This window comes from Schistocerca piceifrons, chromosome 2 (genome assembly GCF_021461385.2).
Source record: "Schistocerca piceifrons isolate TAMUIC-IGC-003096 chromosome 2, iqSchPice1.1, whole genome shotgun sequence".
NCBI lineage: Eukaryota > Metazoa > Arthropoda > Insecta > Orthoptera > Acrididae > Schistocerca > Schistocerca piceifrons.
Window position 1 is genome coordinate 1,126,890,961 of NC_060139.1, and position 62,689 is coordinate 1,126,953,649.

General features: G+C 39.8%; 1 pseudogene; it reads left to right on the forward strand.

The window, feature by feature from the left end:
- Window positions 1-1,619: 1,619 nt before the first annotated feature.
- LOC124776188 lies at window positions 1,620-56,871 on the forward strand (annotated as a pseudogene).
- The last annotated feature ends 5,818 nt before the right edge of the window (window positions 56,872-62,689 follow it).

A 62,689-nucleotide genomic window follows, 5' to 3' on the forward strand; every position in this document is an offset into this window, starting at 1 on the left:
GAGCGAATGAACGGACACAGACGAACTGTCCGCCTAGGAGATGCCCAATACCCAGTAGCGGAGCATGCCCTCCAGCATAATTCTAGGGACCTAGGAACCTGCTACACCGTATGTGCCATTTGGCTTCTCCCACCCAACACCAGTCCCTCTGAACTGCGGAGATGGGAACTTGCACTCCAACACATCCTTTCATCCCGCCATCCCCCTGGACTGAACCTACGTTAAACAACCTCACTCCCATTTACTCTTCAGTCTTCTCCTCTTTCCCTTTCCTCTTTAGCCATTCACGCATCTTTTCATCCTACATAGTTGTGTTTATCTTTATACTTTACTTCTGTATGCATCCTCTTTGGTTTGAAGCTGGCACAGTACTTACAGTAGAATATCTTTGGCTTCCCTCTGACAACCATGCCTCCATCCTTGCTACCCTCCCTGTTTACCTTTCCCTGTTGCTTCATAACCTGGGTTGTGAGTAACTGAATCCACTTTCCCTTCTTCCCTTTTTTCCCCTCTCTCCTCCCTGATGAAGGAACAAAGTTCCGAAAGCTAGGAATGTAAATTTTCAGTTCTGTTTTATGTGTATCTATCGGCTGTACTGAGCTGAGGTAAGTACTGGCCAGCCCCTCTATCTCTTTGTTAGTATTTGTTGAACATAAAATGTAGCTATCTGCTGATTTAACATCTTGCTGAGTATACCAGTACAATGTTTTGTTGTAACAAATAGTTCAATGTATTTTACACACTTATAAACTTATTTATACAGTTATAGTAATTTATACCATTACATTAATGTTGTACCTTGATGTTCTGGAAGACGATATTATAAGGAGCCTCATACTTTTCCTGGATGATAGAGTTGTCTATAATGAATTATTGCCTGAAAAAAATCTGCACAAATTTGAGTCAGATCATAACATTTCAAATTGGTCCAAAGATAGGCAACTGAGTTTAAGTTTTCAGAAATGTAAATTGGAGCTCATCACAAAACAAATAAAAGACAGTATTGTATGACTACATTATCAAATAATCACAGTTTTAATTGGTCAACTCATACAAATATCTGGATGAAATGAAATGGTGACATAGACTCACTTGTAGGCAAAGCAGAATGCAGACATCAATTCATTGGTAAGATACTGGAAAATGTAATCAGTCTATAGAGGACATTGCTTACAAAATACTTGTGTGGCCCATTCTAGAATATTGCTTAAGTATGACCCATAACAAATAAGGCTAATGGCAGACATTGAATGTATACAAAATAGTGTAGCATGATTGATCATAGATTTATTTGATGCATGGGAGAGCATCAAGAAGCTACTAAAAATTGGAAATGCCAGACAAGTGAAGATAGACGCCAAATATATGACAAAACCCAACTTATGAAATTTCAGGAACCTGTATTAAGTGAGGTATTTAGGGATTATACAATAACCGCATATGTATCACTCCTATAGGGACCATGAAGGCAAGATTAATTACAGGATGCACAGAACCATTTAAAGAATCATTCTTCCCACAATCCACATGAGCATTGAATGGGGAAAAACCATAATGTGTGGTACAACAATTTACTTTGTCGTAGAACCCACAGTGGTTTATACAGTGTGCATGGAGACATGGAATCAGTTGACAGTAGCTGGGTAATGGTTCATATTGATTCCCATTTCCCTGTTGCAGTAGGTGATCTCATGCCTCTAATTATTTTTTCATTGCTATCTTAACTTGCATTCTTCAATTCAGTTTATTAACCCTTCTTATCTCTTTGTATTAGGGCAATTTAAGGAATTTGTATTTTCAATTTATCAACTGGAGTTTTGTTTTATATGCAGCAGCAATGTTACAAATTATTTGTTTCAGTTTCTTTAGAATAATTTGCTGTTTCACAGGTGCCTTGAAGAAAATAAAAGATCTCGAAAGTGTCTTAATGACAACCGATGGCCTCATGTTGACAAGACAGCTGGTTGCCTTGCAGAGGGCAGGGCTTGATGGTCTGAACATCAGCTTAGACACCCTGCAGTCCCAATGCTACAACCAGATCACGAGGAGGAAAGGCTGGGAGCGTGTCATGGCTGTCATAGATCTAGCCTTGCAACTTGAATACGACCCTGTGAAGGTATTACTAGTGCAGCTGTCATCGCATGCAGACTTTCATAAGCAAACGATATAAATCTGTTGTTAAAAATATCAATACAAGAATCACCATTTTAAAGCAGTACGCCCTCACCCTCGCCCCCATCCCCGCTCCCACCCTCACCCCTGTCTCCACACTGCAGCTGTAAGTGAAGGAAGGTATATTAAGCAGAAGAAGTAAATTTTAGCTGACGATGCTAACAGTTTCATAGTTTATACAACATAAAAAGGTATGCCTTGCAAGTTTACCAATTAAATATCTTATATTTTCCTCCCAAGAGAGTCTTATGAGACTCAAGATCTTTACAGTTTCTCTTTTTTCTTTTGTGTCTTTAGTTTAAAATAAGTTTCCTCTATTGTGGTGTTGTTTTGAAAAAAATATTCGATTGTTTGGAAAAATTATTCTTAATTCTGTAGTCACACTTTTGTTGTGTCTAAGTACTACTGGTTTCAGTAGCAAGTACCAGCATCAGTTCATCTTATTATCAAAAATTTCTTTGCAGAATAAAAGCTGACCACTGTGGCCAAGCGGTTCTAGGCACTTCAGTCCGGAACCGTGCTGCTGCTACGGTCGCGGGTTCGAATCCTGCCTTAGGCAGGGATGTCCTTAGGTTAGTTAGGTTTAAGTAGTTCTAAGTCTGGGGGACTGATGACCTCAGACGTTAAGTCCCATACTGCTTAGAGCCATTTGAACCATTTTGCAAAATAAAAAGCTTCTGTACAACTACAAACTAGACATACCATTTTCAGGGTGCAGTTCACATCTATTGAAAGCACAACAGTGACCTTTACTTTTAGTAGATAAGACACCTACTGGGGTAAGTGACTTGATGACTGCACACAAGAAGTTGTCATTTATTCCATATGTAGCTGCCATGCAGACTCATATTTTGTATTAGTTTGTCCTTACTCTTCCAAAAGGTTAAACCTTGTCTCTGCAGCCACAGCTTCCTCTCTTCAGCAGTTGTCTTCATCTCCATGTGTGAAGAAAATCCCATTCATTGATCATATTGTTTAAGTAGGATGTTCTCAGTCATCCCCTTGTTTTCTTACCTACGATCTTGCCTTCAGAAATGTGTTTTAAAAGATTATCATCTCCAGTTAAGTCTCCAGTGTATTTTGCTTTGCCGTGGCGCATAACTTTCAGTGTTTCTTTCTTCTCTCCTATTTCCTTTAATTTTTCTGTCAATGCAGCTAGTTCTTGTACTTCTCCTCCAGATCCACATTTCAGTAGGTTTGAGGTGAGCTTCCTTTGGCTTTTCTAATGTACAGATTTTGCATCTGTGTGTCAGAACACTCCACACAAAGGTCTTTACAAATATTTTCTTAGTGTGGAAGCTGATATGTTTATTCAGTTGCAGCTTCTTCTTATTTTGGAAGGAACTCTTCATCTGTGCTTTTCTTTTCTTGAATGCCTTGAAATATTGATTGTTTTCTTGCAAAATGCTACTGAGATAGTGAATTTCAGTTCCTTTCTTGAGTTGCTCATTGCCTGTTCTTGTGTCAGTCCTACCTCCACCTCCTTTCTTGTCTGTAGCCATAACTTTTGTCTTCTTTGTATTCATTTTTAGCTTTAGTTTTACCACTTCTTGATTTAAGGCCTGAAACATTTTATTTAGTTCCTACTCTGATTTACTATTGTGATGTCGTCAATCTGCAGTGTATATGCATGCAATTAAGTTTCCATATCGACATCATGCTCCAAAAACCACTTAACTGTGTGTGGCAGGGGGTACGTCTCATGCCACCAACTGATCCCCTCTGCCTTGTTCCACTTGTGAACAGTGCTTGGGAAGAGTGACTGTCAGTACGCTTCTGTATTATCTCGAACTTCTCAAATTTTCTTCTCGTGATCATTTCGTGAATTGTATATGAGAGAAACTATTATGTTGTCAGACTCTTCTCGGAAACTACTCTCTCGAAATTTGGGTAGTAAATCTTTCCGTGATGCACAACTGCTCTCTTATAGCATCTACCACTGGAGTTGCTGAGCATATCTGTAATGATGTCACAGCGACTAAATGATCCTGTGACAAAACACTCCGCGCTTCATTGGATCTTCTTTCTCTCTTCTGTCAGTCCTACTGGGTAAGGACACAGAGGTAATTTACATTCACTTAAGATTCTTCCTGTGAATCTTAGTCTGGCATCTGCTTTTCTATTGCTGTTTTATGTGGTCGTTCCACTTTAAGTTTGCTCTGGATAGTTACTTCTAGATATTTTATGGTAGATTCTGTTTCCAGCAATTTGTCATTAATAGTGTAGTTGTACAGTATTGGCAGTATTGGATTTCTTTTCCTGTGTGTGTGTGTGTGTGTGTGTGTGTGTGTGTGTGTGTGTGTGTGTGCGTGTGTGTGTGTGTGATATGTTACATTTATTTATGTGCAGGGTCAACTGCCAGAGCCTGCATCATTCACCAATCCTCTGCAGGTCATTGTGCAAATTGATACTGTCTTCTGTTGTTGCTACTTTCTGATGGACAAGTGTAGTACCTGTCAACAATATTAAGGAGCCTCTGACACTTTCTACTGGATCATTTATATACATTGTAAATGTAATGGTCCTATCGCATTTCCTTGGAGTGTTCCAGAAATTACCTTTTGATTCTTGTCATCTTTTCTTTGTTGTTGTTATTACTTCCTTGATGAACATATTAAGGAAGTAAGGTGATAGAAGGCACCCGTCTCTCACTGCCCTTCTGGTTTTCCTTCTTTCATATCCGGTTCAGTACTCTGACTTTTGTATATACTCAAAATTAATCATCTGTCCTTCCACTTTGGACATTATTTTAAGGAATGATGATATAATGGTAATCTGTTTATTAAACAATATTTTAAAGATACACTATGCTTTCTGATCATATAGTGGCTTGATGATGGAATTTGATACTGAAATTAGTAATCATTAGACAAAATAAAAGTGAAGCTATAATAAAAGAAAGTAATATTTTGGATCATGTCAGTTGTTGTTCCAAACAACAGCACGTCAGGAATAGGTTCAAATGGCTCTGAGCACTATGCGACTTAACTTCTGAGGTCATCAGTCCCCTAGAACTTAGAACTAATTAAACCTAACTAACCTAAGGACATCACACACATCCATGCCCGAGGCAGGATTCGAACCTGCGAACGTAGCGGTCATTCGGTTCCAGACTGTAGCGCCTAGAACCGCACGGCCACTCCGGCTGTCCAGGAATAGGTACTAAATTATTTGTCCGCTGATGACCTCACAGCTTAGAACACTAAAACACAAATGTTAATTGTTTGTTATGTGCAAAAGTTTCATGACAGGATGTTGTGTCACCATACTTGGAAGACAATTATAGCCAAAGACAGAAATTTAAAAGAAACTGGCTCATTTGAGCTGCGGAGACCTAGTCGAGGATTCTCAGTAGATAATTGTTAGCACAGTAGAATTTACAAAGAGACAATGTCAGTTCGTGTGAGGGAAGGTTGATTAGTAAGTACCTATCAGCTTTCTCATAAAACTCACAATTTGAAGAATACACATCAAGGAAAAGGTAGAAGTCCAACAGTGTCAAATATAGACAATAATATCGATCATCCAACAGTTTTGCAAAATCCCCACTTGTACTTACTTTACTTACTTACTTACTAACTTACTCAGATTTGCTGTGTACCATACAAGGAACTGGTTTCCACTAGTTCACTCAATCAGCTGCCACGTTCTCACCTTCCTCCAAGTTTGTGTCCATGCATTGAAGATTCATTGCAAAAGTTCCAAGTGTTAAAAGGTCTTCCTGTACATCTGTATCTGTCCATTGATTTCCACAACAGTGTTGATTTTGGGATTCTTCCACCTTACATGCGTAGAACATAACCTGCAATCTTCAGTCTTCTTTCAACAATAATTTTGTGCAGGCTGTCTAGACGTCGTATTCTCAACACTTCATCGTTTGTAACTTGGTTGGTTTAACATCTTCAGAATTCATCTATAGCATTGTTGGTGAAAAATATGGAGACTGTGTGCTGATTTTACTGACGTTTTCCAAGTCTCACACATATAAACGATAAAGGAGTACAGTCAAAGCTTTGTTGACATATTACAGACCTAATTGCCATATGGACTGATTTTCCAGTTCTGCTGGTGATTTCTGCATCTGTGACCTCATTATTACATATAAAGCTACCGAGATATGGAAATCTGTCAATATCTTGTAGTATCTTCTATTGCACTGTAATCGGGGAAGAGACGAGTAATTTCCACTTACTTCGCACATTCTGTTTGCCTTATCTCTATTAATTTTCAGCCCTACACAATAGGGCATTTAATGAGAAAGCAGATAAAAAGTAACTTGATGCCTTCCAAGGAGACGGTCTCTACTAAGTCTCTACTCCTTCAAGTCTGACTATGTAAGTGTAGACCAGACATGGTTTAAATTCAGAGAAATAGTATCGACATCAATTAAGAGATATATACCAAATAAATTGAAAGGATACCAAATAAATTAAAAGGGTGGTGCACAAAATATGTCAAAACACAGCTGCAGAAGCAATGAAAAAAAGCATGTCAAAATTTAAAAGAATGCAAAATCTCCAAGATTAGCGATGTTTTACTGAAGCTCGAAACTTAGGGTGGGTTTCAGTGCAAGATGTGTTTAATAGTTCCCATAGTGAAACTTCGTTTTGAAATCTGGAAGAAAATCCAAAGAGGTTCTGGTTGCATGTGTAGTACACCAATGGCAAGACACAACCAATACCTTCACTGCGCAATAGCTGTGGTAATGTTACTGATGACAGTGCTACTAAAGCAGGGTTATTAAACACGGATTTCTGAAATTTCTTCACCAAAGACAACAAAGTAAATATTGCAGTATTCAAATCAAGAGCAACTGCAACTGTGAGTAACTTAGTAGTAGCTCTCCTCAGTGTAATAAAGCAGTTATGTTTCTTTCAGAGAATGCTGATACAATAGCTCCATTAGAAATCATATATAGCCGCTCATTTGATAAAGATCCATACCTAGAGACTGAAAAGTTGCTCAGGTCACACCAATGCTCAAGAAAGAAAAGAGGAGTAATCTACTAAATAACAGACTCATATCACTAATGTTGATTTGCATTAGGATTTTGGAACATATATTGTGTTTGAATATTATGAATTATCTCAAAGATAATGATTCATTGATAAATAGCCAAGATAGATTCAGAAATATCGACCTTTTAAAACACAGCTAGCTCTTTAGTCACACAAAGTAATAAGTGCTGTCGACTGGGGATCTCAAATTGATTCCATATTTGCAGATTTCCAGAAGACTTTTTGAAACAGTTCCTCACAAGCATTTTCTAATCATATGTTGTATTGTCTCAGTTGTGCAACTGGATGTGTGGTTTCCTGTCAGAAAGGTCACAGTTCATAGTAATTGATGGAAAATCGTCAAGTAAAACAGAAGTGATATCTGACATTCCTCAAGGAAGTGTTATAGACCACCTGCTGTTGCCGATCTACATTAAGAATTTAAGAGAGAATCGGAGCAGTCCTCTTAGATGATGCTATCATTTACAGTCTTGCAAATCATTTACTGTCTTGTGAAGTGATCAGATGATCAAAATGAACTGCAAAATGATTTAGGCTACCTATCCATATGATGCAAAAAGTGGTAACTGACCTTAAATAATAAAAATTGTTATGTCATCCGCATGAGTAGTAAAAGGCATCTACTAAATTTTGGTTACATGATAATTCACGCAGATCTAAAGGCTGTGAAGTCTACTGAATACTTAGGAATTACATTTACAAATAAGTTAAATTGGAATGCTCACATAGATAATGCGGTGGGAAAGCAAACAAAAGACTGTGATTTAATAGTAAAACATTTAGAAGATTAGGATTACTAAAGAGACTATCTACAACTATACTTGTCTGTCCTCTTTTGGAGTATTCTGCATGGTGTGGGATCCTTACCAGATAGGGCTGACAGAGGACATCATTTAAAAGTTCAAAGAAGGGCAGCTCATTTTGTATTATTGGGAAACAGGAAAGTGCATGCCACAGATATCGCATGTGAATGGGGGTGGCAGTCATTAAAGCAAAAGCATTTTGCTGGAGCAGGTTCTTAAAATTTCAATCATCAACATTCTCCTCTGAATGTGAAAATATTTTGTTAGAGCCCTCTTACATAGGGAGAAATGATCATTGTAATAAAATAAGAGAAATCAGAGCTTGTACGGAAATATTGAAGTGTTTGTTTTTCCTCAAATGCTGTAGGGGAGTGTAATGGTAGATAAATAGGTTGAGGGTGGTTCTCTGAACCCTCTGCCAGCATTTAATTGTGAATTACAGACTAGTCATGCAGATATAGATAATGTAGATAGGCTTTCAATATTATGCACTGATTCTCTAAATTTATACATTGCTCAAATACTTTCGTGGCGCTTTAAAATAACACTTTACCAGTCTTCTTAATATGTATTTAGATAACCAGGTTGATAAGATGTTACAACAATACTCTCTTATTACTCCCCAGTTTTGGGTTTTATTAATGAACAAAATCACCGCAGTGTTCCATAACAATTATGGGCTGAAGTTTCCTGCTGATGGAACCAATATGATTTTCTGTGTTTCTGAGCATACAGGTTGTGTACGCTGTTTGGAGTCTGGTGTATGCTGAATCAAATGTTTTTATTGTTGTGATCTTCCATCTGAAGATTGGTTTCATGGAGTTTCCCATGCTAGCCTATCCTGTGTGACCCTCTTCACCTCTGCATAACTACTGCAGCATACAATAACTTGAACTTGCCTACTGCAGTCAGTTTTTGGTCTCCTACAGTTGTTACCCCCATTATATTCACAGATGACCACATATTGTGGAAATTGCATATTGTAATGTAGGATGCAATAATAACGTACGGAAAGTTTCTGTTGAAAATTACGAATTATTTAGGAATAAAGGAGATGGCTCACCAAAAGGCAGAAGCACTGTCTCATCGATAGGCACATGAACAAAAGGTATGTAGAATGAGATTTTCACTGTGCAGTGGAGTGTGCACTGATATGAAACTTCGTGGCAGATTAAAACTGTGTGCCGGACCAAGAGTCAAACTTGGGACCTTTGCCTTTCGTGGGCAAGTGCTCTACCATCTGAGCTATCCATGCACGACTCACGACCCGTCCTCACAGCATTACTTCCACCAGTACCTCATCTTCTACCTTCCAAACTAAAAGGTACGGTGCTTGGCGAGCTTCCAGAATGCACTTTCTTTTTCTAGCTGTAGGGAAAACATGCACGCGCACACACACACACACACACACACACACACACACACACACACACACACACACACACTCACATGCGCATGTCTCCTTATGTTGTGGTCGCTCAACTGCCAGCTCTTTACTGGCCCACGGTGAGTGTTCTGGAGCGAGGTGGGGCTTTAGAGTGGGGTAGGATGGGGTGGGTTGAGGCAATGTGAGGGATGGAGAGAGATGGGAGGGGTTTGGAGGGAAGCATTTAGTGGCTCGTGGGAGAGTGGGGAGCCATCTGTGGGCTAGCTAGGGGTGCAGGTAGAGGAGTCAGGCGACAGACAGCTGGGCACTCATAGACTAGGGTGTGACGTGAGATAACAGCACACAACTAGCTGATTCGGAGGGGGGGGGGAGAGGGGGGGAGGGGCGTGTGTGTGTGGGGAGGGGGGGGGGAGGGGGGGGGAGGGGGGCTGGGAGTTAACTTGGATTTAGGCCAGGAAGCAAAGGATGTGCTGTAAGTATGGCTACGAAAGTTGAGTGTTCTTAAATAAGATCAGCTGGTGCCAATGTATTGGAAAGTAACTGGCACACAAAGTGCAATTGTGGCTCCTTTTTCTTTATGAATTTTAAATAGTCTGCAGAGCAAATTGAATTAGGAGGATCAGGCATTTGTGTGGGTCCAGGAAAGTAAATTGTAGAGCCAGATAAAAGGCGCGCAAGACAGGAGGGGTACTACTACTCATCACTGCTGTATCGTGCTACTAGTATGTGTCAGTGTGAGTGCACCGAGAGTGGTGTTGCCGTACATGCGTCTTTAAATTGGTCACCGACTGATCATTGCAGGCTGGCTGCTGGAGGCCGTCTCTGGGAGCCAAGCGTGCAGTGCGGTCCCTGCCGTGCCATCTGCTGGCAACTCGCACATATATAAGTATGGAACAGTGCTGACTGACTCTCTGTGTGATTCTAGTTTGTAATGTGCACATCAGTGTTCTGTGTCTTGTTGAGTCCTTAGAGGCATATTGTTCGGAGGTTATTATTAAAGCCATATTTGTGTGACTTGGATCACACTTCAGTATTACTTGGTTAGTACATCACCACAAACATATGGACCGGGAATGAACATGCTTTGACAGTTTGCTACGTCTCTCTCTTCTAGGACTGACATGGTAGCTGCCTTGCATTTCTTAATGACTCTGACCTTGTCAACCACAAACTGAATCTTAGTACAGTCATGATTTCCCTGAAGAGGTTACATGACAGCAGAGACTTGTAAAATTGTGTTACCCATTTCTCTAGCCAGTGAAGATTCATTCTATACCTTCAGATACAGTGTCATGTAGGAGTAGAACAGCAAGAAATACGGAGCTCCTCTAACAGTAATGACAGTTTATCACCTCCCAACACTACATGTGCCAATGTTTCAGTGCATTTTTGAATATGTTTGTTAACAGATTCATCAACACAACAAAAATTTACGATCTCAGTAGCATCTTATTTCTTAACTCATACTTTCCTATTCATCAGAATCTTCATCGCTGCTCTTTGATTCGTCAGAGCTCCCTGCTGTACTTTGTTCTATTTCATAGTTAGAATTAGTTGAAATACCACCTACCGTATTTACTCAAATCTAAGCCGCACTCAAACCTGAAAAATGAGACTCGAAATAAAGGAAGGAAAAAAAAAAAATTCCTGAATCTAAGCTGCACCTGAAATTTGAGACTCGAAGTTCAAGGGGAGAGAAAAATTTTAGGCCGCACCTCCAAATCGAAACAAAGTCGGTCCATTGTAATATGAGACACAACTTAGGTCGAATGATTGACGATACAGCTACAGTAGTTTGGTTCGAGTCGTAAGCTTAGCAGTTAAGCTTTACCAGGTAGCCTTTGCTATGCGTCAGGCGCTCCTCCATATTTATACTGGTACCCTTCCTTTTTCACGTGCTTCGTCTGGTTTGAATCGATTGCTTATTTTGCTTTGATCTGATAAGTGCCGTTTTCCTTGTTATAGGCGTTTATGTCACTCTAAGCTGAAAATGCATTACTGTACTGTGTCATGCATTGTTAGTCGCATTCTGATAGTGCGTGTTTGCGGCCTGTCGTCGCTCGCGGCATGGCTTGGTTTTGTGCCGGCTACCGCCGCTTTTTTTTTTTAAAAAAAAAAAAAAAAAAAAAAAAAAAAAAAAAAAAAAAAAAAAAAAAAAAAAAAGAGAGAGAGAGAGAGAGAGAGAGAGAGAGAAAATCATCTCATTAGCAGAACAATGGCAAGAGACTACTATTTCTTGTTACTTACACTGCTGCTTTCTTTGATAATGATCAACAAGAACCAAATAATAGACTGTGTATGATAGAACATGTTCTGAACGAGAGTTAGGCGAAAATTTTTCTCCATTTGAAAATCTTTGCGGCCGCTTCTTTAGTACATCAAATTCTGCACAGAAATTGACAAACATCCCAAACAGTCTTGCCAGTCGGATTTTCGTAATACATTGAAGTTCTGCTACATTCGAAGATGAACAATACGGAATTTGTATTTACTTCGTTGGATAATGTATGAAAATTGTCTTCCACCTTTTTTTTTAATTTATTTACTGACGCAGAGGTTTTGGCGCCAGTATTTATCTTTGTGCCTACGAAGGATGCCTGTGTACATCTACATCTACATCTACATTGATACTCCGCAAGCCACCCAACGGTGTGTGGCGGAGGGCACTTTACGTGCCACTGTCATTACCTCCCTTTCCTGTTCCAGTCGCGTATGGTTCGCGGGAAGAACGACTGTCTGAAAGCCTCCGTGCACTCTCTAATCTCTCTAATTTTACATTCGTGATCTCCTCGGGAGGTATAAGTAGGGGGAAGCAATATATTCGATACCTCATCCAGAAACGCACCCTCTCGAAACCTGGCGAGCAAGCTACACCGCGATGCAGAGCGCCTCTCTTGCAGAGTCTGCCACTTGAGTTTATTAAACATCTCTGTAACGCTATCACGGTTACCAAATAACCCTGTGACGAAACGCGCCGCTCTTCTTTGGATCTTCTCTATCTCCTCCGTCAGACCGATCTGGTACGGATCCCACACTGATGAGCAATACTCTAGTATAGGTCGAATGAGTGTTTTGTAAGCCACCTCCTTTGTTGATGGACTACATTTTCTAAGCACTCTCCCAATGAATCTCAACCTGGTACCCGCCTTACCAACAATTAATTTTATATGATCATTCCACTTCAAATCGTTCCGCACGCATACTCCCAGATATTTTACAGAAGTAATTGCTACCAGTGTTTGTTCCGCTATCATATAATCATACAATAAAGGATCCTTCTTTCTATGTATTCGCAATACATTACATTTGTCTATGTTAAGGGTCAGTTGCCGCTCCCTGCACCAAGTGCCTATCCGCTGCAGATCTTCCTGCATTTCGCTACAATTTTCTAATGCTGCAACTTCTCTGTATACTACAGCATCATCCGCGAAAAGCCGCATGGAACTTCCGACACTATCTACTAAGTCATTTATATATATTGTGAAAAGCAATGGTCCCATAACACTCCCCTGTGGCACGCCAGAGGTTACTTTAACGTCTGTAGATGTTTCTCCATTGATAACAACATGCTGTGTTCTGTTTGCTAAAAACTCTTCAATCCAGCCACACAGCTGGTCTGATATTCCGTAGGCTCTTATTTTGTTTATCAGGCGACAGTGCTGAACTGTATCGAACGCCTTCCGGAAGTCAAGAAAAATAGCATCTACCTGGGAGCCTGTATCTAATATTTTCTGGGTCTCATGAACAAATAAGGCGAGTTGGGTCTCACACAATCGCTGTTTCCGGAATCCATGTTGATTCCTACATAGTAGATTCTGGGTTTCCAGAAATGACATGATACGTGAGCAAAAAACATGTTCTAAAATTCTACAAGAGATCGACGTAAGAGATATAGGTCTATAGTTTTGCGCATCTGCTCGACGACCCTTCTTGAAGACTGGGACTATCTGTGCTCTTTTCCAATCATTTGGAATCCTCCGTTCCTCTAGAGACTTGCGGTACACGGCTGTAGCGCTACATATATTCGACGGCAGAAGTTTGTTGTGGCAGCACCTACCGACATTTTTCAGAACTTCCACTTGCTTTTGCACTTGATTCTAAGCCGGAGGCAGTTTTTTGGGTTACAAAAACCGGAAAAAAAGAGCAGCTTAGATTTGAGTAAATACGGTACATCCTCTCCTTTGGATTCAACTTCTTAAGTATTATCTTTCAAGTCAACACCTGCTAATCTGTGAGACCGAAATGATGAGCCATACTACTCTATTTCACTGTGCCTGCTTGTTTCATTTGTATAACATTTTATTCCATCATAGATGCTGCACTTACAGTTTCATATATGCATTGCAGCAGCAGACACAATAAAAGTAGCAATCAGCAGTGCTTAGTTTGTTGAATGGGTAAAAAATATTCCATTGTCCCAGTTCCACATATCCCCAAAATTTGATTCTGCCAAATTCTGTACTCTCTGAAATCGAATGTTTAATCCAAAGACGAAAGTGAACAAGTTTGATGCAGTATTGCTAATATTGTTTATTACGCATCTTGCTGAATGAAGTGCATACCGTGTCCTTTCTGAAAGGTTTGCAGAAGTAATGCACGTACCAGTTTTCTAAAAACTTACATTGAGATTGTGCTCTCCTTCCTCTTGTACAAATTAGTAGAGCCCTTCGGATTACTCCACAATATGCCTCTTGGCAAGGTGGTAACGACAGTATTATCAAATGATAGATTGGCACTCACTGTATAGTGTAGATGTTGTGTTGCAGGCAAGGGAAAAAAAAAAAAACCACCTATTAAACACGTAAGTTTTTGGTGCAAACCCCCCCCCCCTTTCCCACACACACACACACACACACACACACACGCGCGCGCAAATGCAGATCACACATACATGACCACTGTCTCTGGCTGCTAGGGCCAGACTGGGAGCAACTGCGCATCATGGGAGAAACAACGGTCATGTGTGTGTGTGTGTGTGTGTGTGTGTGTGTGTGTGTGTGTGTGTGTGTGTGTGTGTGTTTTGTCCACTGTGGAAGAAGACTTTCTGATCGAAAGCTTACGTGTTTAGTAGTCTTTTTGTTGTGCTTGTCTGTCACCTAACATCTCCTGTATACAGTAAATAGCAATGTATCTTTTTTATAATATGGTCATTATTCCAGCCTAGATTTTCTATTGTTTGTTTCCTTTTAAGACCTTATAAAGACAGTTACTGACAATTTCTTTTTTCTTATTGGAGAAAAGTAAAACCATATGGGGGCCAGAATTAGATTGTAAATGAATATGGAATAGAGTATTTTTATTCTCCCTGTATGCAGTGTCACACTTCATTTCTGGCAGCACCTCCTTCTCAACACATGACTGTCCCCCACCACCTCACCATAGTCTTCAAGTTATATCCTATAGCACTTCTGGGTGGACAAATAGATGAAGGATGTAGTTCAAAACAGTATAACTAAACTTAAAAGTCAAACTGCCCTTTTATAGAGACTGCCATCATTATTTAAACATATTAAACAACATCAAAACAGTCAAAAGAATTTTTTTTCAAAAGAGCAGAAAATTGTAGTGAAATTCATGAAAGGATTGTTTTAAATTGTTATATCTTAAATCAATAAGTATGTCAGCATTTCCCAGGATTTTCTGGCTTAATTAAGACTAGGTCATGCCACCACAGTGGTCAGACAGTGGACTTGCCTTCGAGAGGACAACGGACCCGAGTCCCATCGGGCCACCAAAATTTGGGTTTTCCTTGATTTCCCTAAATGATTTAAGACAAATGCTGGGATGGTTCCTTTGAAAAAGATGACATTCAGCTGAGGAAGCTAATTTCTGTGGCAGGTCTGATGACACAGTGTTGGTGCAAGCACGAGTATTTCAGAGCACACCATTCATTGCACACTGTTAAACATAGGGCTCTGCTGTAGACAACCCCTGTATGTTCCCATGTTGACAACACTGTTGAATTACAATTTCTGTGGCTCAGGAGCATTGAGATTGGGCAGTGAATCAATAGAAATGTGTCATCTGGTTGAATCATTCGTGTTTCGCATTACACCTGCTTGACGGTTTTGTGCACATACACTGTCAACAGAGTGAATTGGTGCTTGAAAGGTGCACTTTGCTACAGACGTAGGCCAGTGGGAGCAATATTATGCTATGGAGGACATTCACCTGGTCTTCTGTGGGTCCTGTGGTAGTAACTGAAGGCTCCATAACAGCTTTGTTCTGTGTGAACATTATTGTGCACTGTCCGCACCCTGTCCCTAATGAAGGTGACATGTTTCAACAATATGACTTTCAGTGTCAAGAGGCCAGAATCAAATTCACCCCTTCTGAATCTGATGGAATACATGTGCGATGCTATCAGATACCAGTTCTGCACCCAGAAACCACTGATCTCCAATTTATGGGAATTACATGACCTGTGCTTAGACATGCGGTGCTGCATAATGCTGGGAACATACCTCACATAATGCTGGGAACATACTTGAAATTTGTTGAACTTGTCCCACACAAAATCACTGCTGTATTGTGTTCCAACAGTGGACAAACACATTATCAAACAGGAGGTCATAGTGTTTTGTCTCATCAGTTTATATATTCAATGCTTGAATGAAAGGTGTGCTCTTTTCCTATTTTCTGCCATTGCGTGTATGTGTAAAGCAGGATGTTCTACCATTTGGGCTTGTTTATATGAAGGCTGTCAGTGTTACCACCTGCACAGATACTAAATGCTCCTTTTGTGAAGACCTTTTATCTTGAGAACACTTTTAACTTTGTTTCACAAATGGCAGCACAGTTTCAGGAAAGCTTCATAATTTAATGTAATAGTTAAAATAATACCTTCAGCAAAAGATGTGTGCGTTGGAGTGGGGAAAAAGATTGGAGATGTATGTAGTTTAATTTTCGTAAATTGTTAAGAAGGTTAACAGCTTGGCATGCTAAGATAAATTCCCACATTCTCTAAAAAGAGAGAAAAAGAGTAATTTAACAGAATCAGTGAGGTATACAAATATAACTACAGACTTGTAGAACCATTATTTTGTAGGTTAGATTAGATTAGATTCAGCTTTTGTTCCAAGACCCAAAACATGAGATGATTCTCATGGGTGAGTAACATGCCAGAAAGTATAACACAAAAAATATAAAACATTTGAATACCCTGATCATTTGTCAGGAGATTGTCAAACTAGGTGAATACAATACAAACTGGAACAGCTAATATTTTCAGAATTGATACGCTGTCAGACTGAAACATTGTTATGCACTATTAATAAATTTATCAAACAAAAAGTACATAATCTTGACTGTTATGACAAAGTGCTCTCAGAACTGAAATCTAACAGACATTCTTATTTAAGCTGGCCTAACAGCCACTGTTAAGATATTCATCTATAGAGTAGGATGAGTTGCCTATCGAAAAGTCTTTCAAACTCTGTTTAAACCAAGCTTTATCTGATACCAAGTTTTTAATGGTGTCTTTCTTCCACAGATAAATTGTGTTGTAATGCGAGGTTTTAATGAAGATGAAGTGTGCAGTTTTGTGTAGTTAACAAAAGAGAGGAATGTTGACGTAAGATTTATCGAGTACATGCCTTTCAGCGGCAACAAATGGAATGATGGGAAGATGGTCTCATTTAGTGAAATGCTCCAAATAATTAGAAAGCAGTGGCCTGATTTTGATCCTCTTCCCAATGGGCCCAATGATACCTCAAAGGTACGTGCAGTATTACATATGAACATACATTGAAAATAATTTAATGTTTATGACTTACTACCAATCACAAGAATACTTCACATCTGCTGGTGGTATGAGAGATGGACTGGTTTAGTTACATATTTCTCATCCCATTCAGTAAGTCTGTCCTGGCCTGGGTTTCTCTGCAGCTTTTCTGCAACTCTCCCCATTTCCTAAACCTTGACAATCCTTTTCTTTCTTCCCTTTTCCTTCCCCTTCATTGTTTCTGCCAGAGGAAGAAGCCACTGGCTCCAAAAGCTTGCACATTTCCGTAACTTTAAGGGGAGTTAGAAGGGGAAAACATTCTTGTTCTTTTTTTCGGGTTTTTATCTGATTATAAAATTTGCAATTTTCCAAATAAAATGATATGTATATTACTTATAAACTTGCGTGGGAAGTATTTTATTTTATTTTCTAAAATATTATCTACACCAGTTGAAAATGTTAAAATTTTTACATGCATTACTTCAAGACCTAATAAAATCGGTAATTTTTTATATACAGCGTAGTCCATTGATCGTGACCGGGCCAAATATCTCACGAAATAAGTGTCAAACGAAAAAACTACAAAGAACGAAATTTGTCTAGCTCGAAAGGGGAAACCAGCTGGCGCAATGGTTGGCCTGCTATAAGGCGCTGCCATAGATCAAACTGATATCAACTGTGTTTTTTTAAGTAGGAACCCCATTTTTTATTACATATTCGTATAATACGTAAAGAAATATGAATGTTTTAGTTGGACCACTTTCTTCGCTTTGTGATAGATGGCGCTGTAATAGTCACAAACATATGTCTCATAATTTTAGACGAACAGTTGGTAACAGGTAGGTTTTTTAAATTAAAATACAGACTGTAGGTACATTTGAACATTTTATTTCGGTTGTTCCAATGTGATACATGTACCTTTGTGAACTTATCATTTCTAAGAACGCATGCTGTTACGGCGTGATTACCTGTAAATACCACATTAATGCAATAAATGCTCAAAATGATGTCTGTCAACCTCAATGCCTTTGGCAATACGTGTAATGACATTCCTCTCAACAGTGAGTAGTTCGCCTTCCGTAATGTTCGCACATGCATTGACAATGCACTGACGCATGTTGTCAGGCATTGTCGGTGGATCACGATAGCAAATATCCTTCAACTTTCCCCACAGAAAGAAATCCGGGGATGTCAGATCCGGTGAATGTGCGAGCCATGGTATGGTGCTTTGATGACCAATCCACCTGTCATGAAATATGCTATTCAATAATGCTTCAACCGCACGCAAACTATGTGCCGGACATCCATCATGTTGGAAGTACATCGCCATTCTGTCATTCAGTGAAACATCTTGTAGTAACATTGGTAGAACATTACGCAGGAAATCAGCATACATTGCACCATTTAGATTGCCATCGATAAAATGGGGGCCAATTATCCTTCCTCCCTTAATGCCACACCATACATTAACCTGCCAAGCTCGCTGCTGTTTCACTTGTCGCTGCCATCGTAGATTTTCCGTTGGCCAATAGTGCATATTATGGCGGTTTAGGTTACTGCTGTTGGTGAATGATGCTTCATCGCTAAATAGAACGCATGCAAAAAATCTTTCATCGTCCTGTAATTTCTCTTGTGCCCTGTGGCAGAACTGTACATGACGTTCAAAGTCATCGCCATGCAATTCCTGGTGCATAGAAATATGGTACGGGTGCAATCGATGTTGATGTAGCATTCTCAACACCGACGTTTTTGAGATTCCCAATTCTCGCGCAATTTGTTTGCTACTGATGTGTGGATTAGCTGCCCCAGCAGCTAAAACACCTACTAGGGCATCATCATTTGTTGCAGGTCGTGGTTGGTGTTTCACATGTGGCTGGACACTTCCTGTTTCCTTAAATAATGTAACTATCGGGCGAATGGTCCGGACACTTCGATGATGTCGTCCAAGATACCGAGCAGCATACATAGCACACGCCCCTTGCGCATTTTGATCACAATAGCCATACATCAACACGATATCGACCTTTTCCGCAATTGGTAAACGGTCCATTTTAACACGGGTAATGTATCATGAAGCAAATACCGTCCACACTGGCGGAATGTTATGTGATACCACATACTTACATGTTTGTGACTATTACAGCAGCTGGCCGGAGTGGCCGAGCGGTGCTAGGCGCTACAGTCTGGAAACGCGCGACCGCTACGGTCGCAGGTTCGAATCCTGCCTCGGGCATGGATGTGTGTGATGTCCTTAGGTTAGTTAGGTTTAAGTAGTTCTAAGTTCTAGGGGACTGATGACCTCATGAGTTAAGTCCCATAGTGCTCAGAGCCATTTGAACCATTTTTGACTATTACAGCCCCATCTATCACAAAGCGAAAAAAGTGGTCCAGCTAAAACACTCATATTTCTTTACGTACTACATGAATAGGTAATAAAAAAATGGGGGTTCCTATTTTTAAAAAATGCAGTTGATATGAGTTTGACCTATGGCAGTGCCATCTAGCAGGCCAACCATAGCGCCATCTGGTTTCTCCCTTCAAGCTAGACGAATTTCGTTCTTTGTAGTTTTTTCATTTGATGCTTATTTCGTGAGATATTTGGCCCGGTCACTATTAATGGACCACTCTGTAGAAAGCTGTGGATTGCTGTGTTATGAAGGTTAAATTATGTGTTTGTATTGGTAGCAGTGTCAAAAATAGTATCGTATCTTTTCATAGTATAAACATGCTTTGTATATCGAAGTGCTAACGTTTTTCCGAGGAAAAGTGACGAATAGACTGGTAAATCTCTCAAAAAGTATGACTCCAAAATGAAGTGTTTTTAAGAAATGTGGGTTTCATGGTAATAAATTTTTGAATAAAGAGAAACATTGTGTTCAGCATGTGGTGTGTGAAGTTACAGACAATGAAATACTGGCAAACTCATGAGTATCTAGCGAAACACCCATTAGTGCTTTGAAGATTAAAATGAAACATAGTGATAACACAGTTATCTCAAAACAAAACTCATGTAAACGGTAGGTTAGGTTATATTCTGATACATTTACACATCCTAACAGGGGTGTTATGTGAATGTGTGTGCTGTATGTATGTGGAGGGCCAGTTAGTTTACATGAGGTATCAAATGGACAAGCCAGGAAACTTATCATTAATTCTGCCAGTTGTAAATATACTCATTCATTTTGGAATTCTGATAAGGGTAAAGATAATTATTTTGAAATAAATGTTAGGTGGTTTTATGGATTGAGAGCTATTGGCAAAGGACACACTGCAGCAGAAACAATGTGTGTCATGATGTATATGCCACGCCCACTTTGTAAAATGGACAAGTATGCAGGATTTATTGGAGCTGCTGTGAAATCTGCTGCATGTGAGTCAATTAAGGGTGCTGCAAATGAAGCTGCTGAAATAAACGATGGTATGATTGACATATCAGTAGCTTTTGGGGCACTTGGTAGAAGCGCAGCTGCAGTTCTAAGAATTCTGTTGCTACAGTGACCAGTGTGGATACTGGAAAGCTAATAGATTTCCAGATTTTAACCAAACATTGTTATAAGTATAAATCAGGGAATGAAGAAGGGCATATCTGTGACAGAAATTATGAAGGACAACTAGTCGTACGGAGGCCTGTGCAGCTGTTGAAATTTATAATCGATCTGTAAACTAAAGGCGAGTGTGTTACACTAAGTTCTTAGGTTAGGCAGACTCAAATGCATATAACAGTGTAGTAGCCACTCAGCCTTATGGTGAGAAGCTTATCACAGAAATGGAATGTGTTGGTCATGTCCAGAAGAGGATGGGTACCAGATTGAGGAAGTTGAAACAAAGTTTGAGAGATAAGAAACTTCCAGGTGGTAAGACCATAAGAAGCAGGCTGACAGACAAAATGATTGATGAACTACAACAGTATTATGAGATTGCCATTAGAAATAATACTGAGGATTTGTTGAAAATGAAGCAGGCAGTATGGGCTACCTTCTTCCAGAGACTGTCAGCTGATGATAAACCAGTACACCATCTTTGCCCTCCTGGATCTGGTTCATGGTGCAATTACCGCAATGCCCAGTACTCAAACAGGTCATACAGCCATAAACATTCCATCCCAGCAGCAGTTGTGGATGTCATAAAACCTGTTTACAGAGACCTGGCAATCCTGAATTCTTGAAGAAGTGTCTGCATTGTCAGACTCAAAATCCCAATGAGTCATTCAATAATCTTATAGTGTCAGTGTCATCGTAACTGCCGTCTGCGTCACGTCTGCTGTGCAGCGAGCTACGCTAGTTTAAGTGTTAACTCTATTTTTCTTACTTGTCACTTCTTCTTTCGTGTGTTTTTGCTTTTAGGAAGCTTTAATTGTCGAGTGCTAGTAATAGTGTTCCATAGATTTTGTGTTTGTTTTGAATACAGTCAGAGAGAGTCCGTTTAGTCAGCCATAGTGCCAGTAGTGCTAGTGTTTGTTTTGAATACAGTCCAGAGACAGGTAGTGCTATTTTCATTGTTTTCTACAGGAAGTATCTAGTAACCACAATTTAGTCAACTATCAGCCGCCTTTAGTGAATTAGCAGTCTAGTTGTAAGTTGATTAACTCTCTACAGTAAATTGATTTCTTAGGATGGATAGGATGTGAGACTGCTGTGTACGGACACAGGAGGAGCTGGCCACTGTTCGCGAACAGCTGAACGTGTTGATGGCCGCGATTAGTCGTCTTCAGGCTGTAGCCTTGGAGTGTAGCGGCAGTGGGGAGTCTGGTGCGTTGCATGGTACACCCCAGGTGTTACATGCTTCACCCACTGACCCTGCTGTCGACACATCTTTGCGGGTACCGGGCGCGGTTGGGCCACTCTCTTCCCAAGGGGAGTGGCGGGTTCAGCGGCGTTCGCGGCGCACGAGGCGGAGGGTCAGTGTGGAGGCTGGCCGTGTAGCATCGTCCGTTCTGCCTGTGAGTGGACATGTGGCCACTCCTTCAGCAAGGTCCGAGCAGGCACATGGGGGGGAGGGGTTTATTAGTTATTGGGAGCTCCAACGTTAGGCGGGTGATGGAGCCCCTTAGGGAAATAGCGGAAAGGTCGGGGAAGAAGGTCGGTGTTCACTCTGTCTGCTTGCCGGGGGTCTCATCCGAGATGTGGAGGAGGCCGTGTCGGCAGTGATAGAGAGCACTGGGTGCACCCGACTGCAAATTGTTGCTCATGTCGGCACCAATGACTCCTGCCGTCTGGATTCAGAGGTCATCCTCAGTTCGTACAGGCAGTTAGCAGAGTTGGTGAAGGCGGAAAGCCTCGCGGGGTGGAATCTGAGCTAACTATTTGCAGTATCGTTCCCAGAAACGATAGTGGTCCTCTGGTTTGGAGCCGAGTGGAAGGCTTAAACCAAGGGCTCAGACCACTCTGCGGAGATCTGGGGTGCAAATTTCTCGACCTCCGCTATCGGGTGGAGAAATGTAGGGTCCCCCTGAATAGGTCATTTGTGCACTACATGCAAGAAGCGGCTACAAGGGTAGTGGAGTATGTGTGGAGTGCACATGTGGGTTTTTTAGGTTAGAGAATTCCCTCCCTAGGCCCGACAAGACACCTCCTGAGATGTGACAAGGTAGAAATAGACAAAATGCAACAGGGAATAACAATATTAATGTGCTAATAGTAAACTGCAGGAGCATCTATAGAAATGTCCCAGAACTGCTCTCATTAATAAACTGTCACAATGCCCACATAGTACTAGGGACAGAAAGTTGTCTGAAACCAGATGTAAACAGTAATAAATTCTAAACTCAGATTGGAATGTATACCGCAGAGACAGGCTGGACAGTGAAGGGGGAGGCATGTTTAAAGCGATAAGAAGTGCAATAGTATCGAAGGAAATTGACGGAGATCCGAAATGTGAAATAATTTGGGTGAAGGTCATGGTTAAAGCAGGCTCAGACATGGTAATTGGATGTCTCTATAGGCCCCCTGGCTCAGCAGCTGATGTGGCTGAGCACCTGAAGGATAATTTGGAAAATATTTCGAGTAGATTTGCCCACCATGTTATAGTTCTGGGTGGAGATTTTAATTTGCCGGATATAGACTGGGAGACTCAAACTTTCATAACGGGTGGCAGGGACAAAGAATCCAGTGAAATTTTTTAAGAGCTTTATCTGAAAACTACCTTGAGCAGTTAAACAGAGAACCGACTCATGGCGATAACATATTAGACCTTCTAGTGACAAACAGACCTGAACTATTTGAAACAGTTAATGCAGAACAGGGAATCAGCGATCATAAAGTGGTTACTGCATCGATGATTTCAGCCGTAAATAGAAATATTAAAAAAGGTATGAAGATTTTTCTGGTTAGCAAAAGTGACAAAAATCAGATTTCAGAGTACCTGACGGCTCAACACAAAAGTTTTGTTTTAAGTACAGATAGTGTTGAGGATCAGTGGACAAAGTTCAAAACCATCGTACAATATGCATTAGATGAGTATGTGCCAAGCAAGATCGTAAGAGATGGAAAAGAGCCAGTGTGGTACAACAACCGAGTTAGAAAACTGCTGCGGAAGCAAAGGGAACTTCACAGCAAACATAAACATAGCCAACACCTTGCAGACAAACAAAAATTACGCGAAGCGAAATGTAATGTGAGGAGGGCCATGCGAGAGGCGTTAAATGAATTCGAAAGTAAAGTTCTATGTACTGACTTGGCAGAAAATCCTAAGAAATTTTGCTCTTATGTCAAAGTGGTAGGTGGATCAAAACAAAATGTCCAGACACTCTGTGACCAAAAAGGTACTGAAACAGAGGATGATGGACTAAAGGCCGAAATACTAAATGTCTTTTCCCAAAGCTGTTTCACAGAGGAAGACTGCACTGTAGTTCCTTCTCTAGATTGTCACACAGATGACAAAATGGTAGATATTGAAATAGATGACAGAGGGATAAAGAAACAATTAAAATCACTCAAAAGAGGAAAGGCCACTGGACCTGATGGGATACCAGTTCAGTTTTACACAGAGTATGCGAAGGAACTTGTCCCCCTTCTTGCAGCAGTGTACTGTAGGTCTCTACAAGAGCATAGCGTTCCAAAGAATTGGAAAAGGGCACAGGTCATCCCCGTTTTCAAGAAGGGACATCGAACAGAAGTGCAGAACTATAGACCTATATCTCTAACATCGATCAGTTGTAGAATTTTAGAACATGTATTATGTTCGAGTATTATGACTTTTCTGTAAACTAGAAATCTACTCTGTAGGAATCAGCATGGGTTTCGAAAAAGACGATCATGTGAAACCCAGCTCGCGCTATTCGTCCACGAGACTCAGAGGGCCATAGACACGGGTTCCCAAATAGATGCTGTGTTTCTTGACATCCACAAGGCGTTCGATACAGTTCCCCGCAATCGTTTAATGAACAAAGTAAGAGCATATGGACTATCAGACCAATTATGTGATTGGATTGAAGAGTTGCTAGATAACAGAACGCAGCATGTCATTCTCAATGGAGAGAAGTCTTCCGAAGTAAGAGTGATTTCAGGTGTGCTGCAGGGGCGTGTCGTAGGACCGTTGCTATTCACAATATACGTAAATGACCTTGTGAATGACATCGGAAGTTCACTGAGGCTTTTTGCGGATGATGCTGTAGTATATCGAGAGGTTGCAACAATGGAAAATTGTACTGAAATGCAGGATGATCTGCAGCGAATTGATGCATGGTGCAGGGAATGGCAATTGAATCTCAATGTAGACAAGTGTAATGTGCTGCGAATACATAGAAAGAAAGATCCCATATCATTTAGCTACAATATAGCAGGTCAGCAATTGGAAGCAGTTAATTCCATAAATTATCTGGGAGTATGCATTAGGAGTGATTTAAAATGGAATGATCATATAAAGTTGATCGTCGGTAAATCAGGTGCCAGACTGAGATTCGTTGGAAGAATCCTAAGGAAATGCAATCCGAAAACAAAGGAATTAGGTTACAGTACGCTTGTTCGCCCACTGTTTGAATACTGCTCAGCAGTGTGGGATCCGTACCAGATAGGGTTGATAGAAGACATAGAGAAGATCCAACAGAGAGCAGCATGCTTCGTTATAGGATCATTTAGTAATCGCGAAAGCATTACAGAGATGTTAGATAAACTCCAGTGGAAGACTCTGCAGAAGAGACGCTCAGTAGCTCGGTACGGGCTTTTGCTGAAGTTTCGAGAACATACCTTCACCGAGGAGTCAAGCAGTATATTGCTCCCTCCTATGTATATCCCGCGAAGAGACCATGAGGATAAAATGAGAGAGATTAGAGCCCGCACAGAGGCATACCGACAATCCTTCTTTCCACAAACAATACGAGACTGGAATAGAAGGGAGAACCAATAGAGGTACTCAAGGTACCCTACACCGTCAGGTGGCTTGAGGAGTATGGATGTAGATGTAGACCAAAAAATGCTTTTCTTGTAATGAAGACACTAAAGTGGGGGTCAGTCATGCTGTTATTGCTTTTAATGATGGCAGCATTGGTAGCGTGAAAGTGCTACAACATATGGGAATTAATTCTGGAGCAAACTGCATCAGAGAATTTGAATGGATGGACAAGGTTTGTACTGGTAAAGCAGAGTATGCAGCACAGTTGGCCACTACGGAGTCCAGAAAGAAGAAAACAAGAAAAAACTTAAAAAAGATCAAGAGGATGATATACAGTATGGTGCAGGGTGCTTCTGAGTGACTAAAAATAAAATGTTAAGCATATATTAAGTAACAGTCTATTAAAACTTTAAAAACTCTTCCTGAAAATTTACATTTTCTCTTGCATTTTTCCCTAAATCTCAGAAACTACTTCGAGTAGCGAATTCAAATTTTCAGGGAGTAATAACATATGTATCCTGAGTCTTCCGAACTAAAAGAAGAACATAATGTTATGTATAAATAAAATTATTTAGAATAACATACAAAAAAGTACACAAAATTTTAACTGTGTAATTAAAAAATTGTATTTCCAAAAGCAGTGGCTGAAATGCAATTATTGTAAGACTCAGAACATATAGTTTAATGTGCTGTAAAAGTTTCTTGTCAATGGCTACAGTTGTTCCTGAAATACGGGGAAGTTAAGTCACTAAATTTAACATTGTCAGGATAGGGCGTTCAAACTCCCCTTAATGCACGTTTTCTCCTTCCTCCACTTGGTGAGCAACACATTTATAGTATATTCACAACAGCAGTAGCTATTTTCTTACAATTTCTTTTTGCAGGCATCCCATGTCCCGGGCTTGAAGGGACATGTGGGATTTATTACCTCAATGAGTGAACACTTCTGTGGCACGTGCAACCGTTTACGGATAACAGCTGATGGCAATTTGAAGGTGTGTCTCTTTGGGAATTCAGAGATATCTCTCAGGTGAGTGATGAAACATAGAATAATCGTGTCCAAGTGAAAATTCATGCGAGGAAACCATAAAATTACTAGAAGACTGACAGACTGATCAGTATTTTACCTTCAGAAGGTGAAATTCCAAAACTTCTTATAGACACATTTGTTCCTCTTGTCCTCACATTAGTCGTGGAGTCCGAGTGACCTTTCAGACCTTCAGAAACTTATCCCTCTTTCCTCTCTCATGAAGGAACTGATAGTTCCAAATGCTGAGTATAGAATAATACTTTCAAACTGTTTGCCATGCACATTAGGTATGTGGTTGGTATATGGAAGAGATAAACTGCAGTTAAATCCAGCAGGTATGAAATGAGTAATCTTTTCTTGAAGTTTTCAGCTTGCACCCTCCTCCCTCCAAGACATACAAACCAGATACCTCTAACTAAATAATTTGTGAGTATATATAATTTGCCTCTGTCAACATCATGTTACACTAACCTATTTGTGAGATTAAATTAAAGGAAAGTAATCAGGACTGGAAATTATGTAAAGACATTTTTAGCTATGTCCCTTGGTTGTAATAAAGTTAACACAGTATTTCTGTCCATGTGATGGTAACTATGATTTGCCAGCCACCGTTGCCGAGCGGTTCTAGACACTTCAGTCCAGAACCGCGCGACTGCTACGGTCGCAGGTTTGAATCCTGCCTTGGCTCAGATGTTAAGTCCCATAGTGCCCAGAGCCATTTGAACTGTGATTCATGATTATCAGAGTCTATATGTTCCAAATAAAAATTGGAACTTCATGTGTATAAATGTACAAATTATTAGACAATGGGACCAACAACTGACACTTTTAAATTGATGACTAGACTAAGAGATTAATAATAAGAAAAAAACTGCAAGTTACTTGGCGATAAGTTTGTTTCAGGACATGGTAAGGGGGGTGGGGGGTGGGAAGAATCAGCTCTCTCTTTGTGAACATAACAGAAATCCTTTATCAACCGAAGGTAAAATAAGATATAAAAATATAGGGTCAAACAATTAATTTAAGTATCTTAGAAACCAAATGACTAATGAAATTGGAAGCTAAGAAAAGTAAGTTCGTAGTAAGTAGGGTGAAACACAGGGGGCTGCAACATATTGCCATTGTTGTTTGACTTGTCTATCAAAGAAAAAAGAAATGGATCAAAACAAAATAAAAGTGAGAATGGAAATGTATCAGAAGCAGATAGGGATAAGCAAGGAGCATATTCTTTAATAAATAAAAAAAAAAAACTGACATGTGAGGCAGATGTTCCTACAATTTTATGTTCAAAGCACAGCAGTCTGTGAAAGCAAAATATTTATGACATTGAAAAAAGAAAATCAGTGAGTGAAAAGTGTGTGTAGGTGAATTGTGGTGAAAGACTGGATATTGGAACTTCTGTTAGGCTGCCCAGTATTAGTTAACTTGGTGGTAAAGGAGCAAGTTTGCAAGGGCAGATAACTGTTTGACTACGTAAAATAGAGTGGGAGTATGGAAAAGCTAGTCCAAGATAGGATGAAAAAGATAACAGCAACTTAAAAAATGAATTGATAAGTTACCATGAACCCCATTCCAATCTAGTGAATGCAGTGGTTGACAATATCTTGTGACATTCGCCTATAAGGCTCAAACAATAATTGCTAAATAAAAATACAAAATGTTGACAAGACTGTATCTAAGCTGTCACTCTCTTTTGAAACAAGGGTGTTTAAACCAACAAACACGCAGGAAAGCAGGGACAACTCGCACACTAGAGAAGGATGGGCAGTATCATTGAAGGAGTGAGGAGTGAGCATAAACTGTGTGGAATATTTGTGGTGCAAGTAATGACAGTTAAAAAAAGAGAGAGAGAGAGAGAGAGAGAGAAGAGGAAAAATGTTGATCTGGAAACAAGGGAATAAAAATTTGCCACGTGAAGAGACAACATGGTACTGTGCTGATGAGTGTGTACAAGTGGTGATATACAATATACATTGATAAAGGAACTCTGCATTGGGCCCAGAAGACCACGCAATGCTCTTCGAGAGATGTCCTCTACTATATATCTATGGAGAGTTAGGGGGTCAGTATACAACTCTCCAGGCTGTTATCAACTTCCAGAAGTTGAAGACACTACTTCTCACTTGAGTAGCTCCTCAGCTGGAACTACAAGCAGAGTGTACCCTATTCCAGTCTGTCCACCGAGCAGAATTTCCCGGCTCTACAAGGAATTGAACCTGATCCCTTTCTATGGCACGCCTGTGGCATACTGACTGCATAGCTGTGGCAAGAGTCATAATATACACTTGTGAACAATTGAGTTATAACTATTCTGTTTATTGGGGAGAGAGTATGTATATTGCCACCGTGAATGAAATAGTTTAGTGTATCGTAACTGGAATGTATTCAGACCTCGTACTTGTGTGAGAGCGCAGTGTCTTAGACACTTGTAGTGTTTGTCTTAGCATGAACTAACCGGTGAGCCTTACTTTCTAGTATTTTTAATTATATATCATTACTGGTGCCTCTGGCACTTTTGTGTTGCAATAGCTTGCAATAGCAAACATTGAGTCAACCATGGTTTTTGGATTAGAAGTAGAGGTCAGCTGGGTTGACATTGGGAATAGAGTGATGGGAAGTGGACAATAAGCAGTTATATTGAAGGGTGCATTATTTGATATGTTAAGGTTAATTACAAAATGTGGATTGGAGAATTTTTCACGTTGAGCAGAAGTAAGTTTACAGGACCAGATGTCAAATTACACATGATCAGTGTGAATCCCTATAGTCAGCATGAACACTGGCACACAGAATAATTTATAGGTAGCCTTGCTGTATATAAAAAATCAGATTTGTGCTGAACTGTCATGAACAAAATGTCACTTCTCTGGAATAAATAGACTCTGATTTGTTAATTACATCTGTGTAAATGAAAAATATAGGAAAACATAGATTGCTGCTTACTGTAAAGGAGACATGTTACATTGTAGACAGGCACAATTAAAAAGGCACTTACACAAAGCTTTCGGCCACAGCCTTCATCAGCAAAAGAAATACAGAGAAACACACACATTCATACACACAGGCAAGCACATGTCACACACATATGACTGCCAACTCCAGCAGCTTGCCCCTAGCTGCTGGACTTGGCAGTTTTTTTTTCTCTGTGTGTGCGTGCGTGCGTGTGTGCGCGCGCAGTGTGCTTGCTTGTGTGTTGTGCCTGTGTGCAACTTTGTTTTCTTTACGGTAAATACTGATCTATCTTTCCCTGCACTGTTGATATTCCTACCTGGAATTTACATTGTTTAATCAGTGTAAATAAGGACACAGTTACATATATTCTGTCACTTGAAGACTAATACATGAAGTAAGTGGACATTATTTTTTATTGCAGAGGATCTTTGTCACCACTAATTATTAATTTTGTGTTCCAGTTAATTAGACATGCTTTCATCCTTTCCTGGATGTGCTCTTTTTGTTAAATCTTCCTTCAGAAGATCTGATTTAGCAAATGACTCACCAACTCAGTGACAGTCAATAAACAGTAACCATTCATGCCACTGGGAACTGTCACCTCTTTGTGGGATACAAAGATGCAATCTGCACACTGCTCGTCACAGTTACAAAGATTAGCATTGGTTCGGAACAGCACCAGGGGATGCTCGGAGCATGCAGGAAGGTCGTCTGTCTGATGATTTGCGGTACATATTGCCAAGGTGGCAGGGTGAAAAATAAGGGGTGATCAAAAAACTTCCATTTGAAGGCTGCATAGTTCAGATCAGTATGCCACACACACACACACACACACACACACACACACACACACACACACACACACACACACATATCCATCCGCACATATACCCTGCTTGTGTCTGTATATGTGCGGATGAATATATGTGTGTGTGTGTGTGTGTGTGTGTGTGTGTGTGTGTGTGTGTGTGTGTGTGTGTGCGCGCGCGTGAGTGTATACCTGTCCTTTTTCCCCCCTAAGGTAAGTCTTTCCACTCCCAGGGTTGGAATGACTCCTTACCCTCTCCCTTAAAACCCACATCCTTTCATCTTTCCCTCTCCTTCCCTCTTTCCTGATGAAGCAACTGTGGGTTGCGAAAGCTTGAATTTTGTGTGTGTGTTTGTTTGTGTGTCTATCAACATACCAACGGTTTCGTTTGGTAAGTTACATCATCTTTGTTTTTAGATATATTTTTCCCATTTGGAATGTTTCCCTCTATTATATTATATATCAGTGCATTCCTCTCCCACAACTATCCTGCAGACCTTGTCCACAAACAGATCTCCCAAGCAATACATTCCTCCCCACCCAACAACAATGTTACTACCCCCAGACCACCCAGAACCATCCCCCTTTTCACCCAATATTATCCTGGCCTCGAATAAGTCAACTAATTACTCTGCCACGGATATGAATTTCTCAAGTCAAGCCCTGAAGTGAGATCATCCCTTGACAATATTCTCCCCACACCACCCAGAGTTGCCTTTTGCCGACCCCCTAACCTCCGTAACATCCTTGTCAAACCCTACAATATTCCCAGACCACCTTCTCTACCCAGCGGTTCCTACCCCTGTAACCGACCCCGATGCAAAACCTGCCCCATGCATCCCCCCACAACCAACTACTCCTGCCCCGCTACTGGTATAACATACACAACTCAAGGCAGGGCCACATGTGAGACAACATGTCATTTATCAGCTGACATGCCTGCACTGCACAGCCTTTTACTTTGGTATGACGACAACTAGACTGGCTGAGCGTGTGAATGGGCACAGACGAACTGTCCACCTAGGAGATGTCCAATACCCAGTAGCGGAGCATGCCCTCCAGCATAATTCTAGGGACCTAGGAACCTGCTACACCATATGTGCCATTTGGCTTCTTCCACCCAACACCAGTATCTCGAAACTGCAGAGATGGGAACTTGCACTCCAACACATCCTTTCATCCCGCCATCCCCCTGGACTGAACATATGTTAACCAACCTCACTCCCATTTACTCTTTAGTCTTCTCCTCTTTCCCTTTCCTCTTTAGCCATTCACGCATCTTTTCATCCTACATAGTTGCGTTTATCTTTATACTATGTGCCTCTTTACTTCTGTATTCATCCTCCTTGGTTTGAAGCTGGCACAGTAATTACAGTAGAATATCTTTGGCTTCCCTCTGACATCCATGCCTCCATCTTTGCTACCCTCCCTGTTTACCTTTCCCCTGTTGCTTCATAACCTGGGTTGTGAATAACTGAATCCACTTTCCCTTCTTCCCCTTTTTTCCCCTCTCTCCTCCCTGATGAAGGAACGAAGTTCCGAAAGCTAGGATACGTCAATTTTCTGTTCTGTTTTGTGTATCTATCGGATGTACTGAGCTGAGGTAAGTACTGGCCAGGCCCTCTATCTCTTTGTTAGCATTTGTTTCATATATATAAACACACACACACACACACACACACACACACACACACACACACACACACACACACACAGACAGGGTGATGCGTATTATCATTTAAAAACCTCCAAAGCACTGTATATGACCCTGAGACAAGTAATTTAATACAAGACACATGGGATCACAAATGTTGGATACGATACAAATGTTGGGAAATGTGTCAAAAGCGAATGACAAATGTCACCAGATGATGTACCTTGCCATGCTTGCAGTGGTTGAGCCTCTCGGCCTGTCACACTTGATCATCCCAACCCAAGTCAAGTATTCATATCATTGTGGCTACGGACACACGTGTGCGACTTTAGTGATGGTGTTCAGGATTTGAGTCTTGCATCTGGCAGGTAGTATTTTTTCATTGTGTTAAACAATTATGTATTTATATTGAAGTTTATTATTTTATTTACCGATCTTGCAGTTTCCTTGATTTCTTGCAAAGTACAGTACAATGAAAACCTACCATATTGCATAACAAGTAGATGAGTATAAACTTCAGAATAGCATCATTGCCATTAAATGACCTATGGTTTCTTTACTAACTAATGTCTGTAAACAAAAAGAGAAGGGACAGAAGCAAAAAACACAAAATCAGCAGGGACAATAATTTTGTAACATCTACATTTACAACAGATCATATTTACAAAATGTTTTCGAAATTTGCTCTGTTTGCTCAAATGAAAGTATTGCACTGCTCAATCATTCCTTTACACTCAGCCCCAACTGCTGCACATGCTGTGGGGTATGTCATCTGGTTACGTCATATGTTCAGTGTTTCTCACCAATTTTTGGGGTATTTTGAAATTTATAAAAAGGCAAATGCAGAAAGTTATCACATTTTGCTGCACATTACCTGCATCACAGAAAAATAATGTATACAAATCTTCTCAGATTTGCCACTGAATAACTTTGTGCAAGCCTCACAATATTTCACCAACACAACTGTTTGTCATCTTCAGGTAGTGGTGGGTCCTGTCATCACTGCTGCAAGATGTGACTGGTGATATTCGCACAGCAGAATTGAAATTTGTCAGGCTAGAAGCAGGAGTACGAATGTGTGGACAGGCACTCCCAGTTGGATGGAAATGCCATTCATAGTAGCCTTCTGCTTATGTATTGTGGGCAATGACTGCACTTCTGGACACTCGTGTGGTTAAAAGCTGAATTAACTCTCTGCAAGGTGCTGCATCAGGTCATACATCGGAGGATCTGGTTTCTACTGTTTTAATTTCATGGCAGTCAGTGCTGGATTCTGGGCAGTGCTTAGTCAAAATTCCATATTCCTGTTGGTAAGATTGCCCACCGTATGGATACATGCCTCATTCTTAAAAACACAATCCTAGAGTGATGATGCTGAGGATAAAATTTCAGTCCTCTTGGGAAACGTGTGGTGCCCTGTATTCAGGCAGTGCTCTGCTACCACTAATTTACTGGGTGGCATTTTTGTCAGCGCTGTTGAACACAGTGTTCTTGCACAATGTGAGGTGTCTGCCCTATATAAGATTTCCCATAATGGCATCAGATCTTATATATGATCTGTGTTTTCTAAGGTCAAGATTGTCTTTAACTGAACCCAAGCAATTCCTTAGTTTTGCTGGTAGACGAGAAACACACTTGATTCTGTTTCTCTTAGCGATTCTTCCTATTTTTGAAAACATGCCACTGAAATATGGCAAGAAAGCCATTTGCAGTGCTTGTCTAAGTATCTTCATTTACATCCCTACACTGAACTTGCTTTGCTCAGAACACATTTCAGATCTGTTTACAAGAATAAACATTCTGCTGGAACACTGTTCTTAGGTGTTACAGTTCACCAGGCAGACTGTCGGTATCTGAGATCACGTGTGCTCTATGTGCCAGGGAGTGTAAGACACTACCACACTGTGCAGGGTGACGGCAACTTTTGGACCGCAAATAAAACTCTGTGTGTATCAGTTTTCAGTAGAGACTATGCCCCAGTGTTCTGTCAGCTTTTCTTCTAACCGTGACATCCAGGGATGTTAAGCTGCTATCTTATTGTACTTACACAGTGAACTGAATATTCAGATGGAGTGAGTGCAAATGCTGCAGGAACATAGGTAGTGTCTGTATTATGTGGGCCACACCACAAATGTCTCTTCAGCATTCTGCCAGAAGGAGGAATGTTGGATATTTACTAAGGGAAATAGAGGGTTTCCCATGGGAACACTGTCCACTTGATCAAAGTAGTTGGTGTTACATAAGAAATAGGATGAGGTATGCACATGTTTAAACAGCACCACAATTTCTTTCTCAAACTTGCTGCTAATAATCTCTAATGAGGGCTGCAGGGGCACTTTTGTAAGTAATGATATAACATTTGAGCTAACTAAAAGATCTGAAAGTTCTAGTTTAAGCATCTTCAGGTATTCTATGAAATCCTCTGAATTCTAAATATGATGGTCATAGTCATCCACATGATAAATTTCAAAGCTGTCACGTGGAAATTGCCAGTTGCATCTTGCAGCAGTGATGGTGGAAATCACCACCACCTGAAGATGCCAAAACGTTGTGTCACTGAAATATTGAGGGAGGGACTTGCATAATGTTATCTGGTGGGGAACCCAAAGTGTTTTTGCAACAGATCTATCAGGGAAGCCTGAAAATTCACATATACTCCAAGCAGTAAGTACCTGTTGTAAAATGGTCACATTAGTGAGCTTGGCAATTAATTAACAGTTTATCAATAAATTTGTCTTCATTTTGCAAGAAATTATGCTGTGTTCCGCTACTCCCTCTTCAACAAAACTAATGTCTGTTTCTGCTCCACCTCTTCAGCCCAAGATCCTATGTATACTCTTGAGCATTTGTGTAAGATACCTGTTTATTTATAAAAATAAAAGTAACTTCTATCATGACTTTCCCATTCTTGTCCAGTGGGTTTGTTATCCTGCTGTTGCCTACTGCAGACTACAAGATTACTGTTGAAGATTTCTGCAAAGTTTTTCTTCCTTTTTAGTGTACCAACATTTCACTGTGTGGTAATTGCCTGGTACTGTTTAACGGGTGTTTTAACTGTTGTTTCAGAGATGCAATACGAAGCAAATGCAGTGAGGATGACTTGCTTGCCATGATTGGGGCAGCAGTGAGAAGAAAGAAGAAACAACATGCAGGCAAGATACATTATAGCAAATGTAACTCTATAGATAGAAAGAAAATTTCTGCTTAACAAGTCATAGCAAACATAAGAGCAAAATAGAACGAAAAACAACAGTGATAGAACCTGTGTTTTTGTGTAAAATTGGATTTAATTTTTTATTTAGTATTCAGTCTGATTAATGCCCATTGGTCAACAATACATTTCAGCCCTAGAATTTGGTTCTGCAAGGTCCACCAGATAACCATATATGGCTGTTGTAACTCAGAAGTTTTCCAGCAACAAATCTTTTTTTTTTTTCTTTCTTTCTTTTTTTTTCTTTTTTTAAAAAAAAAGCTAAAATGCAGAAAACATCATAAAGGAAACACTCACAGAAAAGCATCAGTGTCCTTGAAACAATGGAAACTCCAGTAGGAATATCAACAATGTTGGAAAAGACAGATTACTACTTACTGGTGATGGCTGTGGCTGAAACTTTATGTAAGTGTCTTTTAATTCTGCCCATCTGCAGCCTAAGGTATCTTCTTTATGGTAAGTAAGAGTCTGTCTTTTCCTTCATTATTCATTAGTGTTCTTTGTTTTTATTGCTGTTTAGCAAGCATCATGTGGTATATAAGGGATGCGAATAGCATCAGATGTTGAATCATCACTCTGGAGGATATGAAGGTGCTGCATATTGGTGTGAGACAGCATTATCTGATGAGAGTTTGAAAGAAACCTCATTGTGGATGTCCATTTGGTCGCCTGGTTAAACCTTGCATCTGTACTTTTGGAGTATTTGGATCTGATAGTGGCCTGATGTTGGAAAGTAAGGGCATACTCATAATCAATGTTCCAGTTGACTACATCAGACCACTACAAGGGAGCATCACTGTGTAGTGTAGTGAGTACATTGTAACCTGTTCACATCTGTGACTGCCATCTGAGAACAAGTACAGTAAACTCTCGTGCAGCTACACTTTTGGCTAGCTAGATTGACACTTGACAAGTTTCAATTTGCATGCACCTGGAGCCAAGCATTTGTTGGTGTTTTTTGGCAATCTAGTGCTAATCAGTGCACTGGTGCGTGTCAAAAGTCCAAGTATCGTCAATTCGTGCGTGTGTTGGTTGAAGCTCTAGTGTGTTTCTTATTCGTATTGCATGGTTTCATGCCACTGCCATCTATTGGAGCTCCTTGTAAGTACAGTACATACAGTATTGTTCTATGCAGCGCAACCTAGTCCTGTCAAAACTGACAATTAGAGTGCGCTGCCTAACACTTTCCACTTGTTGTCAGTACATCAAAGCTGGTGAACCACCCACAGAAGTTGCTGCAGAGTAGGAGTACAATTACTGATCGGAAGAAAAATCGATCAGGAATTGAAAAATTTTGTTCCATCCAAGCATTGGGCAACGCAGTGAAATCTTGAAAAACAATGAGAAAATGTGCACATCCTCAGTTAGAAGAGGCATTATTTTTGTGGCACGAATAAATAAGAGCCAAAGGTGTGTCAGTTTCAGGTCCTCTACTTTGTCAAAATGAGCTGATGAGCTGATTGAAGGAAAGAAGCAAGAATTCCTCGGAAGTAATGGCCGGCAGGATCGTTTCAAGAAGCGGCATGGCATTCATGAAATTGCCATCAGTGCCAAATCATTATCTGGGGATTAAGCTGCTACGCTGATTTTAAGAAGAAACTGCACACAATCATTGACAAAGGAGGTTATACTGGCAATCAACTTTACAAATGTGATGAAACTAGGTTGAATTACAAAATGCTGCCAACGAAAACACTTGCCTCTAAAGAAGAAGAAATGGCTTCTGGATGCAAAAAAATCAAAGAAAGATTTACTGTCCTCGCTTGCAGTAATGCCACTGGCAATCATAAACTGTGTCTTTAACTGGCAAATCCAAAACACCAAGAGCATTTAGACACCAACCAACCAGTTTGCCACTCAGGTACACGAATCAGTCTTAAGGCATGTATGAACAGTGCCATCTTCAGAGAGTGGTTCCAGGCAGAGTTTGTTCCAGCTGTAGTAAATTACATGGAAGGAAATGGACTTCCTCGAAAAGCGCTACTTCTTGTGGACAATGCTCCTTATCACCCAGGTGATCTGCAAGATGGGGATATCAAAGTTGTATTTCTCCCACAAAATGTCACATCTCTATGTCAACCGATGGACCAAGGTATTCTTGAGGCGATGGAAAAACATTACAGACGCAAGATGCTAGGTGATTGATGCTGCAGATGATTTTGTGGAAGCTCTTAAAAAATCGATGTTTTAAGTGTCATTCATTGATTGCTGAAGCTTGGAGTCTAATTCCTCCACTTCCTCTTGTTAGGTCTTGGAAAAAACTCTTAGATCGTAAGGCAACCTAAGTGGTGGGAAGGAGGAGGCAACACCGAAACTCAAGCTGACATAATTTTGGTGAATTTACTGGAGAAGCTGGTTGTAAAGACACACACTTCGAAGACATTGAAGAGTGGATGGAAAATGGCATTTTTTCATGTGCCTGAGGATGAAATCGTCCAAATTGTGACCGATCATAAAGTGTCAGAAGTCTATGTTTCTGATGATGAATCAGAGAAAAATATTCCTCACATATTCTGTTACGAAGTGATCCAAACTGCCCTGGAGTACATCAGCCAACAGGAGGAGACGATTTATCCTGAAATAGTTTGATTTCAACGTTGGAGATGTATTGTTGCAGCAATAGTTTCTCAAGCAAAAAAACAAAAAAAAAAAAGACATTTGTGACTTCGTTACCAGAAAATAAACTCTAATGTCCATGTCCATAACTTAAAAAGTTTTTTTTTTTTTAATTTTCTTGAAAGTTCCTCTAGACAGACTTTTCGTTCCTTTGAGTAATCTCTAGATTTGTTTCATAATTTTGTTCAGTAGTTTATTTTTTATTCAAAAGAGTAGGTAATAAAATTAAAACTCCTGTTTTTTCCTGCTGCCAAATAAGGGAGATTTTTTCTGTAAGAATGCAAAATAAACGAGCTTTGTTATACAGCATTTAAAAACTTTGAGTTTTCAATCATAGTTTGGTGCCTTTTTAACATGTCAACACAATTTTTCCAGTAAAAAAGTGCAGGGTTATTTGCAACCATATCAGTAACGTTTTACATACCCTACGCACGTTTTACGATTGTATTTCGCAATATTGATGCAATTTGGAGTGTTCACATGTGAAAACAGGGGCACTTTGATTTATCTTAAATTTTCGTTATCGGAACCGGCCACCATCCCAATCATTTCGGATAAACAGGAGTTCACTGTAATAGACTCCTTGCAACAAGCTGTGTCATACAGCTAGGAGCAGCCAGACTGTGGAATTGCCGTCCTGCGCATAGGCTGCCATTAACACCCAAGCAAATGACTGCATGTGAAGTGGTGCCATGATCGAGAAGTACGGACTGCTAATGAATGGCGTCACATTATGTTCACTAATGAGTCCCGGTCCTGCACTGCTCCAAATGACTATCGTGGAGAAGTTTGACAGTGACCTGGGGAGATGGGGAGAGGTCCCATTCTTCCACATTTGGGGGGGGGGGGGGGGTCACAAAGCAGTCCCATGGTGTGGGGAGCCATTGGGTATGACTTCAGGTCACGGCTTGTAATGGCCGAGGGAACTCTGATGGTACAGCAGTGTGTAATAGTATTGTGGTGCTATTTTTCAACAGGCCAGTGCTTGTCCACATGTAGTATGTGTCTCTTTAAATTGTCTGCGTGATGTTGATATACTCCTGTGGCCAGCAAAATCCCCATATCTGTCCCCAATAGAACATTATGGAACCAACATGGACGTCAACTCCATCCCACTGCCTGTATCCATGATTGCAATGTCCAGTTACAACAGTTGTGGATCACCTTTCTCAGGAGGGTATGCAGCAGCTTTACGACACCCTCCCGCACTGTCCAGGCGAGACAGGGTGCATTGCTGTATTGATAAGTGGGCTCAAACTGATAAGTTCTGTATAAATTTGACTCTGTTTTGTTATCACTGAAATAACATCACATACGCTCTAAATTCGCTATGTTTCAATTTGTTTTCTCCCCACCTTCTGAGTGTCTCACTTTTTTTCAAGCAGTGTAATTTAAGACAGACATAAGAATATGAAAATGGGATGGCATATCACATTGCTATTCAACTATGCCCCTAAGAAAATTGTAAGATAATGGAGAAGAGCAGGTGCACTATTACACTGACTAGAACGTAAACTTAATGATAGAATTATATTGTGTAACCTGTACCGATGACATAATACTAATTGACAAAAACATCACTGATGTGCTAAAGCAATTTGAAATATTAAGGGAGCAAGCTAGGAAAATTGGACTACTAATTTCACCTGGAGAAAAAATTCTTGGCTGATACCAAAATGGCACTGGGTGAACTTATATAGGCAATGACATAGTATTCGGTGTTAAAGAGTTTAAATAGTTAGGTGAAAAAGACCACTGAACATCATAATGAAAAGAAGGCCATAGAATCCAGACTTCAGAAAATACAAACTGTCTCTCAGTTAACTAAAAGTATTTTTCCTGGAACTCTAAAATCTAACATTGTACAACAGTGATCAAATTAGAATTTCTTTATGCATGAGAGAGACTCTTTGTCCAACACAAGACATGAAAACAGCAAACTGAATTAGAAGAATGTAAAATTGTAGTAAAAATCTTAGGTCCAAGAATAAAAGATGGAATACATACACAGAACCCAGTGTGAAATCTCCAGGCAAATTCCTAAAAACTCTTGTTACAATGTGTCTCCAAAGAATCCAACTTGTGGGACGTACAGAAAGAATGTATCCAAACCGGCAGCTCATTGGATTCCCACATACTTGAAAAATAAGATCCAACTGTTGAAAACAAACAGGAAGAGACCTTAAGGAATTGGAATCACCACATTTACAGTATTCTGATGTAGTGATGAGTCACACAGAGTGCAGTTTCACAGTAGCTTGATCGATGCTTGTACTTGTGTATGTAGTATATGCAAGTGTGTACAGCGTCTCTTCTGGTGTACTCACGATATGCTAATTTAGTGGCCGAGCAGTAAACCGGATCCCTACTCGGTTCCAGTGTGCTGTGCTAATTATTCTTCTTCACTTGACATTTATGCTTGGAGCTGCAAGAGAGGCCATTTTCCAGATAGTGCCACAAAAACAACAAATTCTCAGATATCAGTTTAACTTACACTCCTCAACATCATAGACAACATTTCACATTAATATGTTGCAGAACACTAGATTAGTGTTAAAATTGCCAGAGTAAACATTGTTCTCCATGTGACAGATTGTCACCCGACGTCCAAAATCGATAAATTTTATATCTCTGCACAGAGAAGCAGCTGGTTGCTCATTGTCATCTGTGGTGCTAATCAATGGGTCGAGCTCGTTGCTGGCACAGCGCCACCTCAGAGTAAGTGGCCCCTCATCCCAGCAGGTGGCGATGTTTTAACACCCGTATAGCTCCCCAGACTTACCGCGTCTGTGGATAACTCCATCTCTGCACAGAACTTCACACATTTCCCACACAGTGGGCCCTCGTGTCTTTTACACACAATAAATCTTCAAACTTATTTCATTGGCTAAGTTAAATTTCGAGTGTGACATGCTATTTCGTAAAAAATAGCAAACGGTAGACATGGATGTTATTGTGACTCTTTCCTAAGGCAACATTTGATTATTACACTTGTAGAAGTGCACTGCAACATAAAACAGTAGACCGTAAGTTCAAACAATGGAAACTCCAGGTTGGAATATCAGCAGTGTAGGAAAAGATAGAGTGCTAATTACCATAAAGATGGCACATTAAAATGCAGACACGCACAGTTAAGACACTTACACATAAGCTTTTGGCCACAACCTTCATCAGAAAAAGAAATAGAAATACACACCATTCATTCACACAAGCAAGCACACCTCACACACACATGACCGCCAACTCCGACAGCTCAGACCAGAATGCTAGTCTGTAAGTTTGCTACACAATAAAATAATTATTCTGAGCTACAAGAAAAATGGATTCAAAGAACTAAACTGCTTGAAGAGAAAAAAGGGAAGGTCCCTGAAGCAACATAGTTTCACGAGTGTGCATACCAGTGGTAAATTATGAGAGTCGCAACTCTCTGAAATGGATACGAAGGCCACCAGATTGCATTAGCTTTGTTTGTGTCTCGGATTGTTACCGTGAATGGTAGGAGCTATAAGAGATGTGAAGAGTGTAAGATGTTGAGTGATCCCTGTGAAGGGCACAGATGCCCTGTACTTCTGTGAGTCAGCATTATCAGCACGTAACAAAATTTGAAGGGGCCTAATTGTGTGTCTCCATTTGCCAGGCTGATTGAATTATGCAATATTCAGATTTGTGAGACATTCAGGTGTGGTAGTGGCCCCATGTTGGACTGCTTGGGAACGTAAGGACGGCGTGCTTGTCAGCAAGCTTCCGGTTGACCGTGTCTGACGAGCTCATGGGAGAATTGCTGTAATGTACGCCGAGCACATTGTAACCCTTTCACGCCTGCACCTGTCATGTGATCAGCAGTGAGTCACATTCTGCAAGACCCACGATGACAGTTGTCAGTGAGTATGACAACGACCTAGGGAGAGGGCGTGTGGGGCAGCATCGGATATGACTTCAGGTCACTCTGACAGCACAGCAGTATGTCATGGACATCCTACATCCTCATTTGCTACCTCCATGTCCAACGGAGTTACAAGAGACAGAGCAGTGAAAACATATCCAGTTGTTGACTCACAAAACGGTTTTGAGGTGTGACGCATGTAGTCTTAAGTGAATCATTCATACAAAAAGAAAAGAAGAAGAAGCTAAAGGCAGAATGTGAAAAAAATGGAGAATGGAATAGATATTTGAAGACTTCACACTTGAAACTCCCAGTTTTCCTATTGTGAAAGTGCCTTTGTGACCATATGCATTTCACTGACGATAAACTTTTTTTTTCCCCCTGGGTCTTGGCTCCATATTTTTTCATCCAGTTGAGTCAGAATACTGCATAGTATTTGTGAGGTATTGTTTCAGTCTTGCAAGCTAATCTAAAATACAAATCCCTTTTGCATCGTAGAAAACAATGAGCACTCTTTCTCTCCGATGAAGTCACCTTGGCTATTTTTGTGCAACTGCTGTTTCAATTCAGTCATCTCTCATCCACGGGAACAGATTGGTGCATAGAATCAGTTGTGTGTCAGATTGTCCCAAATTGTTTTTCACATTAGGTTGTAGTCAGGCTTCAACAGACATGCCACTCACTTTCTGGTACGGCCACGGCATCAACTGTTTTGCACATCTTTTTAATTACTGATCTTGCAATATCACACTGTGTTCTTTCTCAGCATTTTCATATTTGATTGTAATTCTAGGAAGTTGTTCATGAGTCATCTTACAGAGACATATGCCACATATGAATTCAGCCACCCATTCCTTAACTGTTGACTATGAAGGAACTCCCCCCATGAACCATGGACCTTACCGTTGGTGGGGAGGCTTGCGTGCCTCAGCGATACAGATGGCCGTACTGTAGGTGCAACCACAACAGAGGGGTATCTGTTGAGAGGCCAGACAAACATGTGGTTCCTGAAGAGGGGCAGCAGCCTTTTCAGTAGTTGCAGGGGCAACAGTCTGGATGATTGACTGATCTGGCCTTGTATCATTAACCAAAACGCCTTGCTGTGCTGGTACTGCGAACGGCTGAAAGCAAGGGGAAACTACAGCCGTAATTTTTCCCGAGGACATGCAGCTCTACAACTTGACTAGAAGAAGAGATCGGTTGGTAGGACATGTTTTGAGGCATCAAGGGATCACAAATTTAGCATTGGAGGGCAGCGTGGAGGGTACAAATCGTAGAGGGAGACCAAGAGATGAATACACTAAGCAGATTCAGAAGTATGTAGGTTGCAGTAGGTACTGGGAGATGAAGAAGCTTGCACAGGATAGAGTAGCATGGAGAGCTGTATCAAACCAGTCTCAGGACTGAAGACCACAACAACAACAACATGAAGGAACTGACTCCTAATAAGTAAGATGATGCCTGTAGATAAGTACAACAAAACAGTAATCTCAAAAAAGGACAGGATAGACAGTACATTCTGTAGGACATATTAAAAATGATTGGTAAAAGAGACTTGGTGTATTAAATGCAGCTTTTGATTACATGATAATTGAATTGGATAGATAATCAATCTACTTGCTAAGTGGTGGCAGAACACACACATAAAAGAAGATTATAATTAAGCAAGCTTTCAGAGCCAGTAGCTCATTCTTCAGGCAGAAGGGTTGAAGTGGAAGGAAGAGGGGTGAAGGATAGGTATAGGAAAAAGGGTAGATTTTGAGAAAGTTACCCAGAACTGCAGATCAAGGGTGACTTTCCAGATGGGATGAGAAGGAAAGACTGATTCCACATCTACATACATACTCCACTAGCCACCATATGGTGCATGGCAGAAGGTACCCTGTCTCACTACAATAGTCTGAATAAAATTACTTGATAGTTGACATCAATCACTTGCTGCAACAATGTTGCCACATTGGCTGCCAGCTACCGTTTGGTTACAGGTGACAACAAACAAGCGGCTCACTTCACAAATTATGTTAAATGTTTAACACAGAGCAATTTTTCTAGTGGCTGGTGCAAGGTATGTCAGAAATGTTGGATACTCTGTCGACTATTGATTTAAAGTGACCAGTGACTGAACTGGGGAAGACGACCCGTTTTGTATCCCTGACTGTAAACTTGTGTCCTAACCCAGCCGAGAAAATTGTGGTCAACAGTCTGCAGCAGTACTAATATCATGATCGCTTTGTTCATGGCGATTAAAGCTAACCCTTAAGGGTAAACTCAAGACAACAAAAACTCAATTTCAGGGCTGAAAGCAAATTGAAATTTCTCCGTGTCATTTGTTACCTGTAACTATCCTTACACTCGTTGCACATGCTGCCATGTTAGAAACCAGCAAACAGTCCGTGTGGGCACTTGGTTGTGGATTATAGATGACTGAGACAGATTCCAAATGAAGAAATAATGACAGGAAGAAAAATAAGACCAAATAGAACAGTCAAAACAATGATGAAAAATGATGCAGCAAATTATTAAAAATAAAAAAAAATATAAATTTAAAGCAATTAATTGAATGAAAATAATAATCACACTCTTTTGGTTAGATTTAGAAATAAAAATTTTGCTGCATTGATGAGATTCAAACCTACGACATGCTACACATTAGATTAATCTGCCAACCATTGTGCTATGCCACAGCACTGCATGAAGTATTTATATATGTGAATGTAGTGACCCAGTTGCAACTATGAATTGCAACCTTAAAAATTTCAGTTTCACGCAGTGTAGTGAAAAGCTTATCTAATGTAAGATGATCTCTGTGAATATGATAACTATATGTATGATACTGAATTACACCTTGTGCTGAGTTATTTGGTAGTGTTTGGTTAGTGCTATGAATGAAATGTGTGTCTTTCATTAGCATTGTTAATGTGTGTTGTTTTTGGTGTAGTTATCGCGTGTCATGAAATACATAATAAAAGTGTCGGGCTCATAATTCGGGATACAAATACATCAAGAAAGAATGCTGAACCAGGAATTGGAAGTGACTGGCCAATTTTGGTGGAGTTTGGCAACAGCAGACAGTTCAAGTGTGACGCTGACTACTCTTATTGGCGTTTGAAGTGCCAACTATCAAGTAATTTTAATTCGACTGTAGTCAGTTCCTTTCCCGTTCCATCTGCCAATCGAGTGAGGAAAAAGTGAATGTCTATATGCCTCTCTATGAGTCCTAATTTGTCGTCTATTATCTTCGTGGTCCTTATGCATAATGTATGTTGGTGCAAGCAGAATTGTTCTGCAGTCAGCACAGTGTTCCTCAAAATCCCTCCAGGGATTCCCATTTGAGTTCCAGAAACATCTCCATAATACTTGTATGTTGTTGTTTCAACCTACTGTTAACAAATCTAGTATCCTGCCTCTGAATTACCTCAATGTCTGCTTTAATTCGACCCCTTGTGGATCCCAGACACTCAAACTGAACTCAAGAAGAGATCACACTAGCATCCTATATGTGATGTCCATCACAGCTGAGCCACACTGTAGTAAAATCCACGCAACAAACGAAAGATGATTATTCACCTTCCCTACCATGACCCTCACAAGTTTGTTCCATTTCATATCACATCGCAATGTTATGTCCAGATATTGAAACAATGTGACTTCTTCATTCGTGACACTACTAATGCTGGATTCTGGCATTATGGATTTGTTTTTCCAACTCATCTGCAGTAACTTATATTTTTCTACATTTAGGGTTAGCTGTCATTTATCACACCAACTGGGAACTTTGTCCAAGTCATCTTTTATCCTCCTAAATCACTCAACGATGACACCTTCCATACACCACAACATCATCAGCAAACAACCACAGATTACTGTCCACTTTGTCCATCAGATCAGTTATGCACATAGAAAATATGAGTAATAGCGTTCCTATCACACATCCCTGGAACGATCCTAATGATACCCTAGTCACTGATGGACACTCACCGTCGGGAAAATGTAGTGGGTTCTATTACTTCAGAAGTCTTTGAGCCACTCACATGTCTGGGAACCTATTCCATTTGCTTGTACCTTTGTTATAAGTCTGCAGTGAGGCACTATGTCAAATGCTTCTCGGAAATCAAGAAATATGGAATCTGGGTTTGTGAATTTTGTGATGGCAAAGTTAGAGGAGCAATGCATCTGCATTAAATTTTGCGTGAAACTCAAGAAAACCTTTACAGTCTCTGTAAAGGTTTTCTTGAGTTTCACGCAAAATTTAATGCAGATGCATTGCTCCTCTAACTTTGCCATCACAATGATGCAGGGAGCCTATAGCGATGAGTGCTTAAGCCATACTCGGTGTTACATATTATTCACACGTTTTAAAAATGGCTTTACAAAAGTCAAAAATGATCCTTGTTCAGGACGCTCTTAGATGTCCCCTGATGATGCTTGTGTCAGGAACGTCAACGAAATTGTGTGTGCCAGTCGAAGATTCACTGTCCGAGAGATTGTAGAAGAATGTAACATTTCAATTGGATCATGTTATGAAATGACACAGCATCTTGGAATGCATTGTGTTGCCGCCAAGTTCATTCCACGGCTCATGAGTCAAGACCAAAAAAACTTTTTGGATCTCACAAATGAGAATGAGAATGAGATGTTCCTTGCGAGAATAGTATGACCCCTGCAGACTTCTTTTTATTTCCAAAGTTGAGAAGGATGAAGTTTCCAATGGTAGATGAGATAGAAGAAAATTCGCAGACGGCACTTTATGTGACCCAGCAAGAGGTGTGTCAAGACTGCTCCTGGAAGTGGAAATGATATTGGGAGCAGTGTATCAATTCTGGAGGAGAGTATTTCGAAGGAGACAATCCATAGTAACTAAAAGAGAAGCATAGAAAATTTTGTGGACAAAGTTCTGGAATTTTTTGAACAGACGTCGTATGACAAAAGGGCATGCTGAGTTGCCCATGAGCGATGCTTTGTACTGATTTGTGGACATAAACTTATTGGTCTCTATGAAACTGATTAGATTCAAACCCAGAATATGTTCAAGAATTCTGCAGCAAACTGATGTTACAGGTATTGGTCTGTAATTTCACAGGTCTGTTCTTTCGCCCTTCGTATATGCAGGAGACGCCTCTGTATTTTGTCCCCAGTTGCTTAGGTCTTTCAGCTGGGTGAGAGATTCACAATAAATACAAGCTAAGTAAGGGTCCAGTGCCATATAGCACTCTTCGTAAAACCAAATTGAGATTCCATCTGCAACTGGCGACTTATTTGTTTTTAATTATTTCAGGTGTCAGGGATGCTTACGAGGGTGGTTTGAAAAGTTCTTGAAACAGAATAGAAAAAAAGTACTTAGTCACTGAAACTTTGTTGTTTTTCAATGTGCCCTGCTTGTAGATTAATTCACTTGGTCCAACAGTGTTCCAATACCTTGATCCCATCTCGACAATGATTTTCCTCCAGGCCTGCAAAATAGTTGTCAACTCAGGCTATCAATTCTTCATTCAAGTGAATCTTCATCCACAAAGAAAAATTTTCAGTTTAGGGAAGAGGCACGTGTGGCAACAATTCATACCTTAGTTTGTGTAATTTTACCATGGTGATGGCACATGCGTGCGAGCGTGCATTGGCTTGATGCTAGATGACGTTCTTCCTTATTAAACCTGGCCTTTTTTGCATATCTTTTGTTGCAATTTGTCCAGAAGGTTAGCATAGTACTCTCCAGTAATTGTTTGCCCAGTGGGGAGATAATGTACAAACAGAATCCCCTTCTCATCCCAGAACACTGATGCCATGATCTTCCCCGCTGAAGGAATTTGGTGGTGCATCCCAGAACACTGACGCCATGTCCTTCCCCGCTGAAGGAGTTTGGCGGAGGAGATTCAGCATGTTTCCACTGCTTTGATTGTTGCTTTGTCTCTGGGGTATAGTAGTAAACCAAAGTTTCCTCGTGGTCACAAACCAGCACAAAAGATCTTGTTTGTTTCTCCTAAAACAGGCCAAACATTGTTGTGATACGTCCATTCTTATGCGTTTATGACCCAGCGTAAAGAGTCGCGGCACCCATCTTGTGAGTACCTTTCAGATGACATCTGGCAAGCGAGAGCAATTTAATGCACTCTAAATTGGTGATCCTCCTTGATCATTATGCGCACTTTTGCAATGATTTCTAGAGTAGTGACACATCTTGGCTGACCTATTCATGGATGATCATCATCTAAGCTCTCCTGACCAAATTTAAATTGATTTATCCACTTGGCAACAGTTGAAGACAAAGGAGCAGAGTCCCCTGGTGTATTCTGGAAATCGGCATGAATGTCGTTCGCTTTCATACCTTTCTTTATGAAGTACTTAATCACTGCTTGAATCTCGACCCCCCCCCCCCCCCCCCCCATCTTTGCAGATCACTACACAGGAACAACAACAGAGCCGTGTCACTGCCACAGCTCTCTTCCAAGAGCACTGACATGGTACGTGTTTACAGGTAACAGTCCAACGAATATCATGTGAACAACTTGTGCTAGCGCTGGCCTCTTGTGGTGATTGTTGTTAGGTGTCTTTGTGCTATTGTCAAATGACGGTATGTTTATATGATTCTCTTGCATGAATGATTTCTTAAATGCAAAATTTAAAACATTTATCTCCTACTGCCACACCAGACTGGTCAAGTGACTTGATGGAAACCTTTGACTCACTTAGTGATTTTACATAGGACAATAATTTCCCCTGCTGCTCAGCCAGATCTTTTGCTGAGGTATGACAGTGGTAGTAACCTTTCCTTGTTGCCATTTGGCATTCTCTTTTGAACCAAGAGTGCAGTAGCTTTTCCTTCCTCAGTATTTTCCGAATTTCATTGTTAAACCACAGTGCCTCTTTTGTATCCTTAATTCGTTTACTAGGTACAGACTTGTTGAGAGTGCAATTCACGATCTGTTTAAGCTTTGACCATAATCTCTCTACGTCCATCTTAATGGAAATAAGTGATGTCAGTTCTGTCTAAGTGAGATGCTAACATCTGCTTATCTGCTCTTTCTGGCATGAACATTTTCCTAGCCTTCTTGACTGATTTATTAATTTTTGTAACCTTAGTTGTTATGATGTTATCATGATTATTAATCCCCATCTCTATGCTGAAGTCATTGATGATATCTGGCCTGTTTGTAATTACAAGGTCTAAGATATTTCCATTGCATGTGGCGTGCCAAACTAGGTGCTCAAGACAATTTTCGAAAACCACATTCAAAAGTGCTTCACAAGATTGACTGCACCCCCTGCAATGAAGCCATAGGCTACCATCTATACTCAGTAGGCTAAATTCACCTGCAACTAGTATTGCATGATCTAAGTATTTACGTGCTACTGTCTGTAGACTTTCTTTGAATGGCTCCAAAACTGTCATAGCAGAACCGGGTGGCTGATTAAAACATCCATTAATTAACGTGATTTCACATAGACTTGTTATACTTCACTGTCACAATCAGCTTTGACCTCAATAGAGACAATGGACACTCCCTCTCCTACAGTGTCTAACCTGCCTTTCCGATATATATTCCATTAATCACTAAATATGTCAGAGCTTTCTACTCTGGGTTTCAGCCAGCTCTCAGTCGCTGAGAATAATTTGAGTGCGAGACTTTCCTGGATGGCAGTAAATTCGGAAACTGTGTTACAAGTACTTTGACAACTGATAAAATTTTGACAATCTACACTGGAGTGAATTCAAAAGATAAACCTCAACCAACATTGAATGTATCTTGGTGATAAAGAGCCCAAATAAATAAATTGATGATTTTATTCCATTTCATCTGATTGAATGAAACACACACAGCATAACTACTCAGAAAACAACTATAGTGCTGATTACTTACATTTACTATCATACATGTAGCACTCTGAGAACATTTCACCTTGTCATAGTAGTCCTGTGTTTTGGAACTAGGCAGTGCTTCATTTCACAAACCGAAAGGAATGGCTTCTGTAAAAAAAAAAGAAGAAGAGGAAATAGTGGTTGCTGGTGTTTTTAACACTATCATTCAATTTAGTTCCTATTGTGAACTTTGCAGCTAGGATATGTAAATGCTCTGAGACTGCTATTGATAATATCTTTATGAACAAATCTAGGGGAAAAAAGTCATATCACAAAACCAATAGTAAATGGACTATCTGATCACGACGTGCAGCATCTTGTGTTAAATGTTGAAACTTGTCAGGATAAAAAAATATTAAATCTGAGTACAGGAGGATAATTGAGGAATTCAGGAAATTGCTCAAAGACATGAACTGGAGAGATGTTTACATGACTCAAATGGAAAATAGAAAGCATTTATTAATAAAGTTACCTCCTCTTTTGAAAATTGTTTTCCCCTAAAGGTAACTCAAATCACACAGAAGTCAAAAGATAAACCATGGATTACACAAGGAATAAAGATATCATGTGGGGCAAAAAGGAGACTGTATCTACTATCTAGGAACATTTCTGATATTAGCATTGTAATGCATTACAAAGAATACTGCAAAATGTTGAATCAAGTAATCCAGAAATCGAAGTAGCTTTATTAAGAGAAAAAGATAATTGTATCGGGCAACAAAATAAGAACTGTATGGGATATAGTGAAGACAGAGAGAAGTGGGGCCAAAAAGGAAGTGGCACAGATAGCTCTAAAAGTAAATGAGACTTTGGTAACAAGTGCATGTAGTGTTGTAAATCTCTTGAGCAAGACTTAATTTTTGTTACTGACGGCTCGGGGTTATCAGGTTCGGTGAATGGTGCAATGGAGTATCTGGGACCAGTCTTTGAAGAACATCGTGTAGAACCTATTCGAGGAACTTTGAATTCCAACCATTGCTTCTCAGTATACTTACTCCTTAATGAAATTTGTTGCAAGTTATATATCTATATTTCCAACAAATAGCTCAATACATATTATCAATACTAGGAATAAGAACAATCTACATAAAGACCTAAAATCACTTGTGTTGGTCCAAAAGGGGGTCCAATATTCAGGAACACACATTTTCAATAAATTACCAGCAACCATTAAAAACTTGGTTTCAGATAAAGCACAGTTTAAACAGAGTTTGAATGACTTTTTGATAGGCAATGCCTTCTACTCTATAGATGACTAACCTAACAGAGACTGTTAGGCCAGCTTAAGTAAAAATATGTTAGATTTAAGTTTTGACAGCACTTGGTTGCAACAGACAATATTAGGTATTTTGTGTATGATAAATTTATTAATAGTGCATAACAATGTTTCATTCTGACAGTGTATTAATTCTGTAAATATTAGCTTTTCCAGTTTACTGTACTGTATTCACCTATTTTGACAATCTCGTGACAAATGATCAGGGTAGTATTCATTATATTAAAATGTTTTGTGTTATACATTCTGACATGTTCCACACCATCTCATTTTTTCGGTGTATGTAACGAAAACTGAATCAAATCAAATCCAATCACCATCTCTCGTCATGTAATAACTTCACTTCTTCTTCTTCCCTTGTCGTCTCCTGTTTTTCCAGTACTCGTCCATCTCCTCCTCATGTTTTTCCCCCTTTATTCTATTCGTGTTGTTCTCAATCCCCTATTTCTTCTGCATCGAAAGCCTTTTATTTTTATTTATTTATTTTTTTTATCGAGGTGAGTCTTTACGGACTGCGTGGTAACAACCGACTTCACTCTAGTGTCCAGGTCTTGTTCTTGCTCCAGCTTTGACTTCCTGCCAGTATCTTCTGAGCCCCTCCAAGAAGTGCCTTTTTATGCCCTTCAGATAATGGTCCTCACTGTCTTTCGGATGTTGATGCCATGTTAAAACCTTGGTAGTTGGTCACCAATCTTCTAAATTTGTTCCTTTCAGGAATTTCTCTCTGAGATACCAATCTGCTTAAGATCTTTTTCACATTCTTTGAACCATCTCGGCCTCGTTTTCTTAGATAGGATGAAACTCCATATTCTTTTTGTTAGTCGATCACCGTCATTTTCATGAGATGACCATAAAATAACAATCATTTCTTCGTAATGGATGCTGTGATAGGTTCTGTCTTGCTGCACGAGTCCTCATTGCTCTCATTCGCCATTGTCCATCGACCCATCTATTACCTTAGGATTTTCCTTAATATCCTACACTCACGCTTTTCCAGCCGCTCAGCTTGACCTTGTCTATTCGTGGTCAAAGTTTTGGATGCTTATAAGCCCTCAGGTTTTACAACTGTATTATAATGTTGGAACTTGGCCCATATACTCATAGACTTTTTGTTATAAGTATTCTTTGTCAGTTGGTATGCTTGGTCTAACTTCCTCATCCCGACAGTTGCTTCTTCTTTTAATCCATTCTCCTGGTGGATGACTTCACCGAGATACCTGAAATTCTTAACTCATCCGATTTTTTCCCAGGTTGGTTATCATCCATTCAGGTCCGTCACAGATGTTCGTCATATATTTTGTCTTTTGAATAGAGATCTGGAGTCTAACTTTTTTCAGCAATTTCTGACAGCCTATTTATCTTGTTGACTGCTGACTCTATGTTGTTAGCAAAAATGGCCAGGTCAGCCGCAAAATCTAAGCAGTCAATGCACACCCCTTTGTTCTTAGGACCAAGTCTGAACCACTCTTCATTTGTTTCTTCTTGGGCTAATAACTTTCTCCACTCTCGAATGACCTTTTCCAAGACACAATTGAAAAGGAGAGGGATAGTCCATCTCCTCGTCTTATGTCTGTTCTGATTGTAAAGGGTTCAGATACCTCACCCATAAATTTAATTTTTGACACTGTGTTAGCAAGAGTTTGTTTGATCAGCTTTCTTGATGTATTATCCACCTCAAACTTTTCCAAAATATTCATTAATGCCTGTCAGTCGATGGAGTCATATACTTTCTATAAATCAACAAACAAGACCACATAGTTATTTCTTCCAATTTTTTTTGTACCTGATGATGTTCTTCAGGTTAAAGATCTGTTCTGCGCAAGAATCGCCCTTTCGGAAACCAGCTTGATAGTCCCCAGTCAGTTGGTTACAATGATCTTCTATTCTATTCTGTATCACTTTGGAGAGAATCTTATATGGAATAGATACTAATGAGGTACCCCTATAGTTATTGACATTCTATTTATCACCTTTTTTGTGTAGACGATGGATTAAAGCTGACTGCCATTCAGTTGGTATCGTCCTAGCTCTCCAGATCTCCTCAAAAAGTTGGACTAGTATATCTAGAGTTTCATTATTTGCCAGCTTCAGTAGTTCCACCACTATTGAATCCTCTCCAGCTGCCTTATTATTCTTAAAGTTGTTGATGATATCTTTGGTCTCCTCTTTACTAGATGGAGATGAGGGGTAGTTTGTGGATTGGGGCACATACAGGGAATCTTTCTTTCGGTTCATCACAATTAAGTAGGTTTTCAAAGTAACGAGACATTATCTTGCAGTTTTCTTTGTTGGTCAGGCCGAGTGTGGTGTGCGTACTGTAAGACCTTCAGTACACACACCATCAGATTATTTGACTTGTTGCTCTAACGAAGTAAGCGAGTGTCAGCAATATGTCTCGTGGTCTTATCATGGCGTGTTTATCTTCTGCCATTAGGTCAGACGATAGAAATGCCACTTGCACGCTTAGAGTAGCAGATTGACGGTGACCAACTTTAAACAGAACTTGATTAATTTTCACATACATTTGTTAAAATAATAACAAATATAAAAATTACTTAACTTGATTCTGGATGCTATTTACAATTGACAATCTGAAGTTCCTTTGGTATTGGTACATTAATCTTATTCTCACATATATCTCGGATACTTGACAAAAGTGCCTATACATTTATCTTCATGGCTATGTACAGGAAAATGGTAATCTTATTAGGCGCAGACTGAATCTTGACTATGGACTGGTACAGACAATTGTAGAACTCGTACAGACTGGTACAGACTAATGCAGACTGGTACAGACTAATGCAGACTGGTACAGACTGGTGCAGACAAATGCAGACTGACTGATCGAAGGTCTTAACACTTGTTATAATACCTCGCACGTTCATGTATCACTGTGCGAGTGTGATGCGCGAGGAGAAAGTGTTCTATGTTTGCAGCAATCTCATTGGCTGCGTTACATATTAATACGTGGATTAGTGGAAGCAGAATTTGGTCCGTCTCTATGGCAGCGCCATCTCGTAGTGCGGAGATGGACGAGCGCTGCGCCTACGCTGTTGTGCTTAGCGGGGCGCACTCTAGTGGGAAATTTGTGTACGCGCTGAATACGCGGAACTATGTACACAACACTGAGCTTTCCATTTTCGTCTCTAAAACAAAAACTAGGGGCTTGGTATCCTTTCAAATTCGATTTGAACGTCTGATAGAAGTCTCTGACATTGTTTATCTGGAAACGCTGATCGATCTGTTCTAACTGCTGTTTCTCTGCAATTGCTTAGCCCTTCGTAGAGTTCTGGCTGCATATTTTCGAACTTCATGGAATACATCAAAATCATCAGGTCTCCTGGTAGAGTTCCACTTTTTCCATGCACTTGCTGTTTGGGCCACCACCTCACCACAAACCTCATTCCACCATGTATGATTCCTCTTTTTAGCTGTCAGGATTGTAGTATTAGCTGCTTGTTGGATCATGGAGGCAATGTCTGCCCATTTATGGGATTCAACTGTCACTTACTGGTGGCATTGTTCCAATATGTTTTGATTGATTTTGAGCTTCGCAATATCATATTTATGAATTTTATTTCCGGTTTTCACGGACTTATTGAGAGGGATGAAATTAATTTTGATCTTGGAGAGGTGATGATCCTTTTAAATTCAGTATTTTATCTGTAAAAAGGTTTCTTTCTATTATTTCTGATTGTTTGATGTTGTTTCTTTCTTATTTCTGTAATCCATGCTATCATTGATTCCTTCTTCCAGAACTACTCATTCAGTAGAGGTCTCTAAAAAAAGATTGATCTTCTGTTAGCCATTACTTCTGATATTTTCTCAAAATTTTTGTAGATCTCCTCATTACTTCTCATTTTCCAGCCATCTGTAGCTTGTATTGCAACCATTATGTTCTAATAATGCTCCTTTGAGGAACCTCTGTTCTGTCCAGCTTATAGTTCATCATTAGGCATCCACATCCATATAAACATCCTGGTCATACCACTGTGGGATAGTGTTTTAGTTTTGTTTTTTTAGTTGTACATTTCTTGTTGTAAATATCCTTTGTCAAACGATTTGCTCTCTCCAGTTTGCTGACTCTTGCATCTACTGTTAATTCTTCTAGTCCATTTTGTTGTACAGTTTGTCCAATATATTTAAATTTACTTACTAATGCTATTTTACATTTTTGTTTTTCTAAGAATGTTGATGCATTGTTTGAAATTGTCATCAATGTTGGTTTTTTGGCTGAAATTTTGGGACCAGCTCTCTTTGCTACTTCTTCCAAAAGATTTCTTTCAATAACTGTCTGTCAGATTTTTTGAAAGTATATCAGAATCATCTGCAGAAGCCAGGCAGTTTACCTTAATTCCATTTGTTTTTCGTCCTAAAATTATTGGTTCAATTTTGTGATTTTTTTTTCTCCAAATTCCAGATATTTTCTATTCTTTCTAGAATGCAGTGTTACAGTAAAGGTCTCCTTGTCCCCTTGTCTAACACCAGTTTTTATTTCAAATGGTTGAGATACTTCTCCCATAAATTTAGCTTCAGTCATCCTATTTGCTAGTGTTTTGAGGATTATGTTTGCTTTAACACAAAATTCTTTGATGATTTTACCTATAATTTCTTTGCCTATCAAATCAAATGTTTTCTTGAAACCAATACGTGATACTATTATAGGTTTGGTGATTAACAGTATGTGGAGAATTATCGATTTTCTAATAAACATCTGTTCTGTGCAGGGTCTTCCCTTTCTAGAGCTCCTTGAGATTCTCCCAGTTATTTGTCTAAAGTTTCTACAACTCTGTCCAGAGAATTTTTGATAATATTTTGTATACCACTGGCAGAAGTGAGGCATCTCTGCAAATGTTGACATTTTGTGTGTCCCCTTTTTTTCATAGCTGTGGATTAATGCTTTCCATAATCTCTTCAGCTTTCCAAATGTTCTCAAACAGCAGTTGTAGATCATTTGTGTGTTCTGACTATGTCAATAATTTTGCTGCAGTAGAGTCTTCATTTGTTGCTTTGAAGTTTTGGAATGATTTGATGGCTTCATGAATTTATTGCTCTGTTAGTGGAAAATCTTCCTCCAGATGTTGTGGGACTGCTATTATATATTGCTACAATGTGCTGTTATTATTGTTGTTGTTGTTGTTGTTGTTGTTTGGTTGCCTGTTCTTCAGCACTTTCTTTCTGTTACCTTTATCTATTTGCCGCCATTTTAACCCATTTACCGATATTTTCAGCTTGTTCTTCACTTATTTGACCTTTTGGTGGCTCCTCTTGAAGAGATCTTATTTCTCAGCATTTAAAATTACATCATCTGCTGCTATTTCGCAAATGAATTTCATCATGTCCAGTCTAGTTTTTTCATTCATTTAACCATACATCTTCCTTGACTCAAGGTCCTGAATTTTTGTCCTTAATTCTTGAACAGTCTCATTTCTCTTTTTACATTTTCCAGATGAATAAACTTTTGGTCCTCAAAGCTAAGATTAGTATCAGTTTTTTTATTTGTTTCTGCCTATGGCTGCTATATCTCTTTAGTTAGAATATTTTCTCTCTCTGTATTTGATTATAGTCTAAGTCTGAATATTTTTATAAGTACATTTATTGCTGTAGCAATGAGTAAAATAAATTGTATTGCACTGCCTGTAGCATGTAGCACCATTTTGACTGTTAGTCCTCTTGCTGTACAAAAAGTAGCTTTGATGATTACTTAATGCAAGTATTTTGTAAGAGCTGTGGAATGGTTAGTATCTGTTTATATTTTTCTGATTAATTCAAGCTCGTCAATGCACATCCTGTGTTAAGGAAATATTTGCACTGAATTTACTGTGTGTTATATATAAGCAGTGGATCCATTGGGGTAGTCTTTTTGGCAGAAATATGTCAAGGTGAACAAAACAGGAGATGGTGAAGGAAGAGAGGGAAAAGATCAACATTTGCTTCTCATCAGCAATATAACTGGGTTGCAACATTCAGTGAAAATTATCTGTGACAGGAAGTTGTCAGAAATACATTTTTTGAAGAAACTTTATGTTTGTATAAGCATTTATTAAATTTAAAAAGTTGGATTTGATCTGTTAATACAAAAGATAATGTTTTGCATTGCAGGCATGATGAACCTGTCAAAGATGAAGAATCGGCCAATGATTCTTATTGGAGGATAACAGTATGTATAACTTAAACTTGAGATTCTTGAAAATAAAGCTAGTCAGTATTTCTTAACAGTACTGATTTAAATACATCTAAAAGATCGCTGTTACCTAAATGAAAGTTGACGAGCAAAGTCTTAGTGGACATTTGTATAAAATTGTCATAGGTGTTATTTACAAGAAGAGTAAATAGTTTCAATAGGAATGTGGTGAGACATTTAACAAATGTCATGACCACACATTAATAGGACCTTATAACACTAACATTATGATATTAGTATGCTTTTACGTAAATAACAGAAACCCTGTCTCTATGATGCCACGTATAACCCTCTTACTAAAATTTAGTTTAGTTTCCAAATAAAATACACTATGGAAGGATAGTCCTGTTTATAGGAAAAGATAATCAATAGAGTTATCCTTCTTACTGGATTTACCGTGTGTTGCGTCTAATGGATAAGTAAATTGGACTATTCACTTCTTTTCCTAAGATCTTACCCAGTGGCTAGATAGAAACACAGTATGAATAATAATATACTGAAGCTAGGACAACTCATTTCCAAGTTCATTTAGTGGTTTAAAACATGTACTTAATGGTCACCAACCTATCCTGGCAATGAAATAGTGAAGTATTGGAGAAGCAGAAATGTGAATTTTGCCTACCTTCTTGCTACTGTTTAGTTTGGCTCTTCAAGTAAATTACCCCACTTAAACAATTTTGGGCTACATCTTTATATATTATGTTTTTAAAAAAGAAAAAGCCCAGTACATAACTTCAAGGAAGGTAAAAAAAATTAGCCGGGGTGGGGGGGACAACCTTTAGAAAAGCACTTTCCATAATCAAGAAATTTAAATACTTAGACACTAAAGCACACACTTTTTAACTGAACATTTCACTTAAAGAAAACCTCTTTCTTGGTGGAACTTACTTTCAAAAGCTATTATTCTTTGAATTAATTCTGTATAGCCATCTAACAGGTTCTAGTAACTTGGCTTCACTCTGATTGAATTTTATGTTAGCAAACTATAACACTTTGGTATAGTTAAGAAAACATTTTTATTATTTATGCTAAAGCAATATAAATGGTGCCTCTTTATTTTAACTTGGCACTTCACTCTGACTGAATTTTATGTAAGCAAATGATAACACTTTGCAATAGTTAAGAAAACATTTTTATTATTTACACTAAAGCAATTTAAATGGTGCCTCTTTATATTAACTTGGCACTTCATAAGTCTGTAAAACAGGACACTCGGATTAATCAAACACCAGGAAGGAACCCTATACAGATGTATGATTAGGATGAAATGACAGGGTGAGCCAGTTTCCGTAAAGTTCAAGAATGATTATTAAAACACAGTTTATATTAATGGTTTATGCTGTACAAAGGTAAAAATAGAAAAAAATCTTATCTGGTGGCTGTAGGCTTGGGTGTGGCGAACAGTTATGACGGCTACACTACCCACACTACGGCCTGCAAGTTTCTTGCTGTATGGGCTCAATTTCTCTTCTTGGCTTCATTCAGTTTTACATACAGTAGCTCAACAACTCGCAGCTATGCTGTAAGCTGTTTGCAGTCTTCAACCGAGGCATTTTTATGAAAATTTGCAGGCAAAGCTTCTGCTCCACAAAGGAGTTACCTCAATCACTGCTGCCTACAGACTGTGTGACTTACTTCCCGCACTTGCTCAAGGTAGCATGCCAATTCGCCTTTCGCACCTTTTGCACTCCCCACAGCTATTTTCGTTTCAAACAAAAGCACACTGGCTTTTACATAACACCTATTTCTTACATTGTTCCTAAACATGACCATATCTTAAATTGTCAAATTTACATCAACAGGAACAATTTGTACACACAAATATTTTTAAATACAAAATGTTATCAAAACATTATTTAGACCCTTGGTATCCTTTGTAGAGGACTTGGGCAGGTTTGTCCCATCCTAGAACACATTATTTTGTTACTTCCCTTCAGATATTCCATTTAGCTACATCTACAATAATTCCCAATGTTCTGCCTTTTGAGGTGTCCAGTGCGGGTTGCTCTCCACTTCCTGGGTGTATTGTATCGAGTTAGCTCCCAGGAGCCGCTCAAAGCACAAACTCTTAGAAGATTCACTCTTCTTGTACTTAAGTCGGCATTGTCCCTTATGTATTCAATCCCGATGCAATTTCTGTGTTTCCTGGTCAATGTGAAGGTCCAAGGGATACAGAAAACCTGCACTGGAGCATTGGAATCTAATACTGGTCTCCCAGGAGCCGCTGCAAGCACAAATTCTTAGAAGATTCACTCTTCTTGTACTTAAGGCGGCATTGCCCCTTTTGTATTCAATACCGATGCAATTTCTGTGTTTCATGGTCAATGTGAAGGTCAAAGGGATACATTTATCGTGCACTGGAGCATCGGAATCTAATACTGGTCTCCCAGGAGCCGCTCAAACCACAAACTCTTAGAAAATTCAATCTTCTTGTACTTATGTCTGCATTGTCCCTTTTGTACTCAATCCCGATGCAATTTCTGTGTTTCATGGTCAATGTGAAGGTCCAAGAGATACAGTAAACCTGCACTGGTGCATCGGAATCTAATACTGGTCTCCCAGGAGCCGCTCAAAGCACAAACTCCTAGAAGAATCATTCTTCTTGTACTTAAGTCAGCATTGTACCTTTTGTATTCAATCCCGATGCAATATCTGTGTTTCATGGTCAATGTGAAGGTCCAAATGATACAGTCAACCTGCACTGGTGCATCGGAATCTAATACTGGTCTCCCAGGAGCCGCTCAAACCACAGAACCCTTAGAAGATTCACTCTTCTTTTACTTAAGTCAGCATTGTGCAATATGTATTCAATCCCAATGCAATTTCTGTGTTTCATGGTCAATGTGAAGGTCCAAGGGATACAGTAAACCTGCACTGGTGCATCAGAATCTAATTCTGGCCTCCCAGGAGCCGCTCAAACCACAAACTCTTAGAAAATTCACTCTTCTTGTACTTAAGTCGACATTGTCCATTTTGTACACAATCCCGATGCAATTTCTGTGATTCATGGTCAATGTGAAGGTCCAAGGGATACAGTAAACTTGCACTGGTGCATCGGAATCTAATACTGGTCTCCCAGGAGCCGCTCAAACCACAAACTCTTAGAAAATTCACTCTTCTTGTACTTAAGTCGGCATTGTCCATTTTGTACACAATCCCGATGCAATTTCTGTGATTCATGGTCAATGTGAAGGTCCAAGGGATACAGTAAACTTGCACTGGTGCATCGGAATCTAATACTGGTCTCCCAGGAGACGCTCAAACCACAAACTCTTAGAAAATTCACTCTTCTTGTACTTTTGTCGGCATTCTCCATTTTGTACAAAATCCCGATGCAATTTCTGTGATTCATGGTCAATGTGAAGGTCCAAGGGATACAGTAAACCTGCACTGGTGCATCGGAATCTAATACTGGTCTCCCAGGAGCCGCTCAAACCACAAACTCTTAGAAAATTCACTCTTCTTGTACTTAAGTTGGCATTGTGCATTTTGTATTCAATCCCGATGCAATATCTGTGTTTCATGGTCATCGTCAAGGTCCAAATGATACAGTCAACCTGCCCTGGTGCATCGGAATCTAATACTGGTCTCCCAGGAGCCGCTCAAAGCATAAACTCTTAGAAGATTCATTCTTCTTGTACTTAAGTCGGTATTGTGCATTTTGTATTCAATCCCGATGCAATCTCTGTGTTTCATAGTCAATGTGAAGGTCCAAATGATACAGTCAACGTGCACCAGTGCATCGCAATCTAATACTGGTCTCCCAGGAGCCGCTCAAACCACAAACTCTTAGAAGATTCACTCTTCTTGTACTTAAGTCGGCATTGTCCATTTTGTATCCAATCCCGATGCAATATCTGTGTTTCATGCTCAGTGTGAAGGTCCAAGGGATACAGTAAACTTGCACTGGTGAATCGGAATCTAATACTGGTCTCCCTGGAGCCGTACAAATTACAAACTCTTAGAAGATTCACTTTTCTTGTACTTATTCGGCATTGGGCTTTTTGTATTCAATTCCGATGCAGATTCTGTGCTTCATGGTCAATGTGAAGGTCCAAGGGATACAGTAGACCAGCGCTGGTGCATCGGAATCTAATACTGGACTCCCAAGAGCCGCTCAAACCACAAAACCCTTAGAAGATTCACTCTTCTTGTACTTAAGTCAGCATTGTGCAATAAGTATTCAATCCCAATGCGATTTCTGTGTTTCATGGTCAATGTGAAGGTCCAAGGAATACAGTAAACCTGCACTGGTGCATCGGAATCTAATACAGGTCTCCCAGGAGACGCTCAAAACACAAACTCTCCGAAGATTCACACTTCTTGAGGTTAAGTTGGCATTGTGAGTTTTGTATTCAATCCCGATGCAATTTCTGTGTTTCATGGTCAATGTGAATGTCCAAGGGATACAGTAAACCTGCACTGGTGCATCGGAATCTAATACTGGTCTCCCAGGAGCCGCTCAAACCACAAACTCTTAGAAAATTCACTCTTCTTGTACTTAAGTCGGCATTGTCACTTTTGTATTCAATCCCGATGCAATTTCTGTGTTTCATGGTCAATGTGGGGGTCCAAGGGATACAGTAAACCTGCACTGGTGCATCGGAATCTAATACTGGTCTCCCAGGAGCCGCTCAAACCACAAAGTCTTAGAAAATTCACTCTTCTTGTACTTAAGTTGGCATTGTGCATTTTGTATTCAATCCCGATGCGATATGTGTGTTTCATGGACAATGTGAAGGTCCAAGGGATACAGTAAATCTGCACTGGTGCATCGGAATCTCATACTGGTCTCCCAGGAGCCGCTCAAAGCACAAACTCCGAGAAGAATCATTCATCTTGTACTTAAGTCAGCATTGTACATTTTGTACTCAATCCTGATGCAATTTCTGTGTTTCATGGTCAATCTGAAGGTCCAAATGATACAGTCAACCTGCACTGGTGCATCAGAATCTAATACTGGTCTCCCAGGAGCCGCTCAAAGCATAAACTCTTAGAAGATTTACTCTTCTTGTACTTAAGTCGGTATTGTGCATTTTGTATTCAATCCCGATGCAATTTCTATGTTTCATGGTCAATGAGAATGTCCAAGGGATACAGTAAACCTGCACTGGTTCATCGGAATCTAATACTGGTCTCCCATGAGCCGCCTAAACCAGAAACTCTTAGAAGATTCTCTCTTCTTGTACTTAAGTCGGCATTGTGCCTTTTGTATTCAATCCCGATGGGATTTCTGTGTTTCATGGTCAATGTGAAGGTCCAAGGGATACAGGAAACCTGCACTGGTGCATCGGAATCTAATACTGGTCTCCCAGGAGGCGCTCAAACCACAAACTCTTAGAAGATTCACTTTTCTTGTACTTAAGTCGGCATTGTGCCTTTTGTATTCAATTCCGATGCAATTTCTGTGCATCATGGTCAATGTGAAGGTCCAAGGGATACAGTAAACCAGCACTGGTGCATCGGAATCTAATACTGGACTCCCATGAGCCGCTCAAACCACAAAACCCTTAGAAGATTCACTCTTCTTGTACTTAAGTCAGCATTGTGCAATAAGTATCAATCCCGATGCGATTTCTGTGTTTCATGGTCAATGTGATTGTCCAAGGGATCCAGTAAACCTGCACTGGTGTATCGGAATCTAATACTGGTCTCCCAGGAGCCGCTCAAACCACAAACTCTTTGAAAATTCACCATCTAGTACTTAAGTCGGCATTGTCCCTTTTGTATTCAATCCCGATGCAATTTCTGTATTTCATGGTCAATGTGAAGGTCAAAGGGATACAGTAAAC